The 69,826-nt window shown below is 53.2% G+C and overlaps 2 protein-coding genes across 4 annotated transcripts; both read right to left on the bottom strand.

Moving 5' to 3' along the window:
• Positions 1-9,705: 9,705 nt before the first annotated feature.
• Positions 9,706-13,564, bottom strand: KLHDC7A (kelch domain containing 7A). Of its 3 annotated transcripts, none has more exons than XM_075113787.1 (2): positions 12,008-13,564; positions 9,706-11,802 (listed from the first exon to the last, which is right to left on the bottom strand). In XM_075113787.1, the coding sequence occupies exons 1-2, from the start codon at positions 13,445-13,447 to the stop codon at positions 11,692-11,694; spliced, it is 1,551 nt and encodes a 516-aa protein (XP_074969888.1). In that variant the 5' UTR covers positions 13,448-13,564; the 3' UTR covers positions 9,706-11,691. The 3 variants fall into 3 exon arrangements, with proteins under 3 accessions (XP_074969888.1, XP_074969887.1, XP_074969886.1); XM_075113786.1 differs by having other exon boundaries at positions 9,706-11,964; positions 13,108-13,562; XM_075113785.1 differs by having other exon boundaries at positions 9,706-13,561.
• Positions 13,565-18,570: 5,006 nt separating this feature from the next.
• Positions 18,571-60,088, bottom strand: IGSF21 (immunoglobin superfamily member 21). Its single transcript, XM_075113878.1, has 10 exons — positions 59,942-60,088; positions 35,750-35,862; positions 28,504-28,625; positions 24,112-24,230; positions 23,777-23,892; positions 23,059-23,506; positions 19,730-19,815; positions 19,307-19,499; positions 19,169-19,207; positions 18,571-18,834 (listed from the first exon to the last, which is right to left on the bottom strand). The coding sequence occupies exons 1-10, from the start codon at positions 60,003-60,005 to the stop codon at positions 18,761-18,763; spliced, it is 1,374 nt and encodes a 457-aa protein (XP_074969979.1). The 5' UTR covers positions 60,006-60,088; the 3' UTR covers positions 18,571-18,760.
• Positions 60,089-69,826: the final 9,738 nt, after the last annotated feature.

Here is a 69,826-nt window from a genome sequence, read left to right as displayed (position 1 = left end):
AGCCGAAAAAAACCCAAGGAATATATCCCTAGCTGATGCATTTACACAGTCAGTTAATCCAGTCAATGTCAGGTTCGGTGTTGGAAGTCTGCAGCAATAGCCTGGAGTGACACATTTAAGCTAAAAGAGCAGCGACCTTGCGGCTCCACTCTCCTGATCCCAATCTGAGCTTTGCTCCCCACCCAGCTGCTCTATCACAGCGAGGTGCAGTGACTTACTGAGGATGCTGGAAGCAAAGAGGGCCTGTTACTCTCCACCATCCGCCTGGCTCACCTCAAATCATCCCGTATCTCATCTCCCTGCATATGCTCGTCCTAAATCTTGGCCCAAAATTCATGTTTATGGAAGCGGCTGCTGGCTGCAGGCTTCTCCCTGCCCGTCCTGGCGGGGAATCGCCCGTCTGCTGCCGTGCTTAACCCATCCAAATAACCCTTGCAAGCAGCTGGATGCTGCAGTGCATAATTTTTTAGCTCACCGATCTTTTTTTCCAGGCTGGATGCTCTGGGAAAAAGGTGGGGAAGGAGAAAAACTTCCCCTGCTCTGTAGGGAACCAGAGGGCTAGTGGCTCAAAGGACTCGGGATGGCTCCAAACATCTCAGCTCACGGGGGGGGGGCAGGCTGTTAGGTGGCTGGTTCCACATTACTCCTGTTTATTCTCTTTAAAGCCAACGCTTTGCAGAGCTGTGTTTCTTGCCTGATGCGGATTAAGGTATTTGCAGCGCCTGGTGGTTATAGACTGGCTTAAACAGCCCGGTGCCCTCGCGTTGCTGATGGAAACATCAAGGCAGACAGGGCCCTGCTAATGAGCCACCCTGCCCTAATGAGCTTGTGTTTACAGGCAGGGGAAAGGGGGGGGAGAAAGGCAAGTCAGAAAGCACAGCCGTGCATCATCAGGGTATGATTCTTTTTTACTAAGAGCTGGTTTTATTACGGGTGCTTTTCCCAGCCATCCTGACCTGCTATTTCAGCCCTCGTCTATCATCCCAAACAAGGAAGGGAGGGGAAAAAAGAAAACAATTAGCTGGAAACGCAGTACTTGTAATGGCTGCATTTTAATTACAAATAAAAAGCTTTCCAAATAGGCCTATCATGCAGAAATAAAAAAATTCAGATGCTTGGCTTGGTGCAGATGATTTTCTTTGAGCAAATGGCTGTTATGGCTTCATCTCTGTTTATTTGGTTGCAAAGAAAAGGGGGGAGAGCAGCTGCGTAGCAACCCGGGAGATCTCCTCGCAGCACATCTGGTGCCGGTGTGGCCGTATCCTCGTCCCGGCCGGGTGTCAGGCTGCGAACCCCGGGCTGGGGGGGCTCTGGGGTTGCAAACTGAGGGGGAGCAGGGGTTTGGGCATCCAACCGCCCAGATGCATCTCCCTTGCTCCTGCGGACAAGCCCCTGGCAGGGCCATGGGATTCATCCTGCATGGCCGAGGAGGGTAGTAATGAGAGTTAAGCAGGGTGAGCGTCTGGGTACCGGCGAGATGCTGCTGAGCTGGGAAAGCTGCATCCTCCTGCCAGTAAGTACCAAAATTGGGTGCAACAGGCAGATGCTCCCCCAGGGCTGGTGCTTGTACTCGTAGGGCATCGTTTTCACAAGGCAGAGCCGGCAAACATGCCCTTCCCAACCCGGGCAAGCCTGGGTTTTGGAGCCCATGAAAAATTATTACAACCTACGGCAGTGCAGAGCCAAACCCCCTTAATTTAACTGTTCTTTGCAGGAATCTGGTTTCTATATGGAGCCGGCAGTGCTGATTTTGTGTTTTGGGTGTCTGGGACTCTCCCCGTGTGTGTTTCTTGCCTTCGCCTGTGAAATTATTTTTAACCCTCGTTGGTGGGTTTGCAGTGCAGGTGTGACATTGCCAGGCTGAAGGGGAGCAAAGGGCTGGGGATGCCGGCGTCCCGCATCTGCATCCCTGTGAACCAGCGCGAGGAGGGAGCCGGGGGATGGGGTACCGCAGGGGCGAGGCGGCTGGGTTGGCGCTGGTCACCCGAAGAATCCCACAGCCTCGGTAGTGGGATGTCTGTCTATAGGCACGTATAATAAATCCTCCGGGATGTTTCACCTCCAAGAGAAGTGGCTGGAAAGGCTGGGCCAGAGGTTTCTCAGCTGCAAATCAATAGCACATACCGGGGCTTGCGGAAAGTTTCAGCCTCAAATGGAATGTGATTAATTCAAACAATGGAAAATCAGGAGGGCTTCCCTTTAACCTTGCTGACTTCTTGAATTTTGTGTTGATTTTCTGGCTGGGAATTGGAAAAGAGGAAAAAGGGAGAATTCATTTGTTTTTTTTTCCACCAGGTTTGATGCAAAATTTGACCCATGGTAAGATGGACTTGGATGTTTTAGCACTGTTTGCAATGGTAGTAGCACTCTTTGGGAGTCAAAACAGTGCTGCTTTGTGATGGAAATGATATTTTGGTTAAGTTTCTTCTTTTTTGGGAAGGGGGAAAAAGAAGAAAAGAGGCTCTATTTTCACGAAACCGAGTGCAAACCTGTTTCCAGCTGGAGGTTTTTAATTCTCCGTGTGAATATTTTGTTTGTTTCTCTACTGCATGCTGTAAAAAAAATGCCACTTTGCTGGCATTTCATCCTGCTCTAAGAGAGGGAGGCGTAAACCTGGATGCCTCCCACTGAAAACGAGGGGGTGGCGGTGGCACGGAACCAATGTAAACCTTTTTATTGAAGGTTTAAACATAAAAACCCCCAAAACCCGGCAGCAGAGTTGGGAAGCCTCAGCTGTGAGCAACATGACGGATCGAATTTGCGTGTCACCGAGATTCAGTGAACTGCTATTGTGTTCCTTTTTCTAAAGATCGGCAGCCATCAGAGAAATGCAACATAATTGCTGCCCTGTTTATTGACGGCGGGCACCGAAAATCCATCGCCGCAGCAGATTAACCCCTTTGCTGCCAAAATGTGGCGAGCTGAAGCGCTCCTGCCTCCGCCTCCAGTGGGTTTTAGCTCTTAAGCCACACTGGGATGTTAATTCCACCCAGCATCCAGTCGCTCAGCTCCTTCCCCATGAGGAAGGCATCTCTATTGATTAATTATTATATTAATTTTCTCTTTGTTTGGCTTTCCAGCTGCTTTCTGAGCAGCTGTCAGGTATCGATAGGGACAATGCAGGGACCGATGCCCTTGCAATAAATGCATGCCCTCACCACGTCCTCCAGCATCTTCTTCCTCCCCCCAGGAGAGGAAGAGGAGGAGAGCTTCCTAAGTGCAAGCTTCTTGCTGTTTGGAAGGGAAACCCTGGACCCAGCTGAGCTGCCCCAGGCACGGGTTTTTCATGGGATGGAGCCAGTGTGCCCCCTCCTGGGACCCTTCCCACAGCCTCGCTGGCTCTTGGCACCAGCCCTAAGCCCTTTATCAGGCACGGCCAGTCTGAGCGCCTTCGAGCTCGGCTGTGTCGCCGGCTGATGCCGAGGCTGGTGCTCACTTCCCACCCACAGATAAGGCAGCGGAGTGGGATGGAGGGAGTGAAAAATCCTCCATGCCTAGAGCTGAGGGCTTTAAGCAGCAGGTACTGGCAGGTGGCATGAAAAGGTCCATGCTGGGGATGCAAAAAGCCTGTGGGAGTTGGAGGTGATGGAGCTAAGGGGTTTTCATGTAGGGCATGATCCCTGGGCTATGAGCTGGGTCTGAGCAGCAGCTAGAAGCACGGAGCCGGGTGCTTTTCTGCTACAAGCATCACATTGACCTCGCGTGGCTTGCTAGCAAATTTCCTTCATCATATTCGTGCTGTGAGCTGCATATAGGGCCTGCCGTGCAGCTCAGAGAGAGGGTTTCTTGCCACTGGTACCTCCTAACCGGTAACAATGTCTTCAAAATGCCTCACTGAAACTAACTGGACTAAAACCAGTACTTGCTGCAGAGGCAGCTGCATTGGGGGTCTGCTCAGGGTGGCTCCCATGGGCTGTCTGGTGGGGCTGGTGGCTCCAGAGCAGCCACAAAGGTGGAGGATGCAGCTCACTGCAGGTGTGTAAGTCCCTGAGACCTACCTCTCCGGTCTTGTGTCCAGGCTGCTTTTTCCTGGAGCTGTGCATAGCCCTGGGCAGCCCCAACGACCTTTGCAAGCAAAGGGAGGTGGGGAAGGGACCACGGCATCCCTGCAGCTTTAACCAGGGACCGCAGCATCCCTGCAACGGTAACTAGGGACTGCAGCATCCCCTCAGCATCAACCAGGGACCACAGCATCCCTGCAGCATTAACTAGGGAGCACAGCATTACCCAGGGACTGCAGCCTCCCGCAGCATTAACCAAGCTGCCTTTTCTGAGCTGTTTTGGAGGGAGACAACCCCTTGCTCAGACTTGTCTTGCTCACCCCATCCCTGCCTGGCTGATACGCTTCGCTGCTCCCATCTGTCCTGGACCATTCACGGGATGGCTGGTCCTCGTGTTTGGCTCTGATGGGCAATAGCGGACGAGGGTGGATGGTCTTCCCGGCTGCCCACGCATGTCTGCTCTGTCTCCTTTTAGCCTGGCAGGGATGCTTCCAGCATGATGCTGTCCTTTTGTTAGCCAAGCAGAGATTTAATGAAACCACAACAAGCTGGGAGGACTCTGAGATCCTGAACTAGAAGGACCTAAGGGATAGGCTTCCCCTCGGCTTGAGATGAGGCATTTCGTTGGGTGATCCCTTGGCCACGGAGCAACAAAGCATCCCACACTGCTGCGGTGCCTGGTCTCCTTGGGGTTGGACCCAGGATGACTTGTGTCCTCCTGTCCACCATGAGGGGCTTGGTGGGGTGCCTCATTCCCTTGTCACGGGTTAAGGAGCTTTCAGGGGGTGAGGGATGCTCTTGCAAGCAGGGTTTAGGTGATGCTTTGCTGCTCAGCCCCCAGTCAGGGGCTGCAAGCTGGGATGGAACTAAACACTAAATTTAAATGTCACTATTTCTGGGGAAGGCGGGCAGCCCCAGCCCCAGCACAAACCCTGCACTGCCTTGCCAGGCTGCTCATTTCGGGGCAAAAATGCAATTTCTGCCAAAAGCCGAGCCTGGCATTCGGGAGGTGTGAACTGAACAAATGATGTTGATTTGAAGCAACTTGAGCATCGCCCAAAATCCTCCAGTTCAGAAAACAGTGATGAACTAAAAGGTTATTTGCCCTGATGGGAATCGAGTTATTTTTGGGGCAGTGGCCTGGCACGAAGTCTGTTGTCCCCAGACCCCATGTTCACCCCCTCTCCATGCCCAGGGCATGTTGTAGGAGGGCGATGAACCAAAATAGCTGATATAGTAATAAACCTGGTTTTATTTAGCTAGAAGGTAGCTTATTGAGAGAGAGCATCTCCCCAGGCTGCCTTGGGGTGAGGGGTTTCACCCCAGGGTTGGCACCTCTAAGGTCCCTGGGGAGGTTTTCAGTAAGGTCTATGAAAGGCAGCTGAGAAGAGCCCAACTGCTGCTTTTTGCCTTGAAATCACCACCCAGTGCCTTGTGTTTTTGGTTGAAAACCAGCTGAAAACCATAACCACCCCAATCCCCCTTCTGCAGCTCGAGGAGTTTTCCCTGCTCCCCCTCTTTGGCTCTTCTGTAAATAAAAATGAGTTTTATTGATTTTATTTCAGTAATGGAGAAATAATTGCCCTTTTGCCAGAGCTCGCAGGATGCGGAACTCCAGCCAGGAGTGTGGTTTTGGGTTTTTTTTTCCTTCTTTTATAGCATTTCTGATCTGTGCTTATGATGCCAGCGCTGACACATCCTAAACTACAGCGTGGCTATAACCCCCGGAAAAACTCCCGGTGGGATTGAAATAGTGGCTGCCAAATGTTCCCTCCTCACTGGAGCTTGTGAATCAAAAACCATCAACAGTTTAAGCAAAGGTTTGTGCCGGGGAGGGAGAACTTATGCTGGAGTCGATGCATATTTTACCACTGCGCTTATTCACTCGCAGCCCTTCTCCCTTCGAACGCCGCGCGGGTTTTAATTAAATAGTCATCGGCGAGGCTGTTATTCTAGCTTGGAAGGCCTCCAAATGACCGTGTTTCTTCCCCAAAATGATCACAAGGGGGTGTGCTCCCATTCCCCCCCGTCCTCACTGAGGTTTGTCTTCTGCAAATACCGCTAATTATGTTTGTCTGGCCGGCCGCCGGCTCTGTGATAGCATCTTTCATTAGCACTGACCTCTCCGCGCTCACAAGGGGCTGGCTGACGTTCCCAGAGCAGTGCCTTGTGGATGCTGCCAAGAAACATCGCTTTGGCACCAGGCAAGCGGGTCTGGGTCTTGCAAGAAATGGGGTCGTGTTGAGCCCTGGTTCGTTGGGTCTTGCAAGAAATGGGGTCGTGTTGAGCCTTGGTTCGTTGGGTCTTGCAAGAAATGGGGTCGTGTTGCGGCCTGGTTTGTTGGGTCTTGCAAGAAATGGGGTTGTGTTGCGCCCTGGTTCGTTGGGTCTTGCAAGAAATGGGGTCGTGTTGCGCCCTGGTTTGTCAGCATCTGCTTGTAAACAAGGTTCTGGAGCTTGGGTGCAGCTCCCTGTCTACACAACTGAGTTGTTCCCAGTTGCAAACAAGAGTGGAGAAAGGCTGAGGTTGGTGCCTCCAGGATCTGCTCTACCGCGGGGCTGCTGGTGGCTGTGCATGGGTGGTCCGCTTGGATTAGGTGCAGGAGGGGTAAAGAAATGAGTGGGAGAGGACAGGCCATCTCTCCTTGGCTTTAACTATTTCACGGAGGCTCTCCTCATGGCAACACATCCCACAGCAGCATAGATGTTGCTGTAGGCAGCTCTCCGGAGGTTCTAGGAGAAACCACGGCCAGGGGCTGAGAGGTGCCACCTCCCTTACCAGCACCTAGAGATGCTGCGATGGCTCTTTCCCTTCCCCCGACTTTAAATTCCCACCTGGCTCTTCAACCACTGACACGAGTTTGCTCCCGCTTGTCAGGAACAAGATACTTAATTTCTCAGTTCACTATGCTTAATATTTCTTTCATGTATCATGTCGGTTTTAAATGCAAAACATGTCTGGATAAGCTCACTTTTTTTGCTTTTTGGTTTTTCTTCCCCACCCTGCTGTAGCTGACACATTGAAGGTAGCCGTGTTTAACTAATAAAAAAAGATTTTAAAATGCTGGTTTTGCACTTCTTTAATTGACTTCCAATTTCCATTCGCATGCAGCCTGGCACATTGCAAAGGGAAAAAAGAGCGCCGAGCAAATAAGAAATGCGTCACTCCCTGTTTTTTATCATAATCAAAAATGTAAAAATTAAGAATCTAAATCAATGTACATTAAACTATGTAATTGCCTAAATAAACGTGGCGGGGGTAGATAATGGGTCTTCCTGATTAGAAGAAAACACCGAATTTAGGATAAAGGTTATATTTGGTTGCAAAGCAGCGTGGTTTAGTGGTTGCGCCCTTCCTTTGGGAGATAAACCAGGCAGGGGGGCTCAGAGGGCAGCGATGGGTCCTGGCGCTGGTGATGAAGGAGCTCTCTGCTGGCGAGCATCCTCGGTGGCACCCTTGAGAGAATTATAGGGATGGAAGAATTGCTAGTGGGTGGTGGGAAGCAGTTTTCCCAGCTCTCACAAGCCCAGTGGTGGTTGTGTTTTCTCTTCCAGCAGCCAGTCCTGGTGGTTCCCGACTCAGCGAGGGTCTCAGTTTGTAATGACCAGTCTTGTAGCAAGGGGAGAGGTTCCCAAGAGCAGGACCCTCCAGGTAAACCCCCAGCCTGGATGGCTTTATTACAATCTCTAAGTATTTATCGTTACTCGAGCTTGCTCAGGGTGGTTTGTAGCTCCATGGTGCACACTGTGGAGTTTTATTAGGATACACTGCCTGCTTCCCAACCCTTTTTCCCTGTAAATCGTCGCAGCTTTGCTGACACAATCAGCAAAAATAAATAATATCCTGATGCTGCAAGCTGCACTGAAACTTCTCGATGGTCTTACAGTTACCCCAAGAGCTGCAAGCCCTGTGCTTGAAGCCACTGCCCATCAGCAGAAACACAGCGGTGGGTGTCTGGCACTGTTGGAAATCAATGACCGGGATCCGGTGGTGGTGGCAGGAGTTGGCCAGTGATGCTGCCATGGCCACCATGCCTACCAGCCCTCCAAAGGCTCCTCCCCTGCGCTGATATTTGGGAGAAAAAAATATAATCCAGGTCTGAGTATTGGTTTGCATTCATCCTTTACCCTTTGCTTTCCCTTAACTGCAGCCAAAAGTCATTTCACCATCAACCACGGGATCATTGCATGCTTTTTGCTCCAAACCTGGTCGCCCTTCCCTGCAGAACAAACAGTGCTCCAGCACGGGATGTCCCCAGAGGTTTTAATCTCCAAAATGCCTCCCCAGGCAAATCATGTTAATATTGGAGAGTGCAGGAGCGGGGGGGGAGCTGCCCTCCCACGGTCATTGTTATTCATCGCTTACCTTCACGCTGGGGAATGAGGAAAAGCTGCTGGGTTTTAAGGTTGTGGCCTGGCAGCAAGGAGTTAAAGGAAAGCTGAAATAGTATGCGGAAGCAGGGGCACAGTGAGAAGGGCAGGATCCCAGGAAAGCTTTTCTGGGGATGAAAAAACCCAAGCTGTCACCTGGAAGGGCTCCAGCTACCCGGCTGCCACCCAGCCAGCATGCCCGCTGCTCCCCGGCGCCCAGCCTGCTGTGGCAGGGATGCCGAAGGGGATGAGTGCTGGAGCAGGGATGCTGATGGGGACAAGAGGCTTTTGCAGGTTACAAAGGGGCTGGGCTGCTCCCATGAGGCAGCCAGTACTTGGGTTTTGCTGCGGGAGAAGTAGAGATGGGTTGCAGCATGCGTGAGTCCATCTTACTGAGCTCGCTGCTTTGACTGCCAGCTATGGAGGTAGCTAAATAGCAGAGAGTTAAATAATAATGATAATAATGATATTAATTTTTACTTTTTTTTGATTCATAAGGTTCACCAGCCCAAGCATCCCAGAAGAGAGAGCTGCTGGGATGCAGGAGGCTGCAGCCCCAGCACATCGTTGGTGGGGTGGGAAGAGGCGGCCCCAAGGCGGGTGAAAGAGGCTGGACCATGGCAGCTTTTAGCACGAGGAGAGGATGTGCCACCCACCTCCATCAGCAGAAGCAATGTGCTACAGCTAATGAGCAAGCCTCAGTGGCAGGGTTAATTAACACAGCTTCCCAAGGTCTTCCAACATGGATGGTTGCCACTGACCTTCATAGGAAGCCCTTGAAGGCAGAAACACGAGGCCTCCAGGCAGTGACGGAGAGAAGTAACAAATACTTTTGGGAGCACTTTGTAAGAACACTAACCTAAGCTCTCCTAAGCCACCATGAGCAGCAAGGCCTAAATGGTGATACCATGGGCTGCTCCAGCACCATCTCTTGGCTCCAAGCACTTCAAGCACATCCATGAGTATGTGCTCATGACCTGCTGCCACCAAGGAGGCAGGTACAGGAGGGTTTTGTCCATCTGGGAGCTGTTTTTGTCCATCTGGGCCTGACAGATGACAGATGACGAGCCATTTCTCTAACAACTAGAGGGGAAGAAAATGCAATTACCCAAAGTAGGCTTTTGGCAGGACACAGAGGCAGCAGAGTGGGGTCGGTGAAACCTAGGGAAAGGGATGAAAGACTGGCTGTTCGCATCCAGGGCCCTGTTTTGCTTTTGGTTGCCTCTTCAGAGATGTTGTTTGTGCAGTAATTAGTGATGTAAAACATGCATCGGCCTCTTTGTTCCCATTAGGCTTGGCTACAGCTTGAAATGATGCACAACAGTAGCCCATGGTTAATTTTACCAAATGTTTGCTTTAATTTCATTTAAGACCAGCTGTCTATAAATCTATAGTGCCTATTTACTTTGTGTGCATATAAATATATATATTTTTTTTTCTGTGCTGAGGATAAGGTAACAGATAACAAGGCCCTGGTAGGAGCAATGTACCCACTGGCCCCCAGGCTCCAACCCTTGGGTGTCGTGTGTGGTCAAGCCTGAAGGCTCAATGTTGGTTTGATGCGGGTGGGGCTGATCTTTGGGTGATACATTGTTAGGCATCAAACCTCCCTGCTGTGTTCCTCCACCCTAAAATCCCCTGTGTGTTGCGTGTCCAGGTCAATATTAAACACCTGGTGTGTAAAGCAGCTACTTACTGGGCAGTGCACAGCTGGGAGCCTGCAGCGAGCCATGGTTTATTTGCATCTGAGCAAGCATGCCTATGTTTAAATACCTCTAAGCAAACAAGTCCACCCAGCTCCTCCTTTGCTCTTCCTTGTGTCTTCAAGGCTGGGTTTACTGGCAGCATCGAAGGGCAATTTGTCTCCAACCTTACTTGTGGGGACTGGTGTGATGCCTGCTTGGTGGCAGGTGTGGGTAACATTTCCCTGGTAGTGTTGGTCCCATGCTACGTGGTCCAATGTGAGCTGGTGGCTTCTTCTACCAGCTTTCACCATCATGTCACATCTGAGCCACAAGCACTGTGGCACGAGACCCCAGCATGGATCCTTCAAACCTGCGTTTGCGCCATCCCTCCCTCCGGCAGCACCAGGACAGCTGGGAGAAGGCTGCCGCGGGGTGATGGGAAGGGCTGCAGCTCCTTGGTCCTGAAGCGTGGTGAGATGTGGTCAGCCAAGAAGCATATGTGGAAGTGCCGGCCAACACAGTGGACCAGGCTGCCCACCACGGCGCACTGGAAGCTGGGCAGGTTGGGCAAGGCGTAGGCAGCACACTGGTACCATAGCTTGGCCTTGGCTCCGCATCGGTAGACACCAATGCCTGTGCTGCGGTGGAGATCAAAGCGGTAGATGAAGCCGTTGGCACTTACCATCTCGGCCGTTCTGTCCTTGCTGCCGCTGACCGGGCTGACCCGCCAGCTGTCCGAGCGGGTGGCGTAACACAGCAGCACGTAGCGCAAGGTGCCCCCCGTCACGTAGATCTCCCCATCGCACACCGTGGCCGTGTGGGCCACAGCAAAGGTGTCATGGGGCAGGGGTGCGGTGAAGGTCCATCGGTCCTGCCGGGGGTCGTAGCGCTCCACCGTGTAAAGGCACTCACCGCCGATGGCGTAGAGGTGGCCGTCCAAGGCCACAAGCTTGCAGTGTGGCCGTGCTTGGTTCAAGGGGCAGATCTCCCTCCAGATGTTGGTCAGGGGGTCATAGCAGAAGACACGGTTGGAGGGTCTCAGCGTCTGGCCCACGCCCTCACAGCCGGCCACCACAAAGAGGTAATTGAACATGCTGCACATGGCGCACCCCCGGGAGACCACCTCTGGCGGCACGTGGCAGAGGTGATGCCAGCAGTCCCTTCTGTCGTCGTAGTAGCAGAGGCGACTGGTTTGGAGGCCAGGCTCCTGTACATTGACATCTGCCACGGCCATGTACATCTTCCCCTTCATCCTCTGTTGCAGGATGAGTTCCCGCTCACCGGCATTGAGGCGGCCATAGATGGAGGCTGTCCTCAGCACCTGCAGGTAGTTGTCGCTCATCACCTTGTAGGCGGCGTCCTGGAGGTAGCTGAGCTTCTGCGCCTTGGCTATGCAGAGGACCTCGTAGCAGTTCCCCAGGTCCAGGTGGGTGGGTGGTGGCATTTGGAAGAGGTCAGGGCTGGCCACCAGCCTTGGCTGGGGGCTTGCAGGTGCTGTGCCAGCTGGCATTGTGACCCCAAAACCCTCCATGGGCAGCTGGAGGTCAGGGCTGTCTGCAATACGGAGGATGCTGTCCTTGCGGCCAGGAGATGGTGGCTCAGGGGAGATCTCCAAGCTCCCTGCAGGTGGTGAAACTATGGACGAGGTGGTGGGATCCTGCATTGCTGGAGTCGGGGCCAGATCCTGGATTGCAAAGTTCTGCAGCTCTTCATTGACCTCCTCCAAGCTGTGGCTCTGGGATGTTCCTAGAGGGATGTAGGGGAGACACCTCTTCTTTGACACCGACTGGAAGCTGGACTGGACACAGTAGTCATAGATTTTGCCTTTGAGGCCAGGGACTGGCTGCCCGGCCCTGTCCTTCCCCCGCTGCTCGGAAATGTAGTTCTCTTGAACCTGGATCTTTGCAACTGAGGAAAAAGAGTAGGAGGTGTCTGACCCTGCATTGCTCGCCATCATTGTTAGTCCCAGGTCCGAGATGACACTGAGGGTCTGGATCGTCCTCCTGCGCCCCTCAGCCTCCTGATTCATGCCTCTGCTGGCCAAATCCTGCCCCGTGCTTTGGGTGCATCCGTCACCTGCCACCTGGGTGTTAGCAATCCTGGGGGAAAGCCCAGTGCTTGGGGCAAGTGTGCCCTCCTCCCTGCAGCTGCTCGGTGTTTCAGCCACATCCCCAGGGTCATAAGAGCTCATCTCGCTTCCTGGCTCGCTTCCTGGCTCGCTTCCTGGCTCACTTCCTGGCTCACTTCCTGGCTCGCTTCCTGGCTCACTGCCTAGCTCACTTCCTGGCTCACTTCCTGGCTCGCTTCCTGGCTCACTGCCTAGCTCACTTCCTGGCTCACTGCCTAGCTCACTTCCTGGCTCACTTCCTGGCTCGTTTCCTGTCTCACTTTCTGGCTTGCCTGCCAGCTTTCTTCCTGGCTTAATTTCCAGCTTGCTTCCTGACTGGCTTCCTGGCTCACTTCCTGGGTTGCTTCCTGACTTACTTCCTGGCTCAATTCCTAGCTTGCTTCCTGGATCACTTCCCAGCTCAATTCCTGGCTTGCTTCCCAACTGCCTTCCTGGATCACTTCCTGGCTCTCTTCCCAGCTCGTTTCCTGTCTCATTTTCTGGCTTGCTTGCCAGCTTGCTTCCCAGGTTCCTTCCTGGCTCGATTCCTGGCTTGCTTCCCGACTGCCTCCTTGGCTCACTTCCTGACTTATTTCCTGTCTTGCTTCCTGGATCGCTTTCTGGCTCAATTGCTGTCTTGCTTCCTAAATGACTTCCTGGCTTACTTCCTGGATCACTTCCCAACTCACTTCCTGAATCACTTCCCGGCTCACTTCCCGGGTCACTTCCTGGCTCGATTCCTGGCTTGCTTCCCAACTGGCTTCCTGGCTTGCTTCCTGGATCGCTTCCCAGCTCAATTCCTGGATGGCTTCCTGACTTACGTCCCAGCTTGCTTCCCGGCTCCCTTCCCAGCTCACTTCCCCTCCTGGCCATCTCTGGTCTCCTGCAAGTCAGCCCTAGTTGAGAAACCATCTCCTCTCCTTCTTCCTCCTCCTCCTCCTCACCCCTCGGCAGACTTCGATCCCACGTCGCAGGGCCGCTCGCTCGGCCGCTCCCTCGTGCATCGCCACCGACGCTCCCGGCCTCCTCCTGGCCGAGCACCCTCCGCCGTCGCAGCCCCGCCGCACCGTCCCCGTCCCCGTCCCCGCTCCCGTCCCGGGCAGCGGTTTCCCTCTCTTCTCCTCCCACCCCGGCCGGTGGGATTTTGCCCCCGGCAAGCGAGCGGGACTTATAAAACCTGTACGCCAAAGTCAGGAGGAGCAGAGCGGCGGCGGAGAGGACCAGCTTGCCAGCCAGCTGCATGTCGGACTGCCAGGGCAGGGTTATCTGCTGGGGCATTTCCATGCCGGGAATGCGGAGAAGCCGATTAATGATTGCCGAGCGAGCCCGGAGCAAGGAGCTGAAGGTTTGGGGCAAGGTGACTTTGAGCGGACAAAGCTGGCAGGAGGTTTCCGGGCAAGCTTTGCATGTTTGGTATGGGCTGGGCTCCAGGGAAAAGGTGCAGCCCGGAGCTGGCAGCACAGAGCCGGCTTTATTAGCCCGGTAAACAGAGAGGCTCAGAGAAAAGCAAAAGGAAGCACAAAGGGAGGAAAAGTATCTCCTCCGAGCAGCCCGGTGGTGCTGCCTCCCCGTTTCTTTTGCTAGTTAAAAGGGATCACGCAATGGAAGGGAAAAATAAGTTGTTTCACCTGGAAAGGTCCCTCATGCCTGGGTGCGGGCGTGGGGAAGGAAGGGAGAAGCAGCCCGGAGCCAGGCAGACCTTTGGCCCGACACCGACCAGCTGCTCCGGCAGACGCGGGTGACTAATTCGGTGGCCTTCATTTGCAGCACGCTGGCTAATGAAGGGTGATGGCGAATAGCCCGAAAGCTGCCGGGGTCTCTTTGAGGCCAGCCTGGAAATGGCAGGGGAATTAAGAGCTGGAGAAAGAGGCACTGGGGGCTTTGGGAGGGGGGAAAATATCCCCCACTGAAGAGCAAATAAAGGCAGGAGTGAACCTGCAGCTGGTGGCTACCATGTTCAGAGACCTGCATCCATATGCATGGGGAGAGGGATGAACTAAGAAAAATGAGAAGCGCTGGGACTGGGAAGGATTTGGGGATGGGAAGGGATGGGAGAGATGTGAGGCGTTGGTCTTGAAGTGATGTGCTGCTGCGTGTGGGATGTCCGCAGGGACTGGAGTCGCTGCGGGGAAACTGAGGCACAGAGGATGCCAGACAGTGTCACGCTTTCTTCTTTCTCCCCCTGGAAAGATGTTGGTGATGTGTCTGGTTCTGATCTGAATTTCAAAGATTTAGGGGAATTGTTGTCCCCATCGACCCTGAGGCAGCTGGGTCCCCACGCCTGGACCGCGGCGGGGAGCAGAGGCGGGGGCCTGGGGACTGGCATCCCTCCACAACTGTGCTAAGCGAGCTGAATTCAAAGGGATAAAATTAATTTCCTTTTCCCCGAGGGGAACATCTCGCACGCTGAGAGATGCATAAAGAAATGAGGCCCTACAAGGCGGCAAAGAAACAGCCAAATTGTGGGTGGGGGTGGGTGGCTGCTCCTGTGTGTATGCAGGGACTCGCTCCCCGCTCGCTTGGTCCTGATCCGGTGGGATTTGCCAGAGAAATGAGCCGAGGGGCTGCTAAAACAACTCCTTGTATGAAATGTGGGTGCGATGGGTCCTGACTGCATGGGTCGGTGTGGTGGGATGAAGTCTCGCCATGGGTCTTTAACAGTTGGTGGGTGCTCGTAAGCTCACGCCCAGCATCCACAGCCCCCCAAACCACCTCCTGTGCGGCAGCTGATCTTCACCAGCCGTTGCACGAGCTCGGGAGCTGCCTTTTGCGATGAGGGGGAGCATCTGAACCTCCCCGGGCCGTGTTCCCCACCATCACCAGCATCTGCAAGTGCTGAGATGCTGCTTTTCGCTGGATGGCTTCACACGGGGACCTTCGGTGGTGCTGAAGGGGGTAGAGTCATTGTATACCTGCCACTAGACTTGCCATGGGTGCTCATTAGGTGTAGGACCACGTGCTAAATAGCGTAATAGTTTATATATATGTAAGTGTGTGTATATATATATAAAGATGATGGCAAAGAAGCGGGGAGGGGTAAATTCCTTGTGCTGGCTTGGCAGCTGGGGACCCCTGAGCACATCCCTGCTGTGAATGGGGACAGCCCACCAGCGGCTTTTAGGAGGATGTTTGGGAAGTTGTCACCTCGTATGGGTGCAGCGTGAGGAAATGCAGCAGTAAAGAGGCTGGGGGAATGAGGATATTTAGATTAAGAGCTGGGTTATTGCATTCTGCTCGGTTGCGTCTTGAGCCAGAGACCAAAACACCACCAGCCAAAACATACCCAGCTGCTCCCCTCCATCCTATTTGGCATGGGGACCCGAAGTCCGTCACTGGGGGTCTTGGTCTGGCCAAAACCACAGGGAAGGTGTATTCCTCTTGCCTCCAGACCCGAAGCTGAGGCTGGAGTTGGGGTAACGGGGCCATGCATTGAGGCTGGGCATGTGTTTCAGGGCTTGGCTAATTGGCAAAGGGTCTGGCCACCCATGAGTGGCCATGACCCTGGGATCTTCATCTCTCGCTGTAGGTAGCTCTGCAAGATCCTTGCGTTCGTGAGCTGGGAAGTGTGAATTAAGCATGCGCTTGGTGGCCCTGTGAACCCGGCCACAGCAGCAACTGTGCCTGGTAATGAGGTGGGGAGTCAGGGGAAGCGCCAAGCAAAGCCCACCATCACTCCCACCGGCATTCCCAGCCCCATCGGGCAGAGCACCCCTGGTTTTTTGTATCCCCACCCTGATATCCCAAAGGGCTGCGGGCTCGGATGTGCCACCTCACTGAGCCATGCAGGGCTGGGCTGCAGAAGCCCGGCCGGCGTTATTGCCGGGATGAGAGCTGTTATCCTCATCGCCCGTGGGTTTTTATGGACCTTGGGATGGTGAAACAAGGAGCGCAAGGAGAGGCAAGGGCATTTTTGGCCGGCAGCGTGCTCTGGGTGCTGTTGCCTTCACAAATGGCAGGATGGGGGGGGAACCAGAGCCCGCCTGCCGAGCTCGAGCTGTGGGGGATGAAGTTGGGAAGGAGGCTCCCCATGCAAACATGCATATTTATCCGTGTCTTGCGGTGACGAGTATGAGCAGCAGTGTAAGGGAGCAGGGGATGCAGCCATGACGTCTCAGCACTTGTGACTCTAATTGAATGTAATTGCCCCCTCCAAATTTTGCTAAAACCTTTTCAAAGTCCCCTGAAATTAGGGAACATCGATAACACTGCTCCTTGGGGTTTTCAGCTCACGTCATCCCTAAGAAGCGCGATTAATTTTTTACAAGCTAATCATATCTCTTAGGCAGGTTGTCAGACGCGGATCTGTCATCTCTCATCAATAATGAAACACCCTGAGCAGCTCTTTCCCCCTCCAGCCTCCTGCATTATTCACTGCCAGGGCCTCAAACAACAGGGTGTGTAGTAGGGGGGAGCCAGGCATTTAATTGATGTCCTTTGTAATTACCTGCAGGACGGTGGATAGGGATGGGGAGGCAGGGCTGGTAGGTGGCGGGTGAAGGATGACAGGGGCAGGAGGTGAAGGCTGGGTCCAGCACCACATGGGAGGTTTTCTTTGGCTCGCTGCCTCAGTGGGGTGGCAGCGCTCTGCGGCCCTTGCCTTGGGGGCTCTTAGGGAAAGGAGGCAGCATCTCTGCCCAAAACGAGGAGACTCCCGGGTCCCCTCGGTCGTCTCTTTGGCTGTGCTGGTGCTGAGAAGGTCCCATCCTATAGCCTGAGCCATCACCGTGGGAGAGCTAAGCAGCCTGCCTGCACACAGAGGGGTGGATTTGGGATGCGGGGCCTCCGAGCGCACCAGTCCTCTCCCAGCTGCTAGATGGGGAGGTCACGCTGCTCTTGAGATGGCACCAAGCAGAGCAGGTTGATGGTGGCACTGCTTCTCTAATGCTCCTCATTTCCATGGTTCCAGGCTAAAACCACCACATTTGCATTTAAATGGAGGTTTGGGCATCTGTAAATCCCCATTTTTTGAAGCGAGAAGGCCTAATGGTTGTTTAATCACGTTGGGATGAGGGCCCCTGGAGCATCTCCAATCCAGTGAGGAGGGTGAGAAGCAACTGTGTTGTGGTGGGGGGCTCTCCTGCCTGCTTAGCAGCATAGGGGTAAAGTAAGTCACACAGATTTCCCTAAAAAAATAAAGGTTCTCCTAAAACATGAAGGTACCCTTCTCATTCAAGGAGGTGCAATGGGGCTGGAGCAGGGAAACTGGCTGGTGAGGGAGCACGATGGGAGTTCAGGCAGCTGGTCCAATGGGCTCGGGATGCTCAGATGCTGTTGCTTTGGGATGAAAGTGGAGCTGCTGATCCTCCTACATCCCCGGCAGCCCCAGTCTGTGTCCGCATTGCTGCCAGCCCAAATTATTGCGTATGGGAAGAAACTCCTGAGCCGATGCGTGCTTCTTCGGCTCCTTTGAGGCTGGGAAATCGCTCGCAGTGAGGTTGGCAATGGAGCATGGTAGGGACTGAATCTGCTTAATAATAATTAATCATAACAGTAATAATAATGCTTAGCACTCGTATGGGGCTTTGGAAAGATGAAGCGCTGCATGGTTGCTGGCTAATCCTCTAGGATTAAGAGTTCCCAGAGGAAAAGGCAGGGGAGCACCCCGTCCTCAGGCTCCTCTCCCCCAACATCTGCTCCCCAGGGATCCTGTCCTGGGGCGGGATGCTCTCGGGGCACTGCGGGGAGGGAAAGCAGCCAGGCAAACTGCTGACATCCCCCAGCGCTGGGCAGGACTGGGGCAAACCCACTTGCTCGTTGCAAAGAGCCATCCTGCAGCAGGATTAACACCATACTGGGATGTGCCCGGCAGCACAGGGTACTGTAGGAATGGCCAGGATTTGGCCATGCTGCACTGTTATCTGTTTCCATGGTGACAATTAGCCAAGAGGGATGGCGAGGGTGACATGGACCAAACGTGGGCGCAGAGCTTTAAACTGGGCTGGTGCCTCCGTGCCGGCACTGCCCGACGGGACGCATGCTGCCCGCTCATGTGTGAGCGCTGACATTTTGGGTCGGGAGCCGCCTGTCACTAGAGATTGACTGTCCAGCCCAGGACAAGTGTTGCGCACAGCTCCCGTCTTCCAGTAAAGCTGATTTGCCCCAACCAAGGTGCAGGGGTATAAGGCCAGTGATCCGCAGCTTTCGGGCTCCCAGCACCACCATCCATGTGTAGGACTCGTCCCCAGTGTCCCTCATTCTAGGGACACATGCAGTCCCTACCCCAGGGACGTGAGACCTGGAGCAGCTCAGTGCAGTGGGAATAGTGTAAATGGATTTTTCCACGGGAAATCTGGCCTTTGCATAATAGACACCCCCCCCCCCAAGACCTTGCAAACCCTCTGGGTACCCCAAAATGGTTCTGGGTACCCCAGAACAAGGCAAAACGTTAAGCACAGCCTTCTACCAGGGGAGATTTTTCCTTTTCCTTTTAATTAAATTGTCTGAGGAAGCCAAGACACAGACAGAAAGAGACTGAGACCGTAAATAGTATAGAAAAAAAAAAAGAAGAGAGCGAGAGAACTGATTGACGGAGGTGTGGATGCCGGGTGGAGCCATACAGAGGAAGAAGAGGAGGAGGAGGAAGAGGCAGGCGAAGCTTCACGTTAGCTCCAGGATCACTGTTAGGGTGAGCGCCAAAACTAGTCTGAAGCCGCAGTGGCCAGTAAGTGAACCTGGCGGGAGAAGGAAGGGGATGGGGGGTTTAGGGAGCCGCGTCTCGTCGCTTGGGTTCAAAGCAGGATGGGGTCACCACCCTTTTTTTGGGGTGGATCCCCCTCCTATACTTGCTATGGCGCTCGTGTGGGGCAGGGTGGGGGGGAGCAGGTCAGGGATGCTGCGGGGAGCATCCACAGGGCCCCTTTTGCTGCAAGAACATCCCCGCTGCCAAGGGCATGGGCTTGGGGTGAGGGAAGGAGAGGTGGGCAAGGGCTTGCAGGGATGCCCTCTGCATGGTCCTTCCTGCCCTGGGGGGTTTTGGGTCTAAATACCAGTCCCACCACCACTTACCGTTGGAGTCCTCTGTTCCTCTGGGAATATTTGGGTTTTCTAATGAGAAAGAAATAGCAGAGAGACAGTTTTACTGGGGGGGGGGGAAATGACTGAGGATTCGTGGAGGGAGGGGTGACCCCCACGGTGCTGCCATACCAAAAACGATGAGCCGGGTGTGGGTGTCGGTGGAGCCCAGGGGGTTCTGGGCAGTGCAGCGGTACATGGAGCCATTCAGCTCGGCCGGCACACGCTCCAGCACCAGCTCCTTGCCATCGTGTTCGGCGCTGCCGTCAAGGAGCCGGCTCCCCACCCGCGTCCAGGTGAAGAGAGGCTCAGGGAAGACTTCGTTCTGTGGGGAGATGGGGGGGCTGTGAGATGGGTGTAGGGGGTGAGTAAGCCCTGCCTCACGCCTGGAGCAAGGACAGGGTACAGCCGGAACGCCCAGAGGTGCACCAATGTAGGGACCGTGATGCAACCCAAGGTGCACCAAGCCGACCCCAGAAGGTGCTGATGTGGACACAAGGTTGTCCGTTGGCACAGCATCACCCCACGGCAGTGGGGAAGGATGGGGATGCTGACCTGGAAGCCCTGCACCAAGATCCGCACGGTGTCTCCGACACGGGCTCTCGTCGGGGTCATCGTGATCTTCGGGCCTTTGGGAGCAACTGCAAAGGGACGAGAAGGGACATCAGCCGAGCGAGGGGTTCCCGGTGCCAGTGGGTGCCCTTGGCTGGGGTTAATGGTTTGATGAATGATCATGGCGAGAGGGTGGCACGGTATGTGCCAGCCAGGGGGAACTGATGGTTGCGTGATTGATGGACAGGCTGACAGACATCCAAATGATTGATAGACAGGTAGGCAAGGACCCCACAGGCAGATGAACAGGAAAACTGCGAGATTGATAGACAACTGTAATGGGATGCATTGATGGTGAAGGGCATACTTCCTAATCAAGCCCCTGTCTGCTCAGAAACGGGTCAAGAGGGGTCAGGTTGGTTTGAAGCCAGGGAGATGGGCACCTCGGAAAAGCATCCCCAGGCCAAGGTGGCCTCAGTGAGTCAAGCACAAGTGCTGTTAGCATGGGAGACGGCCACAAAGCCTTGCTGGCACAAAATGCCAAGGACAGCCCTGTAAAGAGAAGGGAAACCCTTCTGCTACACCAGACTTGGGGTGCCCTTGCCTGGTGCGTCGAGGGGGAGGCAGTGATGCAGCCAGCCCTGTGGGGTGACAGCACGCCGAGTCTGCTCTCTGCTCCCAGGTGGGTCGAGGTGCATGCATGTCCCTCCTCGGCCGTGGGTGGGCTGGGACAGCCCCAGGAGCTGCCTGGGCTTTGCATGGAAGGAGCCTTTTGCAGTCTTGAAGGGAAAACGGGCAGGAGGGAGGGTGTGCTTTGCCGAAAGTGGGTGTCTCATCCTTTGTAGAATCAAGCGCTGCCGTGGATGGGGCAGGCTGAGCATTGACATCATCCCAGCATGACAAAGAGCTGCCAGAAAGCACATCAGTCTGTGGTGGTGGACACTTGCCCTCGGGAAGGGCATCCACGCCCCAGGATGCTCCACACGGACACACTCCGGAGACCACAGGTGTGCACCTGGACTGCAATAGCCATGAAAGATCTGGCCCTCCGGTGTTGGAGCAGGGATGACGGGCTACAGGTGAATCCTCCATGCTATGGGCTGTACCAAAGGACAGCTTTCTGTACCAAAGCAAGTGGTTTGTCTTGGTTTCAATGTGATGTTTATTGAGAGCGTATATAGTGTATATATATACTATTTATATATAGGGAGAGAGTTAATGGGGGAATCTGCTGTGATGGTGCCAAAAACCTGGGTGCGGATGGTGGTGGTGGGGCGCCCAGTGAGGTGCATAGGCTGGAGGCATCTTAGGGGATGCGGAGGGCCGTGGATTTGCGGGGGGCAGCGTGGGGTGAGCTTTGCCATTAAAGGTTTTGGAACCACTGAGGATGAAGCGACAACCCACCAATGTCTTGGCCTCGCAGGGTGCCCCAGAGTGAACACCTAAGCTGCAGAAGGTGTGAAAATGCAGGACTTTTAGGTTAATTTTTGGCTGGTTGTACGCTGGGAGGGAGCTTTAATGGTCAATGGGGAGGAACAGATAATGGAGGGCCATCTATTAGCAAGAGAGCTGCTGCCTTCCTTGTTGACTGCTAGCCTTCCATTGGCCTCCTCATTGCCACCAACCTCCCACTAATCGAGGTGGTTGATGAGCTGAAGGAAAAGAGAAGGAGCACCAGCAGTGAGAGGCTTGTGCACTCTGAAGCCCATGACAGAGACAGGTGGAAAGACAAAGAGGCTCTCCAGGATATGGTGTATCGTTGCTGATGCAGCGAGCCAAGTGCCCAGCCTGGCCAGGAGCAAAGCCCAGTCTTCTCTACCCAGCTCGAGGGGAGGAAGCCTGGAGCAGCCTAACCATGAGGGTGCCCCGAAGCTGGGGAAATGCTGGTGGAGAGCTCAGACTATTCTAATGGGGAAGCAGGAGAAGGGAGGGAAGTCCCAGCTTTACCTGGGGGCTAGTTGACCAGCCAAGGTGGGGCAAAAGTGAGGGGCCCCACTCTGTTCACCAGCTCCCATGGTGACCTGAGGAGCTTCTGCTTTTCTAGGGTCCCGGGCATCCTGGGAGCCAACGGAGCAGCCCTGGCCTCAATCCCACCACCCTATCACAGCTGGGGCCTCATCAGCCCCGCAGGCTGACCCTATGCAGGGCCCAACCTGGCCCCTCACCAGCAGTCCTCTCTGGGATGGAGTCGGGTTGTGGTGGCCAACATGGGTCATATCATATCCTTGGGTCTCCTGGGACTGGGTATAGATGAATGGAGGTGATGCCACTATGGGATGAAGGTGTCTCCCCCTGCCCCAACATGACCCCAGTCCAGAGGAGCTCCTCCCTCCCAGCCCCTCCCAGAGTTACACCCCATAGGAGGCAACATTAAGGGGCTACCAACATCCTCACCCACCCTGCAGGCAGTCAAGGCAAAGACCCACCAAACACCAGGTCGCCCAACAGAGCCCCCACCCCCACCTTTAACACCCCCCTCCCTGCTCATTCCTACACCCAGCACCCTGGCTCCGCCCAAACCCAGCCCCTTGTTGTCCCCCCACCCTGGTCCTATGCCTCCTCCCTATGTGCACACACCACTCCTTTCTCATGGAGGGACCTTCTCCCAGCACAGCACCCCCCCCCAAAAAATCTAGGGTTGTGCCCATATTACCCCGTGCCACTGACATCACTGCCTTGTGATACCCCAGTAACCTCGATTCCCCCCTTACCAGCCCCACACATCATCCCAAATCCCCACTGCCTGGTTCAACAGCCCCTCCTAACCCCAGCCCTATATCAATCCAGCAAACCCCACCCTACAGCATCCCCCATTGCTGGGGAGCCCTCAGCACCCCCCTCTGCAGGGCCTGGCCTTGCTCCCTTTTATGGGGCACCCTGAGGCTATGAGGATCTGGGGGGCAGCAGCCCCACACACGAGGGGCTCGGCACAGCATAGACCCCAGGACACCCCCCCCCAAGCACCCCTGCTGCTAGCACCCAACCCTGTCTTGCCCCCACCCCAAAACTGCCCTTGCCCTCCTGCTCCCTGGAGCCCCTCCTGCCCCACACAGCTCCCCCACGTTCTGTCTCCTCTACAACACACAACAAACCCCTTCTCTTGCCTGACGGTCCCCCCAAAACCCACTGCCCTCAACTCTACTTTTGCAGAGGTCTGGCATCACGCCTCCTATGATCGCGCACCCCTACCTGACACCCCGCTTTGGCCCGCGGGTGCCTGAAAACCCCCAAAAGAAAAGCAAAAGTGCAAAAAGTGAAAAAAAAGTGGAAAAAAAAAAAAAAAAAAAAAAAGCCAAGAAATCCCCCAACCCAGCCGCGGCAGCCGTGCTTACCGAGCGTCACCTCGGACTGCATGGGCATGGAGAGCGCCGGGTGCTTCACCTCGCAGCTGAAGAGTGCCTCGTTGTCGATTTGGGGGTTCAGGGTCCAGGTGAGGGTGGCCCGCGCCTCCACCGTCCCATCGCTGACGGGCGCGTGCGTGTGGCGGAAATAGTAGATGGGCTCCGCCACGTGCACCCATCGTGGGAATTCCCGGCTCACCACCGTTTCAGGGATGGTTTCGGTGGCAGCACCCCGCTCGGCCGCCAGCCCTCGCGGGGGGTCTGCCGTGGCCAGGGGTCGCCCGCCTCCCACCTCCCCTTCGGCCGCCAGTGATTTCGGCACCTTGGTGTCATCCAGGTCACGGTGAAGGAGGTTACGGGGTGCCCAGCTCCCGGCGCCGGCCGGCTGCTCCGGCAGCGGGGTGGCCTCGATGGGCTCCCCGTCCCGCTTGAAGTACACCTGCATGGGGACAAAAGGGACGGTGAGCGCGGTGGGCACAGCCACCACTCCGGACATCCCCAGCATCCCATTCTCTTGGGTAGCTTTGGGTGGAGCTCCTTCCCCAGGTCCCCACGGAAAGATGCTGCAGGGCAAGACTCGGGTAGCAGGCAGCTATTTGCCTTATTTTGCCTCCAAAAGCAGCACATACGTATCATATATTTTTATATATATATTTTTAATGTTTGCTTCATAGATATATACAAAAGATAAAACCCCCTGGGGACTCACCAGCGGGGCGGGCTTGCCACCGGAGACCACACACACCAGGGTGAAGTTCTGTGCCTGGTAGCGGCTGAAGGGCGCCGGCGTGTCGGCAGCGAGCACCGAGATGGACGTCGGAGGAGCTGCCGAGAGCCGGGGCGGTAGCGTGGCATCTTCGACACCCACCCATCACCATCCTCATGCCCATCCCCATGCCCATCCTCATCCTTGTCCCATCCCATCCCCATCCTCGTCCCCATCCCTGGGGATGGGAAAATGAGCCAAATCCCTGTTGTGCCCCCAACCCAGAGATCCCACGGCCCTTTCCCCTCCGGTCCCACCCAGCCAGGAACTTCACTCACCCATCACATTGAGGAATACGTTCCCGGAGGCCAGGACCACTTTCTCCCGTGTGGCTCGGTCATAGATCCCCACGTGACACTCATAGGGACCGTTGTCCGAAATGCGAACCTCGGGGAGGCTGGGGAGGAAGGACAGGGCTCACCACTTGCTCCCCCCTCCATCCCGACCCCATTCTCCTGGGGGATGCGGCGGTCGGCATCCGGATGTCAAGGCGTCGGATGGGGTTGCTTTTTGCCGGTGATGGGGATCGATAAACTATTAATAACTGCACAGGCTGCAGGAGAGAGCTGTGTAATGCGGTTTAGCAGCTGGAGTTTACTGGCACTGACAGCTCCTCGGGAGGGTAAGTAATTGCATTATTGAAAGGAGAAGCGTATGGGAGGTAAAGGCACCGCCGAGAGCGAAAACCCGCGAAGCATGGACATCGAGCGCCTGCGAAACGCTGCTGCTAAAGACTCGGCACTGGATGTTACAGACCGTTTGGGCGATGTAACGGCTGTAGCAAAGCGTGGCGGATAGAAAGCATCAAAAGCCCAAACTCCAAGCAAACCCAGAGCATGCTTCGATCGATCTATTGTCTGGATTCTTTTTATATATATATAAAACAGGAGAGGAAGAGATGTGCAAAAGGATCAGTGCTGCTGGAGGTGGAAAAGCTCACACTGGCTGCAAAGAAGCCACTCTGTTGGTCAGCAGCATCGCCCCACCTTGCGTAGTCGGCAGCATCCCACCTCACTGTCCAGCAGCATCATCCCTCCTCACCAGCAGCATCACCCCACCTCACTGTCCCACAGCATCATCCCTCCTCACTGTCCCACAGCATCATCCCTCCTCACCAGCAGCATCATCCCTCCTCACTGTCCCACAGCATCATCCCTCCTCACCAGCAGCATCATCCCTCCTCACTGTCCCACAGCATCATCCCTCCTCACCAGCAGCATCATCCCTCCTCACTGTCCCACAGCATCATCCCTCCTCACCAGCAGCATCATCCCGCCTCACCGTCCCACAGCATCATCCCTACTCACCGTCCCACAGCATCATCCCACCTCACCAGCAACATCCCACCACAGCATTAAGGACGGGGGCAATTCCCACGCGGAGCAACCAGTAAGACACCTCCAGCTTAAAAAACCCCACTTTTCTGGCTAAACCCAGGCATGTACCTCACGGGGCTTCCCCGGCCAGGGAGGAAACACAATGCTGGGTTGCCGAATCCTTTCCGAAGGCCCCTGGCTGTTTTCCCGTGCCTCCTCACTGTGCGAGCCCCCTGCCGGCACAAACAAGCCCCCATCGAAGCGAACAGTTGCTTGGCAGCTCCTTTTAACGGCCACGACGCTTTCATCTAAGTCTCCGCCATCTGTTGCAGCCTCTAATTACCCATGCACGGAATGGGAAATCATCCACACCCTTCGTTAGCGGCACGCGGGAGCAGTGCCGGCGGTTTCGGTCCCCGCCAAGCTGGGGACACTCTCAATCCCGACGGCTGCCCCTCGCTGCAAGGGACAAGCCCTTTGGGTTTGTACATGGATTTGGGTAGAAAATGCTCCTAACTGGGTCAGTCTGAGGCTTCCGCAATTGGTAGGGACCAGAGAGCGGAGACCAGCCCTGCAAAGCCAAAACACTTCCCGTCGTGTCCTTTGTGCCCTCTAAGCATGCTGGAAATGAAGAAAAAACAATATAGATATTCATAAAGCAGTGCCTTACTAGACAAGGGTGCATTTTTAATCAGAGGATGGGAAAAAAATCCAGGGTTGGATATCTCCCGGCTTTTCTCTTCAGATCTGAGCAGGCGGCGTTCAAAGCCAGTATGAAAAGAGGCAGCCCCGGCAGCCCTCTGCGCTGCACAGATAAGAGCCGCGCCGCCCGGGATAACGCTCCGTGGGACGGCACCGACGTGACCGTGCCATTAGAAAGATTTTAAAAAGCTGAAAATGCAGAAGGGTATAATGAAAGGGAAAGAAAACCAGAGTGGAAACAGCCGGAAAGTGACTGACCCATCACCAAACCCTTCCCAATATTGCTCTTCTTCTTCACCAGAGCCCAAAATAAGGCAGGAATCCCCCCCCCCCACAAAAAAACATCAAGCCAGTGATTCAGAAAACAAGCTCTTTTCAGATTCTCCAAGAAATATCTCCTTTCTCCCCAGGCATATCACTGTTTTCCTCTGAAAACAACCGCGTGAAAAGACTTTTACCACGAACATCCCCAGCTCCACGGATGATTTGCGGGCGCCGTGCTGACGGTTACTGATGCTTTTAAGTGCTTGGTCCTAGGGCGGCGAAATTTTCTGCTCACAAATTCTATTAGTTCTACAATATGTGGTGAAAGGGAGAAAAACGGCGGTTTCTGAGCCAAAAAACCCAATCTGCTTTGCCTCACCAGGATGGTGCGATGTCCTTGTCCCTTGCTCAAGGGATGCTCATGGTTGGGATGGCTCACGCTGTGCACAGGGGGATCTTTTATTCTGGTTTAATTCCCTGATTTTCCTGGTGCTACCTGCTAGAGGAAAGCATTGGCCAAACCCAGCGGCGAGGGAAACTGCTGGGTTTATGGCAGGAAAGCAAGGCTGTCGAGTTAGGGAATGTGTAATCCATTCGTGAAGCCGCCAAAACATTCTCTAAACAATAATTAGTCGTGTCAGAAATTTGTACAACATCCGAGGAGCAGCTGAGCGGAGCCTGTGCGACATGGGAAAACAGAACTCAAGGAGTGGAGCAGCCCCAGAGCACCTCCTGAACATCCCCCTGAGCAACCTCTGATCATCGCCTGAGCAGCCTCTGAGCACCCCCTGAGCACCCCCTGATCCTCCTGAGCACCCCTGAGCATCCTCCTAAGCACCCCCTGATCTTCCTGAGCACCCCTGATCCTCCTGAGCACCCCTGAGCATCCTCCTAAGCACCCCCTGATCTTCCTGAGCACACCTGATCTTCCTGAGCACCCCCGATCCTCCTGAGCACCCCTGAGCATCCTCCTAAGCACCCCCTGATCTTCCTGAGCACCCCCGATCCTCCTGAGCACCCCTGAGCATCCTCCTAAGCACCCCCTGATCTTCCTGAGCACACCTGAACATCCTCCTGAGCACCCTCTGATCTTCCTGAGCACCCCTGAGTATCTTCCTGAGCATCCTCTGAGCAACCCCTGATCCTCCTGAGCACCCCCTGAGCATCCTCCTGAACACCCCCCGAGTATCTTCCTGAGCATCCTCTGAGCATGCCCTGAGCAGCCTCTCATCACTGCTTGAGCAACCCCTGAGCATGGCCTAAGCAACCCCCTGAGCACCCTGAGCATCTCCTGACCTTCCTGAGCGTCATCTGAGCATCCTCTGAGCAACCCCTGAACATCTGCTGACCATCCCCTGAGCAAGCCCTGTGCATCCTCCTGAGAAACCCTTGAGCATCCTGAGCAACCTCTGAGCAACCTCTGAGCATCTCCTAAGCATCTCCTCCCTGATCACCTCCTCTCCAGCCCTGCTTTCCTGATTTTTCTCCACTCTAAATTCACATTTATTCCCATGCAGACACCTAAAACAATTGCTCTTGCTTATAAAAAAAAAAGCTCTTAATGTAGCAGAAAAAACAGCAAAAATACCCCAAAAAGTCCAAACTCTAAAGAGCTAGAAAGAATTTCACACTTGCACGCGTGCGCATCTGATGGGACGAGCCATGCCGAGCCCTTTCCAACCTGTACACGGACGTTTGCAGGTGCAAAGCATCACATCACCTTGAGAAAATGACTGTATTTTCCCCACCATATACAGAACTTTTATTACCCCATGCTGGAGAAAAATGAGCTTTGGAATCCAATTAGCAAATTCTAATCTAAAAAAGAAACAAAGGGAAAAAAAAATGTGAAAAATAAATACATCACCTGAGCCTTTCTTTGCCTTGAATTAAGTCTCCCCCTGACATTTTTTTCAGGCTCCAGTTTTGCTTTTATAACACCAGCAATAAAGCAAGTGTGTAATTAGTAATAAAGCTGACACTCCTGCAAGTGATTTCGCACTTGGAAGAAAAGCAAAGACAAGCTTCCACACCGCCTGTTTTATATATATATATATATATATATATATATATATATATATAGTTGGTTAGTTAGTTATTCTGAAGCCTTGTTTTTCTCTGCCCATTTTCACCCCTGGAAATCTCCGCCGATGCCACCTTTTCCCAAGGGACAAGCCGGGCCATAGGGACAGACCTCAGGTACTTGGTGACGGCACATTAAGGGACAAGAATTTCTTCGCAGTGCAATGAAACCCCAGCGACAGCCAAAGAGGACAGGCAGAGTACTGCCGTAATATCCTCAACTGCCCCGAAATGGGGACAAATTCCTAAAAATAGGTATTAAAAAGCAGCCGACACGTCCAAGGAGGTGATTTTGGGGTGACTTACCGCACGGTGGACTGGTAAACCAGATCCTCCCTCTTCCGATAATTTTCCATGTGTGAGAAATTGGTGGAGAACATGGCATCGAAGGTGAAGATCTTCTGCTTGATGGTGCCACCATCAGTGACCTGCAAAAAAATAAATTTCTATGAGCTGCCCACGGTCACTTTTGCAAAAGCACGAGCAGCTTTGCACCTGCTTTTTTTAAATTTTTTAAAAGATTTTTATTTTTAACACTTTTCTTTTTAATGTATTTATTTTCAACATGCGTATATTTAATATTTTATTAAGATTCAATAACTATTATTTATTTATTAGGAGCCTGCTGAGATTAAAAGCAAAACCCGCGCGGTTCTGGCCTGTTACTGCGTCACCAGCTCCTATCTCCTGCTGCTCGCCGGAGTTGTAATTTTTAAGTGGAAAAAGGCTCTTTTTAGGACTGAGGAGGACTCATTTCTTCCCTGTGTCCCCCAACGCCTTCAGATTTATCTCCCCCTCTTGCAAGGAGCAAGGTTTAGTATAAAGTTAAGGAGGAAAAGGTGGAGGAAAGCACCGCGGGTGGGAGATGGGCATTCTGGGGCTAGAACAGCTCAGATCCACCCATCAGAGGGTTAGCAGAGTCTTTTTTTTTAAAGGCCAGGTATGGGAGAAGGGGATTTTGGGGATTAACCCCCCAAAACCAGCGTCTCTCAGGAGGACACCCCACTCTCCCCACCCAGCACTTCTCTCTCCACTTGGGCAAAACTCAACTTTCACCGCAATTTTTCTCTTTTCCCCTTTTTATGGCGAAAAGGAAGGGGGGGAAAAAAAGCTGTCGCTAAAACCAACTCTTCAAATTTATTCGCCGAGGCTGAGGCTTTTACTGCAAAGAAAATACACGCTGGCACGGAGACGGGATAAAGAACTGCAAGAAGAATTATCGGAGTTGTAAATCTCCGGCCTTGGGAACGAGGGGAAGTTTTCAAGGACACGTTTGATTTTTCCCGGCTTTTATTTACGCCCTAGGGTTGGTTTGGGGAGAAAGCTTGGAGCTGCTCCCGGATCGAGAAGCTCTTTGTGTGTCATCTCAAAGGGGTTTCTAGGGGTTATTTTGGGGGTGCAACAGAGCGGGGGCTGCACAGAGGGATGCTCAGGGGATGGGGAGAGGTGGCGGTGATGCCCACGGCCCAGGAGTTTGCGGGCACGGGTTACCCAGAACATCTGGACAGATGTGGGCAAAGGCAGAAAAACGTCGAGGTAGATCCAAGAACGGGAGTGGAAAAATGCAGCTCGAAGCATCGCTTGTGCCACCACTCGCCCCGGACCCCTCGCAGCCCCTCGAGGATGCCCAGCAAGGGAAGATGCCGCAGCCCAGTCGCGTCCTCAGGGGATTACAGACAGTTAATAGTCTCCCATGAAAAGGCGCATAGAAAATAGCCTCTCTCCAGGGATTAGACCTACTTTCAGCCTTTTATCTGTGCCCTGGGGTCAAGTTTTTTGGAGAGGAGCTACACGTAAAATTGTTGGTGAATGCACGGGGCTGCAGGAGCGGCAAGCCCAACGCTTCTTGCTGGGGAAAAAAACCCAATGATAATTCAGCAGTATCTGATGGCAATTGCCCCGAACTACGTGCCCACACCGAGGAGCGGGAGGAAAAGGGGTGCGGGGAGAGGAAAAAGCACATTTAAGGCACCAGAGCCGAGCCCAGGCAGCCTGAGGCTGCCTGCTGCATTATTTATAAACCCCAGTAAAAATCTTATTCCTGACAAAAACCCGGCAATTGCCACTGTGCAGGGAGACATTAACCTCCTGCTCGTTCTCGCTGTCGCAGAGGCAGCCCCCTCCTGCCTCTCCCCCCGTCGCTCTCACCTCGCCGGCGACCCGGCAGTTTGCTGTTCGCAAAATACGCCGGCACCATTAATATTGCCAGAGCCTCTCGCCGGGATGCTCGGTGGGTTAGATAAGCATCCAGGGGTGATGGATGGGGGACCGAGGGATGCGGGGGAGGGATTCTGGAGGACAAAGTGGGTTGCAGAAGGACAGGGGTCCTCCGTAGCACCCTGGGGCACGGGGCATTGCTGGGCTCTGGTCCAGACTCCTTCAAGCATCCTCATCCTCGGGCTGAATTTACACCCTTTCCTCAAGCAAATGCAACAAGCGCTTGCTATGGCAAGAGGGAAAATGCCCTAAAGGGGTTGTAAGAGGGTGGCTGCGATGCTCAGTGTGCTCGGAGGGTAGCACCGGGGTTTGCAGCATCCCATGTCACAGCCGCTGGGAGAAATGCGTCATGCTGAAACCCCCCCTTTTTAGCTTTTTTCCCCTGCCTCCCTCCCCAGCTCACTCAGGCATCTGCATTTAGCTCAGCCAGCTGAAATCCCTCCTCCTGCCCTGAACTTCCTGGACCACTCGTCCTACCTTGCTCAGAGCCACCCAAAACACCACCAGCATCAAAACTGGCTTCAAAAAAGTATGGAGTAGTTGATTTCTTTGCCCAAACCCGCATGGTTTGATCCCAGAGTGAGCACCGTGACCCACCTCCATCCCCCAAAGGGCAGCAGCCATGCTGGTACCCACTCTCCAGCATCGCTAAACCACACGTACAGTCACATCAATATCACAAGAGGGTCGTGCAATTCTGGGAGGTGCAGCCCGGGCTCCCCGCTGCCTCCCCGAGCCGGAGCAGTGCCCTCGCCCAGCAGTAATAGAGAGCTCAATAAACTGTGCTGATGCTTGTGACCTTCTCTCCCCGCCTGAGCATGAGGAATTAAGAGAGTTCCCCATGCTGACATTTAAATTATCATCTCCGAGGCACAGAGGAGACCCAGCCAGCCTGTAGATGAATGGCACGAGTCAGGCCTCTTGCAGTTACTGGCCCGAGATCTCTCCATCAGTGGCTTTGCTCAGATTTTAGAGTATTTCTCCGCAGCTCTAAAACTCGAGAGTTTTTCCCTAAAGGGGAGCAGGTCTGTAAACTGGAGGCACAACCCGCCATGAATTGGGTTAGCTTGAAAATTTGGAGGGGGCTGTGACTTCCTGCTGCTGGAAGAGGCGAGGTGGGAGATGCTTTCCAGGAGCGAGAGGTAAAAAGCAGCATCCCGGTGCAGCCTGGCTCCTCCCACGCATCCCCAAAACACCATCCCCAAATTTTTAAAGCCTTTTAGTTTTGCTCCGGGCTTTCCCAGCAGCGTCGCCTGCCATATCAAGGGCTTGCAACAGGCTCAGCACATCGGGTGCCCTTCGCTTGGCTCCTCCACCCCGTCTTCCCCCTCCCCTGGAGCCAGTGCTGCTGCGAGCAGCAACTTTATCACTGTCACCAGCAACATTTCCCGCTCGGAGCCACGGCGGGAGCCGCCGGCCAGGGCTGTAACATCTCATTTCTCCTAATGCGCAGTGGCAGAGGGAGCCCCCGCGGGGACTGCGCTTTGTCACCATCGATCAGGAGGCGCCGAGTGGCGCCGCCAACATCTGTAATGCATCAGCCCCCGCTTGCCACGGCCGCGGGGTTTGGAGCTCCGGGGCATTTGCCGGGCAGGGACCAGCCCGGCAATCCCCTCATGGGAGCCAAACGCTTCGCGATCCCCACGCACCGATGCCGGCTTAGAAACAAGGGCTGTTGCATGAAGGGGGGGGAGAGCAGCTTGCGGATGGGATGAGGGGGACCCACAGGGGTCACAGTGTACGTCCCCTCACCTGCAAAGGGCTCGTTAATGGGTGCTATGGAGAGAAGCGCTCATGCATGGGTGCTAGAGAGCAATGCCTGTGCACCACGGGTGCTAGAGAGCAATGCCTGTGCACCATGGGTGCTACGGAGAGCAATGCCTGTGCACCACGGGTGCTAGAGAGCAATGCCTGTGCACCACGGGTGCTACGGAGAGCAATGCCTGTGCACCATGGGTGCTATGGAGAGCAATGCCTGTGCACCATGGGTGCTAGAGAGCAATGCCTGTGCACCACGGGTGCTACGGAGAGCAATGCCTGTGCACCATGGGTGCTATCGAGAGCAATGTCCGTATACAATGGGTGCTACGGAGAGCAATGCCAGTCCTGACTCTGAGCTATTCTCCTTGCTAATTAGACTGAGCACCAAACTCTAATTAACCGAGGCAGAGCAACTCCCGCTGGAACCGAGGGCTCCCCTCCATCGCCGGTGCTCGCTGCTCTACATCCCCAGGCCAAGCCCCTGCTCCCCGCCAGGCAGAGGGACGGCGAGCGTGGGAGCACTGCTCTCCACCGGGGAATCATGCCCGGCCCTCGCCTGCCACCAAAAATCTGCAAAACACTTTTCTGCAATTACCATCATCTCATCCGAGCCCCCGGCTGTGTGTACAGCCTGGCTGCTGCCGGCTGCTGCTTCCCCTGCCGCTGCCAGATGTGTGTACAGAGCCAGCACAGAGACTCAGAGGATTTTCCCTCCCTCTCCTGCTTCTGTATTATTTTTTTTAAGAGCTCTGCACTGCTGCAAAAAGTAATTTTCTCGCTCCCCATCCCTTGCTGCGGCGTGGCAGTGACCATACTAATCAGGTCTCAAGCGCGACCCCCGAGACGCCTGTGATGGGAGCCAGCTAACAGCTTGACAGCTCTGTGTCTTCCCGGACTCATTACAAGCTCGTTTGCAAGGATGCCACCACGCTCGTCTCCTGCAAGGGGTTTTGGGCACTCGCCTAACGTGCAAGGGGTTTGGACCCATGTTTGCACATATTCTTGGGCAAATCACACCTTCTGGAGATGAATTTGCTGCAGAGGGGGAAGTTGGATGTTAATTAACACCTCTGCAGATGGTATATGTTCCTGTTTACGCCGTGAAAAAGCCCCTTTGCTCATCCCAGATCTCCTCGAGTCTTCTACATTTCAAGCGACCTGGAGCAGCGGCTCGTGCTGAGGGGTTTTCTGACAGCAGAAAAACATTGCTTCTTGCTGCCACCCCTGCTCGCTGTCCCTCAGCCATGGGGCTCCCCGGGAGCTGGAGAGGGGCTCTGGGGGGTGCTGGTTTGCAGCGCGGTGCTTCTCGGTGGGGTTTTCACCTGCCTCACCCGTGCTAAGAAGCCCCTTTATGCCTCGCAGCCTTCAGCCTTGGCGTACACACACCCCAACGGGTTATGCACGCTCCCGACGAGTTGCACAAGCACCCCATGGGTTATGCACAAACCCCATGGGTTTTGCACCCACCCTGCACCCCAACAGGTTACGCACGCTCCGGATAAGTCTTGCACGCACCCCATGGGTTATTCATGCATGTTCCTGAAGGGTCATGCACCCACCCCATAGGTTACGCATGCACCCTGGTGGGTTACACACCCTCCCTATGCCCTACACCAAACTGCTGCAGAGTTTGCTGCCACACTCCCCTTCTTTTGCCTTCCCCACCCCGCTGCAACTCGACCTGCACCCCGGAGCAGTTCTGCATCCTTAAACTCAATGAGCTCGCTCTGCTCCCTATAAAATAAACCAAGGGAAACTGGAGCCCCAGCAAGTCCCAACAACCACCCGCTCCACTGCTCCGGAGCCACGCACAAAGATGCCGTCAGGGTGATTTACGAATGGTATAAGCGTAACTGCACGGCCCCAGCATCTCCATCCTGGCTTGCCCGGGACCACCGGTCACCTCCCGTGCAGGGGAGATGCGACTGGGCGTTTGGCGGCTGCAAACAGCCATGAGCGAAACAAGCTGGCGGGACAAAAGGGGCAAACCCCCCTAAAATCAGGAGGGAATTTGGGAGATCTCGAGATGCCCTATGAAAAACCCAACTTTCTGAATGTAGGAAGCTCCCTGGGAAAGGAGAAAAAGGGAAAGGGCGGGGGGGGTAAAAAACTTGGAAGAAAGGGGGATTTGCAGTGATAAAAATAAAAGCTGGGTTATTTTTTTCCCCTCCCACTGTCTCTGTGGTTTCTCAGAGTGTAATTTGCTCGGCCGCCCCGGCGCGTCATCCTCTTGCAGAGGGCTCCAGCGTCCCTCCGTGCAGGGGGGGATTATGCAAATCCAGCCCCAGCTCACGAGAAAGTGGGTTAATCCAATATTACTGAGTGGAAAAGGGAAGGAAAAACCCGGTGGAGACGGCAGCGCCAGCAGAAGGAGCACCATGCAAAAAGCCTCTTCCCCAAAATAAGGGGGAGACAAAGCCAATTGCAAGCTGTAATTTAGGGTTCAGGACAGTTTTTTGGTTTATCTTTTGATATTTGTCTGCTTGCATCCCCTGCACACTTAAATGCACATATTTATAGCAAGCAGCAGCCAAGACTCAATGGAAATACTCCTGTGCACGCACCACACTCCAGCACCTGAACATACGTCAGTCCAGAAAGCACCTTTTCCTATTTATAAACCTGCCTGGATGCAAAGAAGAGCTCTAAGGCAGAGATCCCCCTTGTCCGGGGAGCAGAAACAAGATAGTAAAATCAAGAAAAACTACCCTCTGGCGAAGGGTGGGCGCTTCACCTGACGCCACCAGCCCAGTTAGCTCTTTCTCCACCTCCTCTGCGAGCAAACGTGCATGCAAAGAGCAGAGTTTTTCCTGTCCTGGAATACTTCTAAGTTTTCTCTGATCAAACCGCTGTGGGGGTTTTATTTGTGTTTGGCAGCTTATCCTGAGATTCCCCGGAGAAAGCCAAAAATACTGCTCTGGACCGTTATACCTGAGGCTGGATCCAGGCTCGGTGCTGGTGGCGGGGAAAGCTATGGCCTCCAAATGCCACCTCCCCAAATAAAATCAGATGCTATAAATCTTGTTTTGCTCCAGATCAGCATCCCACATCCCTGGGTATCCTGAGGACAGGGACGGGAAGGGAAAAGGTTTTTGGGGGAGGCTCCCCAAGCCCTGAACACCCTCAATTTTGCATAATTTTCTCCACAGCACGAAAACCACCCTCTTTTTTGCATAATCTACACCCGACATGAAAATCCTCTTTGCACAGTGGTGCTGATCCAAGCCCCCACCTCCCAAACCTCATCCGGCACCAACCCTCGGTGCAAAGCCCCCAGCACCAAACCGAGCCTGCCAACGCCAAACCCACATGGAAAACATAACAAAACACCTGCAGAAAGCCTCACGGAGCCCTCAGGATGATTGCAAAGCAGTTTTACGTCTCTCCCCCTGCCAGGTTTTCAAAGGCCAGCCTGCCTGCCTGCTTCGCTGAATCGATATTCCCATCAGCGAGAGCGCCGTCTGCCTTTCTCTCCACCATCCAGCCTTGACCTTCTGTTGTACAGGAGCAAAGCAGCTGGGTGGCTTCATGTCCCCGACCCCAAGGGCAGGGAAGAGGCACCGGCGCCGCTTACCCGGTACCAGACGATCTCCCGCATCTTCCCATCTGTCTTGAAGTTGCATTTCAGGGTGACGGCATCTCCCACCACCACGGGAGGCAGCGGCTCGATGCTGACCGTCAGGTAGGCTGGAAAAGTTCAAAAAAAAGGAGAAAAAGGGGAGTGAGCTGCCAGGGAAGGATGGGTCAGGGGGTTAAAATACTGTTCTCAAGTGGTTTTATGGTATTACTAGCTCAGCTATTGGGAGCAAACACCGGCTCCGTCCCGTATACAGATAACCCATGGGCAAGCCCATCAGCGTGGCATCTTGCCCCCTTGCAGCGATGAACTTTGGCTGCTCCCAACGCACCAAAAAAGCACCATCTGGGGAAAATCCTTCCTGACCTTATTTACCAGCTAACGGCACTAAAACACAAGGACTGACTGTTTCGCTGCTTCTCTCTCCCCAGCTTGGCAAAACTGCCCACGTGTATCCAAATAAACCCCTGGCACCCAGATCTTGAGGCTCGCCTTGACCCACACACAAAGCCCCGAGCCCACTGGCCGCCTTTCCCACCTGCAAACTGAAGCCCATCCTTTTTACCAAGACATCGTCTTTGACTTTGCCTCCACTGTCTGCCCCACATTGGTTGTCTCCCCATTGCAGACCAAGTTCCTCCACGCAGGCTTGCTTTAAAACCCTCTAAATTACTCATTTCTCCCAGGAACAGGCCCAACAGATTAATCGGAGGATGTTCAAAGACCAGCCTGTGGTTTTACAGCCCAGCCTTGGCTGACAGCCTGCTTCTTCCCCATCTCCCCCATAGCTGGATGCAGGATTTGTCCTTGTAATGGGGAAAATCAGGGCACGGGCAGCTGCATCTGGCTGTTTTCTCCTGGTTTCCCCTCGACTTGCTGCAAAACTATCGCAGGAGCATGAAGCAGCCAGGGTCAGGAGGGCAGGCAATTACATTTCTATTTTATTTTCCTCTATTTCCTCCAGCTGCTGGAAGATGCCAGACTGACAGCCCGGCGGATCCAAGCCTTTCTTTAGCATCCTTGCCCTGACTGCACCCGTTTGACACCTCTGCAACCAGGGCACCCCAAAACAGCCCTTAACCCACTGCAAAAAATCCATTTTTTTTAGAATTATTTCTTGCTTCAGGTGGAAAAGCAATGCTGAAAAACCCCAGAGCACCTGCAAAATGGGAGCAGGTTTGGAAACAGGGCTGCAGAAACTGAGACTCCTTTGCAGAAGATCCCCTGGAAGAGGGAAAAGTGATTTTATATGTCCCGCAGCCAGCAATTCAAGGCTCGCATCACTTGTAAAACAAGTTGCCGGTGTTTTTGCAATAAATCTCAACCACGACCTGCGGGAGAGCACGCTGCATGCACACGTGCCCGCTGCAACAGCAAGGCAGCGTGGCCCAGCATATTGAGCAAGGGGTTGTAAGCTTCAAGAAACCCTCTTTGTGCTGCTTTTTTAGGGGTGGGCTGCAAAAGCGGGTTTGCTGCTGCAATCAAACAGGCTGCAAGGAAATTTGGAACCGAGTGGATTATTTTTTTGGTGGGGGTGAATGCCGGCGAGCGCTTTGCAGCAGGGCACAGCGGGCGCATGGGAGGCAGCAGCGCCGAGCAGGGATGGGGGCTAAACTACGGGCTGCTTTCAGCCCTGAAACGGTGCACAGCAATTGGGTTTTAACATTGCACCTTTGCAACCCCAGCCTTTCGCCTCCCTCCTTGCCGCCAGCGACCCAAATCCTCACCAGCAGCCACACTCATTCGGGGCCGGCTTCTTTCCAGCCTCTCTCCTTGCCTGGACAGGGTTTATTTTAGTACGGTAAAGTGGGGATTAATTCCTTGCGGCTGCCAATGCAGCATGCGGTCCCCTCGAATTCGGGGCTTTGCGGTTATAGAGAGTCAGCTATGAGAGGGGGAGGAGGAGGAGGAAGGATGCGAGGAAGGTCAGGCAAGGTCTCGCAGCGGGTGCCCCGATTCCCCCTGCTTTGCTTTTGACATTTCCAGAAGCGAGATGAGCAACAGGCACGAAAGCAAAGGGAGGGGGAAGAGCAAACGTCTTGCAACACGGTGGCATCTGCCCGAAGGAAATCGGGGACGGATGCGCGCTGGGGATGGAGCCTCCACGTGTGCGGAAAAGCTCTGCCTTTTCATCAACCAGCGTTGGGAGCCACCGGGCGAGATTACATCTCTCTGCTGCCCCTGGCATGGATCAACAGGGTGATTAAATAAAGCCAGCAACAGAACCGACGGGTGACAAAGCCAGAGCTAAGATTGCGTTTTCCCTCGTGCCTGTGAATTACTGAGATACAGGATCTGCCGGCTTGTAACTGCAGCATCTCTGAATGGTTTTCCATCCCTCTTCCCATGGCACTGCATTTCAGACCCTGTGCCCCTCTGCAGCAACCCCATCCCAGCCCAGCCAGGGATTCTGGTGGTGCTTAGACCATTGCCTGATGGTTGGTGGCTTTTTAAAGTCGAAAATGGCCAAGCTTGGGGTGGCCCCAGCCACTCACCTGCACCCATGTGCAGCAAATGCTTTGGCACAAGCATTTACCTGAGCAAATCCCCCCACAAGCACATCCCCAAGCTGCCTCTTCCAGACAGCTCAAAAAAGCCAAATCAGGGGGTTTATTTTTGCTCTGCTCCTTCTACATGCTGCAAAACCACTTTGACATGGCAACAGGGCTGCAGCCCACCAGCTCCCACCTCTACGCCCGGTAATTCAGGCTCAGCTGTGCTGGGGGAACATCTGCTCCTTAAAAATAGTGGAGTCTAACCACGGGGTGCTCCTGCACTTGCCCTCCAGAGCAGTTCCTGTATGGTAAAGCCAAAGCTCTGGAGCCTCCGTGATTTATTGCACTGGTGTTGGGGGGACGGGGACCCCACAGAGGGCTGATGCTGGACTCCCAGCAGTGCCTGGAGGGGGAGGGAAAGTGAAAATCCCCCCACTCGAAGAGCATCAGCTGCCCAAATTCAGAGCAAAATCACACCAGAAGACAGGGAAAAGAAGGAGGGAAAGAGCACGAGTGAGAGGGAGAGCAGAGAGAAACAGATGCATGGTCCCCGGAGAAGCCAGCCCCCAAAATGCTCAGGATGTGCGTAGCGGAGGGGGAAAAGCAGGGAAAATAAAGCCAAGCACCATAAAGTAAAGCAGGAATCCAGATGGAGCTGTCCAAAACCTGCTGTTTTGCTGTGGTTGATGTGAAACTCATCCCTCGTCCCCCCCTTCCCTTTGCTATCCGACAGCGGAGGATGGTGAAGTGTCACCGGTCCTCAGAAATCCCCAGTTTGGTCCCTTTTTTGGATTTACTGGGGAGAAGAAACCAGCGGTGACAGGTATTGCTGAATTTTAAGGACTGTTATAACAGGGCTGAACATCAGGTTTGCACCTCCAAAGGAGGAGCCCAGCCCAACATCTCCATCATCCTCCGTGTTATCAGCCTCCCAAAGGCAGCTCTGAACCCTGAGGCTCCTCTCCTTCCCCTTTGCTCTTTTTAAATAAGACGTATTTCATAGCGAAAGCTGTGCCAGGCCACCCTCTGATTAGATTCTGACCTATGGAAATTCAGCCCTCTGATTAGATCGCATCCCTGGAGAGAAAAAGAGTATTTTTGCTAGCGAGCAGTGGGAATTCTTGCGACATCCAGTTTAAGGAAGGAAAAAAAAAAAGGGAGGGGGAAGGGAGAGAGAAATGAAATGTCCTTTTAAATCAGGAGTGACACATTAATAAAAGGAGCACATTGTAACATGCTCAGTGCTTTCAATTACAAAATAGCTGCGAGGGAGGAGGCAGGTTTCACCCCGGCCGTGCAAGCGGAGGACGCGGCTGGGTGCTTCCACCGAGACGCTGGCAGAAAGCCCCGTTTCTGCCCCGTTTGAGCACCCCACCAAGGATTTTTGCACACGAGAGCAACGAATCACTCCATGGAAATCTCTCAGGATGCAGCACATGTGGCTGAACCCCCCGGAACGGCTGAGGTGCCCCCTGTAGGGCTGAAGAGAGAGCGGCTGGGTGGGGGGATGGCAGCCACCCAAGGGCAACCCACCGCAGCATCCCTGGCTGCCCTTGAAAACCTCGGGGTGATGAAGCCTTTCAGCAAGTCCCAGCACCACAAAGCAACCCCTCCACGCCTTCTCCACTTGCCTGGTATTTTTAAAGCTACATCTAAATTAAACATTAATTTATTAATATCAACCAGCACTCCTGTTCCCCGATTTCTCACCCCCCAGCACGCTCCAAAAAGCTAACCGATGCCGGGCTTTGCGCCTCTGGGACACATCCGAGGCTCAACCTGTCGCCGTCCTTGCATTTGGGGACAGTCAAACGGCGTTTCCAGGGATCAGAGCATCAGGATGGAGCCGGAGGAGAGGACACGTGGGGACGCAGCTGTCCCATCTGCCCCCACTGTGTCCCCCCCATCCTTCAGGTGCCAACACGTCCCCCTCGGCAGAGGCGCCGGGGAGAGATAATATTAACACATCATCATTTTAATCAGCCCATGATTAGCGGGGCTCATACATAATTCACACCAGTTCCTCTACCGCCTTCCGGCACTCGCTTTTCCAAGCCGGGGCTAGGATGGTATTTTGGGGTGCAAGGAGGGAGAGGAGAAAAAGGGACCAGGATCCCCCTAATCAGCACAGAGAAGATCTTCATCATTTTCGAGGATTTAAGGCATTTGCTGCTTGAGGCGGCACCTTGTCCCTTGCAAAAGTGCCAGCTGGGGTGCCAAAGGCTTGCAAATCATCCCCGAAACAAAGTGGGGAACGATCCTGCTCCCTGTTCTCCGCCGGAGGAAGATGATGGTTTGCACAAGGGGAGATCACCAGTGTGCAAGGGTTCACGGCCGTGCGCGAAGCCCCGGGACACGGACGTCACCCGCCGCACGCTGGGGCTGAGGAGCATTAAGCAAACGCACTTTGACTTGCAGCACTTTGCAACATCTTGTTCATTAAAGATTAAATGCCGGCAGTTGCTCCCGTTCCTGTGAGCACAGCAAATACCTTCTCCCTCCATCCCCAGCTCTGGCGGTGCCTTATTTATGATATTCCAGGACAATTTACAATTATAATGTGTTGCTGCCTCTCCTTGCTAACCCAGGAGGGTTGCAAGGGGCAAGAACCGGTGAAGGATTCACAACTGTCCCAATCCGGAGTGGCCAAATTTTGCTGAATCTTGAGTTTTTCCTCCTGGAAAGCTGCTGCACTGATTTTTTTTTTTACATGGAGGAGTAAGTGTTTTAAGACAGGTTTAGCAGCAGCGAATAGAATGGGATGTGACAGATGGAGCCGGCATCGTGCTTCCGAAGGAGAGGATCCTTTTGCATAGGAAAAAAATGGTTTGGAGGGAGCCTGCTTGTGTTTCTAAAGGCATGAACTGCTTGAGTTTTGCTTGAATTTCCAGACTTTCCGCCAGAAAACAAAAAGCTGAGCACCAGCAGGGCTGAGCAACCCCAAACCCACCGCTGCCCACCCCAAAATTGGGCTGGCTTTTGCAAAATGGGGCTGTTCCATGAAATACAACCACGAAACCCGGCATCACCCACGACGAGGAAGAGCCCTGCTGGCAGAGAGCAAATTGTATTAATACTGTGTAAATAGGATATTAACAGGCCGACCAAACAATTAAGAGCTGGTAATTAAAATTCATCTTCCTTCACACCGCGGTGTATTAAAGTACAAACATTTAATTAGATGCCTCTTACCTCATCCATTTGCATAAGTGGGAGGAAACACTTTGCAGCTGTACCTCTAATTATTCTGTATGGGGGTTGCTGGACCAAACCAGCCCCTCAGTCCTTTGGAATTGCAGAGACAGGGAGAGGTGTATAGAATATATAGGGAGCATGTACAGAATATGCTTTGGCACGTTTTTCTCTAGCTAAATAGGATGCAATGGGTGTGTTGAACATGACAGATCCTATGGATGCATCTTGTGCCTTGTTAGCTCTTTGTAATGTAAATCAATACTTTTAATCAATACATTGATCGAGCGTGGCCGGTTTGGCCTTTCGACCCCTTTTAAACCAAGATTAACTGAGAAAACCACTTCACTGGGGCAGCTGGGGACAGCCAGACCCTCAGGGGTCTGCTGCAGTTCGGATTTAATGATCAAAATCTGTCAAAACTCTACAAAATGATGGGAGTTTTAAGCTTTACTGGTCAAAATTTCTCACCACGTCCCAATTCAAAGCTTTTTGCTTTGTTTTGGGGTGTGTAATGCAAAAATCAAAACCAGTTTCCGATGACTTCAATGCTGGTGACAAAACCCACTTGAGACGGGACTTCTGAACACTGCCCACAGCTTTGCTTTTTTCCTTAAATAATGGATTTCTCCTGGAAAGAAAAAATCCTAGCCAAAACCAAAATTAAATAAAGCCTAATTTTGTGCTGTACCATGGTACCCAACATCACTTGCAAGCAGCCGTCTTAGCATCACTGAGAGCATCTTCAACACCATGCAATCACATAAGGGCTTCCCAAAGAGTTATGTCAATAGATCTTAAGAAAAATCAATTTTTAGACCAGTTTTGTCCTCATTATGAAGACTACAGTAAATTTTACATTCTTAAGGGCAGCTCTTATATACCAGTGCCTATAGCTAAGCCCTGGTATGGTGCGGCAACACTGCAGGCTGCAGAGAAATGAAGAGCGAGGCTCAATATGGATCATGCTGGGCTACAAACATGTTACAAATGCTTTGGCTCAGTGGGGTTTTATGTACATCAGCACAATCGCGGCACAGTAAATGACCTCAGACACAAAAAAGGGAGAGTTTGGGCCACTCTGGGCATGCAAATGCAATGGATGATTCGGGTCATGGGAGCGTCAGGATGCTGTGGTGTCTCCTCCCGCTCCAGTACTCATCTCCTGCCCCTTCTCCATCTCCTTCTTCCTGCATCTCCACCTTTCCCTCTCCTGTTTCCTTCTGTCAACTACTCAAGCACCAGACCTATCCATCACCAAGCACTGGCTAATAAAATAGATGCAAACACCAGCTTTTTACATGCTCGTCGTCACCTTTGGTGCGTGTCTCCCAACAAACAAATCCATGGTGGATAGAGTCATCCATATCAGCTATGTGGCTTGGGCACAGACCGAAACAAAACCTGCTTTAATGTCTTCATTGTGCCTTTTCTAAGTGAAGGCTCATCGGCAAGGCTGTTCCAGCTCATCGGAGCACAAGATGAGAAAGCCCATTTCTAGCTCATCTCCTTTTACTTGCAGCACCAAGTTAGTGCTTGTACTACATCTCCGTCAAGGCATTTGCCTGAAATCCTTGGGAAATCAGTCATTCCAGTAAAAAGATGGAAGTTTTGAGGCAAAACGGCTGGAGCATTCAGCTGGAATAAGCTCGCGCCCTGCTACAAACACCTGGGATGACTTGGGATGCATCATTTGGACACTCACTGGATCCCTCAACCTAAAAATCAGGCGATTTCCCAGAGAGAAACTCAGAGACACAATGTCGGGGGCGTGATCCTGCAGTCATGAAGCCAAGGTCCACAACCTGCCCACCCCGAGAGACATGAGCCACTGCAAAACCAAACCCACCGACTACAAAACAAGAGATGCTCCAGATGGTGAGGTGCCAATTTGGGGGTGAATGCAAGAAAAAGGAGGTTTGAAGCAACAGGCACTGGACAACTGGGAACCATAGGATTTTAGGGCTACCTTACTGGGATGAATGGGAAATATCTTCCACTTGGGTAATATTTCAACACCCGCAAGGCTGAAGACTGAGGTTACCCCTGGATGAACATTCCTCTACACGCACACACACGGAGAAAGGCCAAAGACCCAATCAAAACCAACAGCCACTTCAGAAACACCCACCCAACCCCAAAACCCCATAAATCAACCCCAAAAAAGAGCAGTCAACATGAAGAGGATGGGTCTCACCACCCCTCGCAGATTATCAGCAGGGTTGTTCTTGCTGCATTGAAAGGCTTCTTGATATATCGGATTTCATTAGCAGCTACCAGACCCCCCTGCACAGGTTGGGAAGGCACGTACATAGATTATAGATTGAATATTTATCTCCCGCTGCCACGCAGACGTGAAGTATGTTTAGTAGCATTTACTGTAGCGCAGTAAAGTTTTATTTATAATTTCCTTCCCCCTCCCAGCTGCTGGCATGCTCAGCGCATCGCCGTAAAGCCAACAGCTTACGAAGCATGCCTGCATCTCCTCGTGATGCTGGGGGCAGGGGGAAGGAGTATATTTTACTACCGCGTCTTCACACTACTGATATTGCCATTAAAATATAACGCTTTAGCGCAGTGCTGAAACACCCAGCTGCGGTTTATAGCTGCTAAAATTGGTGGCCGTGACCTGTGACGGGTCGCTGGGTTTGGTTTGCTGGAAGGGGAGGATGTTTGTCATCATTATGTTGCTCATCAGTCTTGTTCCTTTTTCCCCACTTACTGGTTATTTAAGGATTTAGCTGTCCTGGGGTGTTTTTTGGGGGTTTCAGAGTCCTAAACGATGTCTTGTCCCATGGAGGAGGGAAACTGAGTCCAGAAGAGTGAAATTCCCCCCAAAATCCAGTGGCGCCATTGCTCTGGAGCAATGGCTTTGCTGGCACCTCTTGACCTCTCCACTGCTGCTCGAGCAGCTGTTGATGCCAAAACGAAGCCCAAAACACACCTGGGTCAACTGGGTCAACCCCAGATGCCCTGGTTTTTAAATGAAGATCGTGCTTTTCATTTGCATGTATGCATATATGCAAAGAGGGGCTGATTGCCTGCAGCACAGCCTGCCATTCATGCTGTTTGAAAAACCCCGCATCAGCTATTTAAGGCAGATTCCTCTAAACCCAGGCTTGCCTGCACCCCAACTTTATTCCCATCCCATGAGCCAAAGCCAACAGATTTTGGCAAAATGAGGTGCAATGGGTGGGAGAAGCCACCCATCCCTGAGCCCGCTGTGTTGCACTGGCTCTGAGTACTCATCCCTCCCCTCTGGCCCCAAGTTCTCCCTTCCCCAATTAAGCAAACCCAGTTCCCACAGGATTTCTCGCTCTCCTGCAGATTTCCTCCACGGTAGCTGGATTTTTCTTAAAGCTTTCTACCCAAAACTGCTGCCACCCCCCAGCCTCAACTGCAGAGCAATAATTCCCTCCTGGATGCCACTTCTGCTAATAAATCCCAGGAGAGACCTGCTCTCTCCTTTTTCTAATAGCACCTCATCGCAGAGCCTAATTAACCTCAAGACCTGCTTAAAAAAAAACCCAATTCTTTCTTATTTTACCCCGTTATTGCTTTACCGGCTCTCCCCCATGCCACACTGTGGACCACCCCTCCAAGTGCAGTAATTTCACGTATTTCCATGGACAGTTACAGCTGGGTCTTGTCTTTCACCAGCAAATTCTGAGCTCACTGGATGAGAAATTTTCCTACAGTCCCACTTTTGCAGAGCAGGAGAAATTGCCGGCCACCAAATTCAATGCAATGCCTCTGGGACGGTGCAGTATCCCCCCCAAAATCTTGCAATAGAGCACGATACCTCCCCAGTGCCTGGGCATGGCGTGGGTTAACGCTCGGGGCCGGGATGCCCAGGTACCCTGCAAACTTAACAGCCTCCCCAGGGCGTCTGCAGGCTAAAAATTCACACTCCCTCTGCTTTTTCATTATTTTTAATCAAGCAGCATTATTTTTAATCAAGGGCGGCAGGGTCTGGCGATCTCCAGCCCCCCCACCTCCAGTACAGATATAGGGTTTAACCTTGAGTTAAGTGTGGCAGGAGAAGGCAATACCATATTGTAATCCTGAGCTGCAAAGGATTGGAAACGGGTGTTTTTTCCCACCAGCAAATGCCCGGACCCTCTACTCCAGCAACAGGCTCAGCTTTCCATCCTGACATGGAAAAGATTCATAGAATCGTTTAGGTTGGAAAAGACCTTTAAGATCAGTGAGTCCAACCATTAACCTAACACTGCTAGTTCTCTGCCAAACTGTGTCCCTGAGCATCACATCCAAACGTCTTTTAAGTACCTCCAGGGACAGTGACTCAACCACTTCGCTGGGCAGCCTGTGCCAGTGCTCGGCAACACTTTCAGTGAAGTAATATTTCCTGATATCCAAAAGAAACTTCTCCTGGCACAACTTGAGACTTTTTCCTGTCGTCCTACTGCTTGTTCCTTGGGAGAAGAGACCAGCCCCCCCCTCACTCCAGCCCCTCTCAGGCAGTTGCAGAGAGCAAGAAGGGCTCCCCTCAGCCCCCTCTTCTCCAGGCTAAACCCCCCCAGCCCCCTCAGCCGCCCCCCAGCACACTTGTGCTCCAGACCCTGCCCCAGCCCCGCTGCCCTTCTCTGGACACGCTCCAGCCCCTCCAGGGCCTTCTTGTCCCGAGGGGCCCAAACCTGAGCCCAGCATTCGAGGTGGGGCCTCCCCAGGGCCGAGCACAGGGGCCCCATCCCTGCCCGGCTCCTGCTGGCCACACCAGGGCTGGCACAAGCCCGGGGGCTGGTGGCCTCCTTGGCCACCCGGGCACTGCTGGCTCATGCCCAGCCGGCTGTCAGCCAGCACCCCCAGGGCCTTCTCCGCCGGGCACTTCCCAGCCCCTCTGCCCCAGGCCTGGGGTGTTGCCTGGGGTTGGTGTGACCCAAGGGCAGGACCCGGCACTTGGCCTTGTTAAACCTCACACAACTGGCCTCGGCCCATCGATGCAGCCTGTGCAGGTCCCTCTGCAGAGCCTTCCTGCCCTCGAGCAGATCGACACTCCCGCCCAGTTTGGTGTCATATGCAAACTCACTGAGGGTGCCCTCGATCCCCTCGTCCAGATCTTTAATATCTTTATCAATGAGAACTGGCCCCAGCGCTGAGCCCTGAGGACACCACTCGTGACCGGCCGCCAACTGGGTTTAGCTCCCTTCACCACAACTCTCTGGGCCCGGCCATGCAGCCAGTGTTTTACCCAATGAAGAATATGCCTGTCCAAGCCATGAGCAGCCAGTTTTTCCAGGAGAATGATGTGGGAAATGGTGTCAAAGGCTTTAAATAAGGTCTAAGCAGACAACACCCACAGCCTTCCCCTCACCCTCTAGGCAGGTCACCTTGTCATAGAAGCAGATCAGATTAGTCAAGCTGGACCTGCCTTTCCTAAACCCATGCTGGCTGGGCCTGACCACATGGTTAACCTGTGCGTGCTGTGTGATGGCACTCAGGATGATCTGCTCTGAAACCTTCCTTGGCACCAAGGTCAGGCTGACTGGCCTGCAGTTCTCCAGATCCTCCTTTGAGCTCTTCTTGTAGATGGGTCTCACGTTTGCTAATCTCTGGTCAACTGGGACCTCTCCAGTTAGCCAGGACTGCTGAGAAGTGATGGGAAGTGGCTTGGTGAGCACTCCCGCCAGCTTCCTCGGTACCCTTGGGTTGATCCCACCTGGCCCCACAGACTTGTGTGTGTCTAAGTGCTGTAGCAGGTCGCTCACCATTTCCCCTTGGATTATGGGGGCTCCGTTCTGCTCCCCGTCCCTGTCTCCCAGCTCAGGGGGCTGGGTACCCAGAGAACAACTGGTCTTACTATCAGTGCTTTCTTTGCCTCAGTCTTTAAGTACCTCAGCCTTCTCTTCATCCTTTGCCACTATGTTTCCTCCCACACTTAATGAAGGCTGGAGATTCTCCTCAGCCCTCCTTTTATTGCTAATGTATTTATAGAAACATTTTTTATCGTCTTTTACAGCAGTAGCCAGATCGAGCGCTAGCTGGGCTTTGGCCCTTCTAATTTTCTCCTCACAACATCCCTATAGTCCTCCCATGTTGCCTGCCCCTTCTTCCAAAGGTCATAAACTCTCCTTTATTTCCCTGAGTTCCAGCCAAAGCTCTCTCTGTTCAGCCACGCCAGTCACCTTCCCGCCGGCTCGTCTTTCGGCTCACGGGGATGGCCTCCTCCTGCACCTTTAAGATCCCCTTCTTGAAGAATGTCCAGCTTTCCTGGACTCCTTTGCTGATCAGGGCTGCCTCCCAGGGGGCTGTCGATCACTGCCCTAAACAGGCCAACGGCTGCCCTCCGGAATTCCAGCGTGGCAGTTCTGCTGCCCCGCTCCTTACTTCTCCAAGAACTGAAAAACCTACCATTTCACGACCGCTGAGCCCAAGACAGCCTCCAGCCGTCACATCACCCACACGTCCTTCTCTATTCGCAAACACAGGTCCAGCGGGCACCTTCCCTAGCCGGCTCCCTCACCAGCTGCGTCAGGAAGGTCTCTCCCACCCGCTCCAGGAGCCTCCTAGACTGTTTCCCCTCTGCTGTATTGTATTTCCAGCAGACATCTGGTAAGCTGAAGTCCTCCACGAGAACACAGGCTAGCAGTTGTGAGAGTTCTCCCAGCTGCTTACAGAGTAATTTTATTGCCTCTTCATCCTGGTAGGGTGGTCTATAACAGCCTCCCACCACGATACCTGCCTTGTTGGCCTTCCCCCTGACTCTCGCCCACAAACACTTGACCCTCTCATCACCATCATTAAGCTCTAGACAATCCAAACACTCCCTAACACACAGAGCTAGTTTTGACAGAAGGCATAGGCCGACTTAACCTCAGCACCACCTCCAACCTAGATGAACCATCATCCTTGTCATGGTTCGGTTCCACTTGCAGAGTCTCATACCTTTTACGCAAGGGCACCGGGGACAGTGGGGTAGTCACGGAGGAGACGCGCCTGCTGCGCCGGGCAAGGAACTTGTCACTGTTCCTCCTATCCCTCAAGTCACTGTGTTCAGCCAGGTGGAGAGACGACAGGGAATCCTCCGTATCACGCATCCTCTTCCCCATCAGTCAGATACCTTCTGGCATCTCTCCCGTGTTGGCATCAGGAAGATGCAACATCTGGATGCTGCCCCTAAGCATGGGGGATTATGGAGAACCTCACCTGGGAACAAGGGTCTCATCTCCAACCAGCGCTGAAAGCGCCGCCGAGCAAAAACCATCCTGGAGATGCAATTCAGGAGTAAAAATGCAAATTATTTTTACCCAGCCTGGTTTGTTAGAGCCCCAGACCAAAGCTGATGGATTGGATACAGATGTTGAAACCTGGGAAAAAAGATGCCGAGCCCCTGGCAGAGCCCAGTCCACTTCTTGGGTGAACCGGGGAGGGACCTGCCGGCAGCAGCTGATGGCTTTGCTGCTGCTTTGCCCTCTGTCGGGGTGAGGATTACGACATCGAGAGTTAATTATTTGAAACCACGGCTCGTGGCATTAATCTAGGCTGGAGCATAATCCCAGTCAGGGCTAATTAGTAGAACTGGAAGCAGCAAGGAGCTGCTTGAAGGATGCCTTTTGGAGCGAGTGCTGCTCTGTGCCTCAGTTTCCCCACTTGCAAGGGGGAAAGCAAGACTCTTTACAAACCCACCTCAGGTCCAGCAAAAATCCCATCCTGGAATACCAGCACAGGGTTATTAGAGATGCTACTCCTCAGAAAAATAAGCCCAGTTTTTAATTTTCCCATGCGAAATTCCACAACCCTCCCTAAATGTTCTCTTCTTCCAGCATTAGCAGCAGATACACAGGCTCGGGGTGGGCAGAAAGGGGAAAAATAATTAATTTCACCGAAGAAGGAAGATGAGGATTTAGGTTTAGATGCTGCTGCCAAGTTTCCCACTAAGTTAATAGTCCCAGCGAGGCGCTGGTGGGGTTTTGCCATTCCAAGGTGGCCCAGGAGAAGTAGGTGACCGTGACCCAGATGATGAATTTGCTTATTTATTTCTCTATTTGCAGGAAATCAAATTAGCCCATATTTCTGATTGGTGACAAATGAGGCAGCCATCGATTCTCCCCCTCCTTCCCTGGGTGTCTGCTCTGAGCCATCTCTGCCTGCACCATCAATTCCTGCACCGTATAACTGGAAAGGGATTATTATTAATAATTTCTTTTTTTTTTTTCATTTTCCTTCTGAACAACTTCTCCAAAGGCACAACCTCAGGCAGAGGAAAGGGGAAGATAAAGCCTGGTGCTGGGCAGAAGTCCCAAGCGCTACAAAATCCACTTCCCCCACCCCAGTGCAGAGTGTGATGTGCAGCTTTTTACCCCAAAAGTTACCTCGGGGGAGCCTGGGGCTGCCAGATCAGCACCATCATTAGCTGAGTTGGGTGCTAAAAAGCAGCCAAAGCCACCCTGCTCCTTTTTTTCCACCACTGCAAACCCCTCTGCTCACACGGAGAGCACTCCGGAGGCAGCTGGTGTCTTCTGCTGGTTGTATGTGGGGGGAGGGAGGGAGGAATACAGGGGTAGAGGGAGGGAGGGAGAGATGAAGGAAGGGGTGGAAGGGTGGTGGATGGAAGGGTAGAGGGAAGAACAGAGGGGTGGAGGGAAGGCTTTTTGCCCTTTCCCTTGGTACCTCCTTCCAGACTCAGCCTCCATCCACTGCCTTTTCTCCTCCATCTCCGCTACCCCTCTCAGCGCTCGCTCTACAAAGCAGGATTGCTAATTTGAAGCTACCCTCTTCTCCCCGATTTACGTTCCATGATTAATAATCCCTTTGCTCTCGCAGTAATGCCGCGCCGCTAATAAGATTAAAACATATCTCCCTCTTACAGCACCGATTCATAACGCTGATTTACCTTTACTTCTCCACTCTCACGGAGAGGATGCACATGGTTGTTACCTTAATCCCTATCCATCTCTGCACCATTGAGAAATAACTGCTAATTAATACCTTTCTCTCTCCCAACTGCTTCCAGATATGCCCAGCTATCAATATTTGTCTGGCTTTTTGCCGCTGATCTCGAAGGCTGATATAGCAAACTCCCAGCCCTGCTCACTACCTCTGCAGTTTTTTGGTGTCTTTTCCCCCGAAACCTGACATCCTGGATGTCCTCCCAGCCCAGGCTCGACCACCCTGAGATGGAGCAAAGCCAAAAACCATGGGGAGGCTTTTCCAAGCATCTTTTCATGCAGATGTGCTCATCTCCATCCATGACTCAAATCCCTCCATAGGGTGACATCTCCCCCTGACTCCAGTTTCCCACGTCCACCCTTATTCCTGCATCCACCAGCTAGTTCTGCAGCATGACTCCACATCCCCAAGCCAGTTTGGATACAGAACATCCTTAGATAAACCAATCAGCCACATTTTTTCACCCTATTGCATGTTTCTCTCCTCTGCCAGGAGACCCTGGACTGGCCCTACAGCCAACCCAAGCAGTCGGATGCTTTGGGAACAACGGAACGGCAGCAAGAGCTTGTGAAGGAGGGAAAAAAAAACCCAGCAGAGCCTCTGATCTGATGAATGTGGCAGGGGAGGCTGATGCTCTGCTTTTAATAAAACATAACGAAGCGTAGGATCATAAAATATTTCCTTTAATTCAGTGCTCCCGTGAGGGTGGGTAATAGAGGCTGGGTAATGTGGTAGGCTTTCCTCGCAGCTTGCCGATGGGGGAGAGCACTGCTGGGGTTGTTAAACAGCCCATTTGCAAGCCTGTAAGTGCTCTCCTTCCCATCCTCTCCCATTCTGGGGGGGCAGAAAGACAGGGGGCTGTGCACACACCCATAGAGCCAAAGCACGTCCCTTCTGCTGCACGTTTCGGGGAGGGCCCCAGCTCCCAGAGTCACATCGCTTTGCCCCATTGGGATGGGCTTTCTGGGGTGGAAAGAGGTCAAAAAGCAAATCAAAGAGGGATGTTTGATTTCCATCCCCACCCTCTGCAAGTACACGGGTGTCTGAGTACGAGCGTGTTGCATATATTTTTTAAAAAATTATATCTATACGTCTCCGAGGCAGTGTGGCATAAGTGATTAACATTCTCACGTTAAAAATCTCTCTGCATCTGCTTTTGTCCTACACCCGGCACTAAATATAACCATTCAATATGCTCTCTCCCTTCACCAGAGAGATAACATTGTTTAAATAAGGCCTTTCAATTTTAAAGAGTCGGGTTGTTTTCTTGCGGAGGCAAGCTTTTAGCAGATCAGGAGGCAGAGGAGGGTGGTCCATGCCAACGTACCCAGAGGCACGAGCATCCCTAACATCCAAGCACCCAAATCCTGCCCCCTCCGAATCATTCCCCACCATGAAGTTGACCACATGTGGTTTCCCACTCCTTAAAAAAAAAATAATAAAAAATTTAAAGACACATTTCTAGGAGCAGAAGTGTTTAATTTGGAAACCGGGCTTGCCTACGCTCCCACGCCGCTGCTATAATTACACTGGTGTAAATTCACTCTCCGTCAGGAGGAAACCCAACTATTGCCAGCCAGTTTGCATACATCAACTGCTTGTAAGAACCTCCTTAGAAAAAAAGCCATAATAATGCAACAAGACACAAAGATAGCTTAAAAAGAGCCACCACTTATGGAAAATATCTCATTATCAAGTTGCAAAGGGAAGACGGTCTGAGCGGAGACGAAGTGCTGGAGGTTTTTCTCCATGAACGATGGTCTGTCTGGAAGCTGACCCAGTGGCGTTATCACCCAGCCTTATTTCTGCTGGTGATACATCTTTTGCATTCTTTCTGGAGCAATATCTACCTATTACATGGTCCTTCTCCACCAGCAGATCTAGTCTGTTATTCATCCTACATGGAAAAAATCCCCGCTCCCCAGCAGCTTGCTGTATATATTTTGGGGTGCTGGGCAAGGCAAAGTTGCCCAAATCCTCCCACCTTGCTCTGAGTCACCGTGTCCTTCTGCAATATAGCTTTGCATGTATATCTTTAGGAGAAAAGCAAGAAGCCCAGCCAAATTCAACCACCAGCTCTTGGGGTGCTCTCGGTGCTGCAAGCGGGGCATGGAGGTGGGATGGCAAAGCCTGTGCGTGTGGTCCCCCTCTTCTAATAGTTTGTGCAGAACCTAAATCTGCAGGGAATGGGGCTTTTCTGGGCTTCAAAATATGAGAAAGATGCTTGATGGAGCAGAAGAAGAACCTCAGATCATGGTACATCAAGAAACTGCCTGAATTTGGGCTGGAAATTTTCCTAAGCATGACTTAGAGCCAAGCTTTGAACACTGCTCTCCGGAGGTGCAAAGCAGGGATGGAAACCTAAATCACGAGACCATTAATATCCCCTTCCAGACCATTTCCAGCCAAACCAAGGAAATTTTTTTGCAGAGGGAAAGACAGAGCCAACAGCCAACTCGTGATGAAGAAGGTGCCTCATCTCTACAAGGGGGCTCACAAGGGTAGAGGCAGCTCATCTCGCCCACATCTCTCCACCTCAAAATTGGGGCAATCCTGGTGCTTTTGGTGGTTGCTGAACTGGAGCCTTTTTCTACCCCTCCTGCTGTTATGGTCCATCTCAGCCCCTCGGCGAGGAGCCAGCAAGTCCCAAAGCCATCGCTTGGCACCCGTGACAATGACAACTACCAGCCAAAATGGCCCCTTTCATCATCTTCCTCATTTCAAGTATCATCAGCACCAGGAGGAAAACACACCCTAGGGACCAGCCAGGCGTCCTCCCCAGCACAAGCACCATCAAAAGCAACGCTGCTACCAGCAAATCCAGGGTTATCCATGAAACCCATCTCCAAAAAAAATGGCATTTCCATGGACGGCAGTCCACCTAGGAGTGAACCTGAGTGCCGCTCACCATGTGCCCCCCGTCACCCTGCTTCCCACCCATCACTTTGCTCCCCTGGGGAGAACCAAACCTCCGTCACGGAGCATCCCTGCGTCACTCCAGCCCATCCCCGTCACTGCAGATTCTTTTACAAATAAACAAATAGGTAGAAATACAGGTATAAAGCAGGTGCGTCCCGGCAGAGGGGTCTCCAGCTCCCATTTTCCCTCTCCTGGGCAGACTGGATGCAGCATCAGGATTTATCTACGAGCACAGGGAGGCGGAGCGGGGCTGGAATAACCGCTGCTAATCCCCTTCGCCCTCCCCTCCAAAGTATATTGTTGAAGGCATTATATAAACGGGGAAATTATACAGAGGTTTGGGCAGGAGAGGAACTAAATCCCTGCCTCCCCTGCTCCATTTTGCAATGCCTCTGAGACACCCAGTCTTTCAGCCAAGAAGGGTTTTGCAGATGGAGATGTGCTCCTGGCACTAGAAGAAATGAAATGTGTGGTCCAGAGGCCGGGAAGGGCTTGGTAATGCCACGTTTCCACCACTGCATCGTCCTTCCATTGGGTTGCAACATCCCTCTGCTGGGAAATGTGTTTTTTCCTGATGTTCCCCAAACCTCCTCGGAGTCGAGGACTAAACCCCTGCGAAGGCAGCAGCCAAATTCCCCTCTGGGCTTTCTCTGGCAAGCAGGGCTTTGCTGTGGATTCATCCGAGAGCTGGAAAAACCTCCTTCCCTGCTCCAAACCTCCCTCGATGGGGCTGTCAGGACCCTATGAATGATAGTTTTCCTTCTAGCTAATACAAGCGCTAATTGCATTTCAAAGGACCAGCTCCAGCACTGGCTTCTGCTGCACACACACGAGCGTTGACCCTGCGAGATCGCAGGGACGCAGGAAGGAGAGTCACCCCAAAAGGGCTCAAGGTGACCCCACCAGACAAGCACATCGGGGAGGGCTCTGACGCAGTGTTTAGAGGGGATGAACCCCACTTCTCAGCCAGCTAAGAGGGAGAACAAGTGGGGCACACACCTTCCTCGGTCTAAATGGCTCTGCAGACCCTAAAAACCTAATTTTAAATAATAACTCCAGAGAGGGAACCACAGTGGTGGGTTGTTGACCCTGCACTTTGCTATGAGCCCTTCTGCCTTTGGCACTGGGGTGGCAAATCCCATCCCAAAAGCATTGAAAACAAGCCCGTGATTGACGGTTTATTTTAGGAAGGAGATGGGAAAAGTGGGAAGGAGATAATGCTGGGGAGAGATAATGTGAGCGCCAGTCATTAGTTAAAAACAAGCCCATCAGTACTCCAAGTGCCTCAGCAGAAAGCAAACAAAAGGGCAAAGAGAGCAGCTTGGCAAGGGAACAAAACCAGCCACATCAGCTGCATCCTCCCTGCTCGGCTCTTTTAGGAGCCGGGCAGTTTGCAAGGCGAGAGCTGCACCTCCTGCCTCCGAAAACAGGGATTTGGGGGCTCCTTCCCTTGATTTTCCTCATCGCCAATGTCTGAGCGAAGAGACCGACTCAGCATCGCTGAAGTCAAGGTTTTCTCATAGGAAACAGGCGAAAAACCCCAAAGTACAGAGGAAATCCCATCACTGGTGGGTCCCGAGTGGGGTGACGATCTGTCCTCCCTGTATGTGGTCCCAGGCAGGTCCCAGCCATCTCCATCCTTGCCGGGGCAAGGTTTCAGCTCCATCCCCACCTCCCTGGAAGGCTTTTCCCTTGGCAAGTGCTGCAGGAGCTTCAGCATGACCCTCACCCCTGTCTCAGCCTAACCCCTGAGCCATTAGCACATCTGGATTAAATAAAACCTGCTCTTATCCCAACACTGTGGAGAGCTTTTCATCAGCACATCCTAAAGCACTTGGGCAAAAGGAGCAAGGCGAGCACTGGTCAAGCATTCCAAATCAAGCATTTTCTGACAGAAAGGACCATTTCTGCAATGACAGCCAGAAAAAGAAGGGAAAAAAAGAAAAAAAGGCATTTGGGGCATGAGAAGCCCTGAAACATCTGCATGGGAAAGAGGCTTGTGAGCTCATGAGAGTGGTTAAGGTCACATCTGGATGTTCCATAAAAACCCATCAATGCAGGAGCTGAGCTGCATTTCCACGTTGCTCAAGCCTGGATGAAAGGCCAGGATAGCCCTCGCCTGGACGGGCTTGGGGGCACCAGAGAGGCCACAGGGCATACACGAGGACCGATGTTTGCGGCATTTAGCATATTGCGTATAGCACTTAGCACACAGTATGGAGCACGTTGCATTTAGCACGTTGCATTTAGCACAGGCTGCTTAGCTCAAGGCTCTTAGAAGCAAAACCAGGACCTGTAACACAAGTCCTTATTTCAGCAGAGAGGGGAGCAACATCCCCAACCCAAACCCTACAGCAACCCTAGGCTTAGTTTTGGGGGTGCTAATAATGCCAAGGGATGACTTGTTGCAGCAAGGGAATTTGGGAGGTAAATACCCCAAAACTGAGCTCTGACATATGAGGGAGCTTCGGAAATGCGAAGGGGCTACCAGGGACCAGCCACGATTTAATGCATGAGGGTTTCTGCAGGGAAACGAAGCCCGGAATATCTCTGCACCCCGAAGATGCTGATTAACTGGGGAAGGTACAAGGAAAGGGGAAGATCCTTTTCTGTGTTAAAGCTTTTTTAAAGAGCTCTGCATTCAAACTGGCAGCTCTAAAACTGCTACAAAACACAGCTGGTGGGAAGAGAAAAATTGGGCTAATTGGGGAAGGGCAATTAGCATGGTTAGGAGGATTTTCAGAAGGGTCTTCGGCCGCCTGCGTGGCCTGGATTTACCCGGAGAGCAAAGCACAGGCTTTGTAGAAATGCAGAATTCACAGAAATGGTAGGAAAGAATTAAAAAAAAAAAAAAGAGGTGATCCTGAGCTGAATGCAAGATTTGCCAGGGAAATGCATGAGTAGAAAAGGATAGAGGGCGTGTGGGATGGCTTTCCAGGTCAGTGCCGTGCATTTACAGGTGAACTAGAGCAGGTTTTGCTCCCACGTGGCACAGACAACGCTCCTCCTTTCCTCTCACCCTCCCAGCACACAAACTCTCACCCAACACTTCTTTCCTTTAAATGAGCTCAGCAGAGACGTGAGCAGGTGGCTCCCATCGCCTCGGCAAGAGCCGCACGCTGTTATTCTCCTACGGAAAGGAGCGAAAGGAGCTTTTCCAGGCTTGCAAGGAGGAGCTGCCCCAGGGGTTGCAGCAAACTGGGAAAATCCCTGCGAGGGAAAGCCTCGGGGAGTCCCTGGGAAAGGAGAAGGGGGAGAAATTCACCTTGCTGATAAAAATGATAACTGTAAAGGGTTTTTTCCAAGCTGTTTTTTGGCTTGGAGAAGCAGCACGGGCATATCCCTAGGGGCAGGTCCCTACAAACCCCAGCCCCAGCAAACCTGCCCTTTCGGGGCAAAGCCCAGAAAACCCATAAGCAGCTTTAAATAAGGAGCTGCACTTGAATTTCCCCATCACAGGAGGTGCCAGAGGAGGGAACACAGCAAACCGCTCAGATAAATATCTCACCGAGATCAAAATTCGATATATTTAGCCCTCCCTTTCATGTTTGCAAAACACAGCTCTGATTTTACACGGCTGTAAAACAAACCCCGATGAACATTTTATGGGAACATATTTCAGGCGACAAGCTGAGCGCCGGCTAATCAGCCAGCCCTGATTTCAGCGATGCCAAGAAGCCATCACCCTGCTTGCAGCTGGGGCTTCCCAGCTTTCCAAAACCAGGGGGGCCCCGGGGCTACGGCTCCATCATTATCCTCCGTGGTCCAGCACTTGCCTCCTCCACACACCCGTGTTTTTTCATCTTGACGGCTCCTTAAACCACTTAGCCCTGCCCTAGGCAGCTTTTTCTGGCCAAGGGGAGACATTGAGCTTGTTAGAAGGAAAAAAGCTGTATTACAAGGGGTGATGCTCCCTGGAGGGATGTATAACACATCGGGAAGGATCCAGCCGACCTACCGTGCAGCGAGGAAGCAAGCAGCTTCGTTAGGGTAAATAAAAGGGCTTTTCATTACGAGGTGATGGATGGAAACCCCCAAAATGCTCCCACGAAGGCGCAGATGCTTTGCAGGATGGGAAGCGTTTCTGATGGATCCCCGGTGCTCTCCTCCATGCCGGCAGCTGGACCTCATTGCTCCCTTTAGGTGCAGCAGCGATGGGGTGCCGAGCCGGCACCGTGCAATATATGAGGTGACAATAAAAAGAACAGGCGAGATTCCCCCCAAAACGGCTTTGGAGGCACATGGCAGACACGAAGGGCAAATACTCTTGTAGGGAGGAGCAGCGGGAGTTTGCTTGTTGGCCTCACTGCATCTTCCCAGGCGATGTGGCCGGATCCTGCTCGATCCCTTGCAAGCGAAGTGCCGGGATGGGGAGGGAACGGACCTCTGCGGGCACATCCTCCCTCGCCTCCACAATGCTGGCAGCTCCAGCCAAGGATGCCGTCAGCCACGGAAAAGCCATCTGCCTGCCGAATTTCGGGAGCAGCGCTCGGCCTCCGCAGCCTCCTGCTGCCTGGAGCGAAGGGAGGCATCAGGATGGGCGCGCCCACCCCAAAACCAGGCTTTTTGCAACAATCTTTAGCTGTTTTCTGAAAAAGCAGGGTACAAACTGGCTTTTCTGGGACAGCGTTTCTCCGCTGAGGGCTAGGAGACAATTAACGCAGCTGATCCTTAGGACACGGGAAAGCAGCAAAGTCCCAGCATGGTTTTAAGAGCCAAAACGCGGCTTGTGGATGTCCAAACCCAAGCGCTGCCCATTGAACCTGCCCGCAAGACCCTGCCGAACGCCAGGACCCTCCTCCTGCATCGCTTCGTAACCCAAAACCGCCCCACCCTGGGGCCACCGGCTTCGCCTCGACCCACCACAAAAACACTTATACCTCTCCCCCCCCGCCCCAAATGCACATTTCGGACACAGATTTCCCCATACCCGCTCGCCCGCTCTCACAAATCAGCAGAAGAGCAATCGCCTGATTTGCAGCGATAAAAAAATAAGAGAAAGGAAGGAAAAACAATCCATGCGCTGGTGACAGACAGCTTGCTGCGGGGGAGAAGCCCGGGGGAATGCGTTTTTCCTTGAAAATTATCTACCTGTGACCCTAAAACCACAGCGGAGGTGGAGAGGAGATCCAGGTGGGAGGCAAGACTGGATTTGGCACAAGTTCCCCCTCCCGCCCTGAGCCGCGCAGGTTTTGTTATCGACCGTGTGCTGTTCGGCGGCACGATGCCGGTGGGATGCTCGGGATGCAGGGAGCAAACCAGGGGAGGGGGAAAAGAGCAGCAGCCACAGCCCGGCAGCACCTAAAACCCATCAGGGGGATGGCAAAGAGGGATGGAGGAGACACACAATGCCTTCCCACCCCGTGTTCAGCCAAATCCGAGCCAGACTCTGGCTACCCCAGGGTTCCGTGGTCCCTGAGGGATGATTTTGGAGCCGCTCGCGATGCCGGGGAAGAATTGGCTCCTTTGTGTCAACCTCTCCCCGCTCAACCCCGCAGAGTACGGCTGCCGCTCCCCCTCCCCGCGCCCTGCAGCAGCTGACAGCGGCTTTCCGGAAAGGAAAAAGTACATTATAAATAAAAGAAATTTAAAAAAAGAGATATGGAGCAAGCTTTGCTCGTCCCTCTGTCACCCAGCGCTCGGCAAAGCCTCTCAGCCTCCGGAGAGCAGCCGGGTCTCGCTGTGCTCGTTACAGAGCGGCCACCTGAGGCCCCGCAGCGGATGATTTGGGGGGGTGCGGGGAAGGGGACACGTGGGGAAAGGGGGGAAAAGGGGGAAAAGGAGGGAGATTGTCTTCAAATGCACAAAAAAATTAAATTGTACGGCTACCCCTCAGCCTCTGGGACGCAAGGAAGGGAAACTTTCCTGCCCCATTAATTCTCACCTTCTGGGAACCCCGCTTTTAGGGACGGGGTGGGGGGGGCTCTTATTAGAAACCCCTGCGGAGCAAAGCAGGGAGTCAAGATGTTCATTTCAGAGCTCAGCCAGCTGCAAACCCCTGGGACAGCAGGGATTTGGGGGGCTGCTTCTCCCTACCGTGTACCCCTTCCTCCCACCTATGGGGTTTGGGGCACCCCCTGCATGCCCAAAAGGTGGGGTGGGGTGCCCCTGGGTTCTGCAACCACCCCCAAAAAGCTGTAGTTCATGGTGGTCCCCAAGGCACAGACCCCCCCTGTACAGAGCGAGCAGGGCTGGCACTTGCAGCCAGAGCCCCGGTACGGAGCAGCAGGGAAGGGGGATACGGGTGCCCCGCCAGTGACGCTGGCTCAGGGACGAGCATCCCCCCGCCTTCTCGCCCAGTCCCCCAGCACCGGTGCCCAATTACAGGGTGCAAAGCAGGTGCCCTGCTATGGCTGCCCTATTAACAGGTCTCCTATTAACGGCTGCCTCATTAACGGGTCCAACACCAGCACCCTGTTAGGGGGTGCCCCATTAATGGGTCCAAAGCGGATGCTCCATTAGCCAGTGCCCTGTTACCAGCTCCAAAACCAGTGTCCTATTATGGGGTCCAAACCGGGTGCCTGCACCCTCCGGAGCCCCCCCATCACCCCCTAAGCATCGGGGGGTGCAGAGCCCAGATGCAGGTGGGCACCCCATTATTTCAGCGCCTGGGGGGGAGGCGAGGGGTGTCCTTTGTCCCGGGGTTGGGGGCGGGGGGAGAGATGACACTCACCCAGCACCAGGTCGAGGAGGTCCCAGAGCAGCAGGCAGAGGGGCAGGGGGCTCATCGTCCGCATGATGCCCGCGGGGGAGGCAGCCCCATGGGGCTCACCGGCGCCCCAGCCCCCTGCCCGGGGGGCAGGCGGGCATCACGGTGGGGTGGGGGGGCTCCGTGCGTGCTGCCCCCCCCCCTCCGCCTCCAGCCCCTCGACCCGCACCCGCCGCTGATCCCGCCGCGCTGCCGCCTTAAGCCGATTTATTGCAGCGGGAGCGGAGCGAACTGGCGGCCGCCCGCCCCCGGCCCCCCCCCGCCGCTGAGCCCGCCCCGGCCCGGCCCCCGGGAGGTGCTGGAGGGGGCGGGAGCGCTGTAGTGGGGTGCGGGGGGAGCGGGCGGTATATGGGGGTGGGATGCAGAGTGGGATGCAGGATGGAGAAGGGGATGCGCGGTCCCGGGTGGGGGGCGGTTAACGCGGTGTATGGGAGGGGCTGCGCGGTATATGGGGGGTTGCGCGGTGTATTGAGGGGCGTAGGAAAGGGCGGGGGGGACGCGCGGTGTATGAAGGTGAAGATGCACAGCCCAGGACGGGGGTTTGCAGAAGGGATTGGGTGGTGTCCCGGGGGGCAACGCAGTATGTGGGGGGTGGGGTGGTGTATTGGCGGGGTGACGGGGTGCAGGAGGAGGGGGGACCTGTATGAGGGGCGCGGGGTGCAGAAGGGGGTGCAGGAAGGGGTACGAGGGGTTCTGGAGGGTGCAGGAGGGGAAGGGCTGTTTAGGGAGGGGGTGCATGGGGGGGCGCTCAGTGAGGGAGGGGGTGTGCAATCCAGGCCGGGGGGTACGGTCCGGGATGGGGGGCATAGGAAGGGTGCTGGATGCAGGCAGGGGGGTGGGGTGCAGGCAGGGGGTGGGGTGCAGGCTCCCAGACAGAGCCCTGAGGCAGCGGTTTCCATCTGACCCCCCTTCCTGCAGCAATTCCCCTCCCCCAGCAGCAGGATCCAGCCCCGGAGCCATTAGGTCCCCCCCCAAATCACACGGCAGCCGGGGATGCACACCTCTCCGTGGCCCTGCTTCGTACATGACCTTGTTTTCCTCCAGCTCCCTGGATTTAATTAGCTCCTGGACATAGGGGACGATGTGAGTGTTTATGAAGAGCGCAGGTAGGGAGCGGGCTGGCCTGGGGCTCGCAGTCAGCTGCTGGCAGGAGAAATTAGGGGGCTGGAGGAAGCTTTTCCTCGAGGTTGGAGGCCTCCTTCTGTTGCTATTCCACCTTAGAAGCAGTGCTTTCCAGAAACGCACACCGTTTCTTTGCAAAATCAACTTTCGTGCAATTGCTTTTGATTTTTTTCCAGTCCCACGTGGTCAACCCATCACCCCAACACCTTTTCTTCCAGCCCTCAAGCCCAGCTTAGCCCTACCGCTTCCCAAAGTCATTTTCCGCAGCACAAAGCCAGCCCCATGCAAAAAAAAACCCTCCAGCATCCTCTTTTGGGGCTTATATTTGCAAAAAAAGCACCGGGGCAGAAGGTTTCTCTGTGATGGGGATGGGGAACAGCCCCTGTGCTGAGAGTTCAGCACCACCAGTGACACCAGTCCGATGAAAACTGGTGGATTACAGCTCATTTCTTAAATAACCACACTGAAAGCAATCAGGTTCTGTGTAGATCAGCGCAAAAAAAATATAAAAATTAAATAAAACCAATTAGTTGCTGAAATTCCTTTGAGTGAGCTGGATTTTCTCTCCCTTCTCCCTCTGCCTTTCATCTGCCAGGAAAAGGCACGGTTCATTCTTGCATGGAGATGTCTGGAAATCAAATCTTGCTTTATTTGATCATGGATTTGATGCCCCTGAGAGACAGTGCCTTTTCTTTACTCTCCCAGGAATATAATAGCCAGGGTAGGAAGAACCAGCGCTCACAGGGCCGTATCCCAGCAAACTCAGCGGCCCCTAAAAAAAAAGGCTTCAGCCTAACTAGCTGACCCTGAGGTAAAACCGAGTTCAGCCAAGCCAAGCGCGCTGCTGTTGTTTTAAAGCCGCTCTGCCGGGTTAACAGCCCGCGCTGGCCCCAAATGGTGCTGTCAGCTTCTGTAAGAGCCGCTGCTCCAAGATGCCTCCACCGAGATGTGTTTTTTTTCCTTTTCTTCCTTTGCCATGCCATGCTGAGCCGCAAACCCCCGGCTCCATCGCTCACCATCCCTCTTTCTCACTCCCACGCCCAGCAAGCCGGACTATTACTACTTTCCTTTGGAGGTGCACGGAGCAATTTTTTCCACCCTCAGATGCAGAAACCCATAGGTGAGGTGCATAAAGAGGTGAAGATTTTAGGCTCTGGATGGAGAAGGGCTGTCCAGAGAAAAGGGAGGTTTAATAGCTGCACTCTGAGATATCTCCTTGCAAAATAAAAATTAAAATAAAATTTAAAAAAATCCCATGCCTTTTCAACCTGAATTTTGGCCCCTTGCAGCTCTGGCTCTGCCTCTTGGCTACACAACCTTCCCCTGGAGCAAAAGCAATGGCCCAGTGGGGGAAACATAAACTAAATATCCCAAAACATTTAGAGCAGGACTTGTTTTCCTGGGGCAAAGCATCTTTGGCAGCCTCTAGATTTAGTATTTGAGCACGGGGAAACCCAGAGAGAAGCATGCGGGCCATCAGCCGGATCCCAGGACATTGAAGGAGACAGTAAGTGATGTAAATTGGTGGATAAAAGTATTGCCGTTTGCATTGGGTGTCTGGCTCGGTTGAGTTTTGCCTGGGTTTTAATTTCGTGTGAATACAGCGGCTGGTAAAAGCTACTCGGTTGACAGCCCTGGGGGCTTCGGTCCCCTGGAAAGGCATGAAATGAGCCGAGCAGATGGGGAGTGATGCTCTTTTCCCAGCCAAACACAGCCATCCGGACCATGAGGAGGGGTTATTCATATTTTTTTAATAAATACGTGCTTCCTCGCAGCCCCATCCCATTGCAAAAGGTTGGATCACTTCCTCCAGGCATCACGCCCTGAAAAAATTCGCTATTTTGGGATGGAGCTGTCATCCTCCTGTCCCTCCCATCCTCACGAGGGACAGATCCAGCCTGGAAAACTAGGTCCAAAGCCTCATGCCCAACATCCTTTGGGAGCAGCTTAAATCCAGGGCAGACTGTTGCAGCGAGTCTCCTCTGTCTGTCCTCGGTGACCCCGATTCGGCACAAAAAAGGCTCTGAAAGGCAAAATTTCTCAGCTCCTTTTTCCTGACCTTTCCAGAAGAAGCCCGTGTACTAATTAGCCGACTAATAACGTGGCGAGGATGCAATTCCTCATTAGCTTTTGAGAGATTCCCAGCTACATGACTGATATGCATCTACAAGAAAATTAACTTGGGCACGAGGGCTCCGTAATCAAGATTAATGAGGAAACAGGCAAAGAGGAGCACGCGGCCCCCCCCGCCCCACACCCTTTGCAGGGAGCTGAGCGCCTCCCAAAATGGGGCGAACCCCAAACTGGGGGGATGTTCCTCGGCAGAGCGAGCTGGTGGAGAAAGTCCCCGGCCAGCCTGGAATAACCCCAATTTTCCCCGTAGGTGGGAAATCAGTACGTAACGCATTCGGGATCGCAGCCGGTCCCTGACGCCCGGGTCCTGCACCATCCATAGTGCTGGAAAACACTTGCTCGGAGCTGGAACGAGGAGTTAACGTGTGTGACAAAGAGTGACACAGCGACCGCTCATCTCTCGTCCTTGATCGCCAAAGCTCCGTGGCTTACGAGCTACAGCAGCGTCGACTCACCCCAAGAGCATCGGCACCCCTCGGCGTCCCAGCGGCCCGTCTCGGCCGCATCCCATGGTCCCTACTGCAAAGCCATCGGGAGGGAGAGGAGATATTTCCCACCCGGAGAGCAAAACCTCTCCTTCTCCCATCCACTTTTCCACGACCGAAGCCACGGCGCGAAGGGGGTGACTAGCCACGGATCATTCCCGTTAGCGTTATCCTCCGCTAATTACCCCACGGAAAAAGGTACCCCGATACCGTGTTCCCAAACCCCAGCTCGTCCCTTTTTGCATCCCTCGATGGCTTGAAACCTGGGGCAAAATTAAATAAAGTTACAATTGCCTGACTTCAAATAATCCATTTTTTCTCCTCGCAAGCCATTTTCCATCAAAAATAGAAATGCCAGCAGTCAAAAAGCAAAAAAACCCGCCATCACGGGATGACCCATGCCGCCACTTTTAACCCAAAACATTTTCCTTCGCCGCAGTAGCCCAAGGTCTGGCTTTTCCCACCCGCAACATCCATTTTTCACACAATAAAAACCCATTGTAAAATGAAACACTGACGGTTCCAAAATGCAGCTTTTCCGGCATTCCTGCCAGAAGTTTTTCTTAGCAAAGCAGCTGGAGCCAAAGCGCCGTTTCCCTGGTTAAAAAATTTCATTGCATTTATTTTTAGCATATCGTTCAGCACTGAATGCCCTCGACCAAGCCCGCTCCAGCCAGGTAACATGAAGCATCCAAGCCCTGCGAGGCAGGAGGGAATTAAAGCGATTTTTTCAATGCTTTTCTCCTCCCCTGACAAGCCGAGCTGTGGAAAACCATGAGGAGCAAAAGAGCATCATCATGTTAGCAAGGGGCTTTTCATAGCATGCACGCTTTAATTAATAATCTATAATTAATATGCCCCAGCATCAACACAGAAGGGCAGGATTAATCCCCAGAGCCCCCAAACCCACAGCCCAAACATGCATAAATGTGCTTTTAGCACCAAATCTCTCAAAATTAAGGTGTTATTCAACCCAGCCTCTTGCTTTACCTCCACCACGCATTGACTAATTCCCAGAGCTGGTGTTTGGGGCCATAATTATTCCATTATTTTTTATAATAATAATTATAAATCCATGCTGGTGGCTAATACGTTTAAAAAGTCCTTGTTTCATTTATCTATGCGCCAAAATGGGATCCTATAGCTAAATACCTGGTCACACGAGAGGGAGAAACATCCCTTCTACATGGGACAATCCAGAATATAAGTGCCCGTATGTTCGGCCCCGTCCTTCCCCCAAGCCCGTGAGTCAATGTTAAGGCTGGATTTGCTGTTTTCCACCAAAATGAAGATCTGGGGGATTGAAAAAAACCCAATTTTTAAAAAATACTGCAGTATTTCATGCCTGTAAGTCGCTCAGAGAGGGTTTTTGGGCTTGAATGTCATGTGTTTAGAAAAATTGGGAGTATTTTGAAAGGATTAGTGTGGCCTTTCTCTTCCTCCCCACAACTGTAGGGTTCCAGTTTTTCAGCTGGAAAGAACATTTTGTTATGGAAATCCCTTCACTTCTGCCTTAAAAAAAACAACAAACAACAGCAAAAAAAATTGAAACATTTCAGCTGCCTTTGAGACCAAACCTTTCAGGTCCTCCCATTTTTCCCCCAAACCCATGATTTGCCAGAAACCTTAATATTTTCCTTCCGTCCTAGAATAATCCTTCTCCCCCAGATTTGGCCCTAAAATTACTTGCAGTATTTGAGGCTGTGCTTTACGCAATGTACCCGACGCTCCCGCAGATTCTCCAAGTTAGAAAGGGAAAAAAAATTGCTTTAACACCAACCACCACCAGAAATATTTTGCTTTTTTAGTAGGATGCTCATCCCAAAAACACCTCCATCAGCCCACATCCCTAAATCCCCTCCAAACACACCCGCCAGGAAACATCTCCCATCGCTAAATGAATCCTCCTAGGAGCTATATAAATATAAAAGTGCACATGCACAGATATATATACATATAAGACATTCAAGAGGACGTCTTCGCAGCTGTATAAATAGGCTGATGACAGCCACGGGGTGGATATAAATAAGATTAAAAGTTGCAGGCACCCTTTCCATGGCGTTTTTCCCACCTCCGTCCCCACGCATCTTGCAGAGAGGATGGAAAATACCATTCTCCAGTCTCCCCCCAAAAGCCTTTTTTGCTCTAAAATGAAGCTGTTTGCAAATAGATGGGTTAAACGGCCTCAAAACCTGCCCAGGACAAGCCTCATGGCTTTTCTTTTTGCTTAGGCTACCGGGGATTGCGTCCATCCCCATCTTCACCAAACTAATTGCCATCGAGCAATGCCAGACACAGACAAAAATGCTCCTTTTTCCCCCTTTTCCCCCAATAATCCCAGTTCCAGAAAACCCCACTAATGCCCAGTCTGGGCCCCTCAGCCTTGAAAATGGGTTAAAAAATATATTAAGCAACAATTTTAGGATCTTCTTCTGATGCTGGCGGCCACGCCGAATGCTCGCTTCAGCTTTTTCGCCCCATGAGATGAGCAGAAATAAAGAAAACCGCTATAAAAAGGAGCAAGTGGAGAAATAGGAGCAAAGCGTGGCCGTCACCCTCCTTTCCCATCTCCCCTGCACCCATGGGAGCACACCGCGGGGCGACGCCTAAAACCCTGCTGGCTTTCGGAGCATCTCAACCCCGTGGTGCCAGCAATGGGGCGCTGCACAGATGTCACTGCGTCCGTCCCCTTGGCTCCGCTCCCCTCTTCGGCCCTTGCAAACGCGGGGCAAACCCTCTCCCGGCACAAGCCGGGTTTTCCTTGCAGCAACCAAAACCAGAGCAGCACCCTCTGCTCCGACAGCTGGTTGCAAGAAAAGCACCCCAAAACCTCAGAGTTTTGCAAAAAGAGGGGTCATGCGTCCCCGCCGCCTGCTTCCTGAGCACCCCTCCGGTGATCAAAAAATGGGGGGGGCTGCGATAGAGTGTCACCTCGGCGAACAAATAACGGGGGTTGCAGCAGAGCATCCCCAGGTTGCACAAATAATGGGGGGGTTTGCAATGGAGCATCTCCCCAGGAAACAAATAACGGGGGGTTTGCAATGGAGCATCCCTCCTTGAACAACTAATGGGGGGTTTGCAATGGAGCATCTCCCCAGGAAACAAATAACGGGGGGTTTGCAAAGGGGCATCCCCCTGCAGAACAAATATCAGTGGGGTTTGCGACAGAGCATCCCTCCTTGAACAACTAATGGGGGGGTTGCAGGGGAGCACGACCTTGGCGAACAGGTAACAGGGGGTTTGCAACGGAGCATCCCCCCAGCAAACCAGTATCGGGGGGTTTGCAAGCCGACACAAGGAGTGAGGAGAAGGAGGGAATCCCGCCCCGAGCCGAGCTTGTCGCCGTCTTTAGCGACTGGAACAAATCCGAAGTGTCGACCGAGACCGTGTTAAGCATTCAGGGAGACAAATGCCAGGCCCGGGAATAAAGATCGGCTGCTCCTGTTTATTTCCATAAGGCAATAATAACCCCCACCTTCCCTTTATGAAGCTGAATTTGTTACGGTGGATGAGCTGTAAAAAATTGTGGAGGTGCGGGTGGAGGAAAAAATAGAGGCTATAAATAAATTTGTAATTTTAACATGCATTACCATGTAATTGAGGGGGTAAAGGATGGAGCCGGCACTGGGTTGGAGCTACCTACAGCCTCCCCTGGGGATTTTTGGCCGAGATATGAGCCCCTGGGGATGGATCCTGTTCGAGTCTGATGGTGACTTTGGCAGGGCACGGAGGAGCCCAGAAAAGAGCAGAAAAAGGGGTAAATAATATTTCCTGGTCACAACGAGGTATGGCGAGCAATTAGGAAGAAAGCAGAGCCAAACAGCTGAGCCTCAAAGCTGCTGTACGGATGGGAAGGAGGACTTGGGATTTAAACCACAGATACCTATAATTTGGGGGCTGAGAAATAATTGCAGATTTATACTCGATATGCCTTAAGGGCTCCAGGAGAGCAGCCTGCCCTCGGATGGGCACCGGGGGATTGATTTCTGCCTGAGGAGAAGGGCTTGAAGTGCTGGCGTGGGGATGCTGGGGGCACAATGAGCCCAGTGGGTGGAGGCAGCATCCTTTGGGATGGAGGCGCTGTGAGGGGAAGGGAATGCAGGTCCCAAGCATTTGCAAAGCCCCAGCCTGCTTCTGCAGAGCTGGCACTTGGCAGCTGTTAAACAAAAATAAATCTTCTACCTTAATGGTCAGGGCCACTTTCACAAGCGAAAGTTCCAGTGCAAAGCCAGGAAACACCCAGCTGCTGCTCCGTGCAATGGGAAAAACCCCTCGGAGCACCTTGCCAGCTCCAATCCAGCCCGTGCTGTGTGTTTCCAACCTCGAGCAGCAGCAGAATCACAGAATCCCAGGCTGGAAGGGACCTCAGGGATCATCTAGCCCAACCTTTCTGGGAAGAGCCCAGTCTAGACAAGATGGCCCAGCACCCTGTCCAGCCGACACTTGAGGGTGTCCAACGTGGCCGAGCCAACCCCTTCCCTGGGGAGATTATTCCAATGATGACTGTCCTCACTGTGAAAAATTTCCCTCTCGTGTCCATTCGGAAACTCCCCAAGAGCAACTTGTGTCCATCCCCCTTGTCCTCTCCATGGGACTCCATGTAAAAAGGGAGGCTCCATCTTCTTTGTAGCTGCCCCGTAAGTACTGGTACATGGGGATGAGATCCCCTCTGAGCCTCCTTCTCTCAAGGCTGAACAACCCAGCTCTCCCAGCCTACCCTCGTATGGCAGCTTCCCAGTCCTCTGATCATCTTGGTGGCCCTTCTCTGGGCCCCTTCCAGCCTGGCCACATCCTTTTTGTACAGCGGGGACCAGAACTGCACACAGCACTCCAGGTGTGGCCTGACAAGCGCTGAGTAGAGAGGGATGATGACTTCTTTGTCTCTGCTGGCGATGCCCTTTTTGATGCAGCCCAGCATCCTGTTGGCCTTCTTGGCCGCAGCAGCCACTGTTCGCTCACGTTGAGCTTTCTGTCCACCAGGACCCCCAGGTCCCTTCCCACAGAGCCCACAGATCCCACAGATCCCAGGTGGATCCCAGGCTGTGCTGCTTTCCCGCATTATGTTTTCCCAGGTGCATGATCTTACACTTGTCCTTGCTGAACTTCATAAGGATCTTGCTGGCCCACTCCCCCAGCCTATCCAGATCTCCCTGCAGAGCAGCTCTCCAGCTCTCAGACACTCCAGAGGGGAGAGCTGCTCTGCAGGAAGATCTGGAAGATGGACAGAACATGGACAGAGGGACAAACGCCTTTCAAAAGCAGAGGGCAGCAGCCCGCCCGCTGTGGGGAGCTAATCAGTTAAGCCACTGGGATTTTAATATCTTTTGCGATGATCTCCCCCGCTGTGGCTTTGCTGGCAGGGCCGCGCTTCGGGGCTGCTCACCTTGCAAACGGAGCGAGAGGCGGCTCGGGGAGCGCACGGATCTCCCTCCCATCCTGCTTTTCCAATATTTTCCAGTATTTTATAAAGCCTTTTTCCCTTCAGGGAGCAAAGATGCCAAGGTCAGCAGACCCCAGCCCTGCTGCCGTCTCAGGTGCGGAGATCTCTCTTATTTATTTACCAATGCCTGTCGTTATCACTTTTTGCAAAAGGCTGTCAGGTCTTTTTCGCATCTGGTGCCTTGCTTTACTGTGCCTGAGCTTGCTTGTATTTTGGGGGGCTGATCTGGGGCTTATCCAACACAGGTTGCAGGTTTACGGGTTGTTAATAGGACAATATATATATTTTTGCATGGAAAAGCTGCATAATAAAAGGTCTGTGTCTTGGAGAATAAGGTGGGTTCATCCCCTGAGCAGTGTTTCCTCCCCTAACAGGGACCGAGAAGGGATGCTGATGGCAGCGGGAGCCTTTCCAGCCCTGCCTGCATCCCCTTTCGACCACAGCTCCTCCGCAGATGCCCGAAACCTTGGGAAAAGCCAAGGCTGGGAAGGCAGAGCTCACTGGGACCCAGCCAAATGCGATGAGACAGGTCCCCTCCAGCCCTCGCCCGTCTGCCTGGCACAGCAGGAACGGGGGGGTGGGGGTGGCTGGCTCCCGCCTCTCCTCTCCCCGTTTCCCTGCCCATAGCAAGGCAAATACATCCCCAATTCATTTGCAGAGGGATTTCCG

The sequence above is a fragment of the Phalacrocorax aristotelis genome, chromosome 19 (genome assembly GCF_949628215.1).
Source record: "Phalacrocorax aristotelis chromosome 19, bGulAri2.1, whole genome shotgun sequence".
NCBI lineage: Eukaryota > Metazoa > Chordata > Aves > Suliformes > Phalacrocoracidae > Phalacrocorax > Phalacrocorax aristotelis.
This window is presented reverse-complemented; position numbering and strand designations above follow the sequence as displayed.

Coding starts and splice junctions, on each gene's coding strand:
- KLHDC7A (XM_075113785.1), bottom strand. CDS start 13,447: ATGGAAATGCCCCAGCAGATAACCCTGCCCTGGCAGTCCGACATGCAG.
- IGSF21 (XM_075113878.1), bottom strand. CDS start 60,005: ATGCGGACGATGAGCCCCCTGCCCCTCTGCCTGCTGCTCTGGGACCTC. Junction 19,816..23,058: donor GCAGTCCGAGGTGACGCTCG/GTAAGCACGGCT, acceptor GTCCCTTTGCAG/TTGCTCCCAAAGGCCCGAAG. Junction 18,835..19,168: donor AGGAACAGAGGACTCCAACG/GTAAGTGGTGGT, acceptor TTCTCCCGCCAG/GTTCACTTACTGGCCACTGC.